Source organism: Balearica regulorum, chromosome 15, assembly GCF_011004875.1.
Source record: "Balearica regulorum gibbericeps isolate bBalReg1 chromosome 15, bBalReg1.pri, whole genome shotgun sequence".
Taxonomy (NCBI): domain Eukaryota; kingdom Metazoa; phylum Chordata; class Aves; order Gruiformes; family Gruidae; genus Balearica; species Balearica regulorum.
The window spans coordinates 8,170,538-8,242,314 of NC_046198.1; the positions used below are offsets into that span (position 1 = coordinate 8,170,538).

The following is a 71,777-nucleotide window of genomic DNA, read 5'->3' on the forward strand; positions in this document are numbered from 1 at the left end:
TGCAGCGGCATTTTGTTAAGCTCGAATTAACGATGAAAAAAAATTTTAAAAGAAACACACTATGTCAATGGGTAGAGTTGCAGGTGCCATGAACTGCCTGAGCCCATGATAGCAAAGCTTAGAAACCCTAATGATAAAGCAGCAGCCCTGCCCCCGGCCGAGTAAAGCTGCTCCCAGTGCCAGCACTGGGAAGTGATACACAGCGTGCAATGGGAATATCCAGCAGAGAAGAGGAATACCCAGTCCACAAGAGGAATGCCCAGTAAATGGAAAGAATACCCAGTATGCTACAGGAATACCCAGTCCACAAGAGGAATATCCTGGGAGAGCTCCATCCCCAGGCCGCAGGCTGGGCTCCGTCTGCTCCTGCTGCCTGGGATAGCAGGACCCATCCCTGCCCTGGCCGCGGCGGGTGGGCTCCTGCCAAGCCACCCCCCAGCCTGGCCGCTCACCACCGCTCCCCTGTGCTGGGCACCACCGCAGGCTCCATCGCTCCTCACCAAGCTGTGCTCTGTGGCGGGATGCTCCGCAAGCAGGTCCCTGCTCAATGGAGAACAAACAAAGAGCTCACCCAGCAAAAGTCGCTCTCGGTTATAATTTCTATTTTTTTTTAATTGAAATAGCCATGGAGCTGAACTGATGGTGTTTGCACTGACTGCTGAATTAGCAGGGTACTAGACTGTAACAATATAAAATATATATTGTTAAAAGCCACTTAAGACTTTCTCTGGAAGGGCTTGCTGAGCCTTTGATCAAGAGCCCAGGGGACAGCCCTTTATTACCACTGTGACCAGGTCAATTACTCTAGAACTGAGCAAATTATTTATGAGGTGGTCAGCCTATTAAAACATTAACACATCCATCACTTAGCTGCTGATCTGGCTCCTGTCTTTATTACACTGCGCTGGGCTTGGGATTTTACTGGCATTTTATTTGGTTCAAAGCTACATTTACAAGAAAAAATACCCAAGCTACCCAACAACCCACAGCTCTTACTTTCACGGAGCCCAAGTTATAGAGGGACCCTCTGGCTCCTCCAAACTCATGTGAACTATTTTTCATTTGGGTTTTTGTCTTTGTTCCCGTTGCCTTGTTGCATGGTCTAAACAAAGGCACAAACTGCAGGTCTTTAATTTGCAGAGATACTTCAGAGCATCAAAAATCAAATTTAGCTATTACCATCAGAATTTCTATCTGCCCTTTAAGTGTAAGTGCTTGCAGTGGGAATGCATGATGAACTAGCTGAGCCGCTCCTTTGAAAGTGATAAAGCATCAAATCTTGGGAATAAATGGGCTGTTACAGCTGTGGGCACCCTGTGGTTACAATACAGCAAGGAGAGGCAGATAGTGCTTCACAGAGAGAGGGGGCATTTATTTCTGTCTGTCAAGACACAGGAAAGATGGAGGACATACAAGGGATGAGAATTAGTGTCTTAATCTACTACGTTTACACTCTTCCCTTTTTTAAATGCCTTTTGGCTAGTCATTTTCCCACATCTGATATTTTATTATCACGTCTTTTATGACATTTCCAGATACTTATTAAATCAAGATGGAGAGCTCTGCTTCATGTGCCGGCTGTTTGATAGGGAATCCAGAGACCAGGTGGAGCAGACAGGGATGTCTGGAGATGAGGGTCCGGATCCGACCACCCCCCTGGGTGGAGCAGGCGTCCCAGCCCGGTGCGTGGGGCAGAGGACGTGGGGCTGGTCTGTGGCTCCGGAGAGGTGTCGAGGGGCCTGGCAGGGCTATGGGGCAGGGGCTAAGGGGCAGGTTGTTGCTTCAAACAAGATAGAAAGTGGTTGGAGGGGCTGGGGCAGGGCAGCGGGACATGCTGCCTGTTGTGCAGCTGGGCAGCAGCGGAGCTGCTCTAGCAGGGGGGTGGACTGGATGATCTCTATAGAGGTCCCTTCAGCCCCTACCAATCTGTGAATCCGTGAGCTCAGCACCGAGGGGACGGGGACCGTCCTCTAACGGCACGATGGATGGGCTTCGCCCACGTGCGTTTAAATCAATTCCTACACCACATGGCACTGCATCCTGGGAAGGAAGGGATTCCCGCGGTTTAATTTGGCACAAGAGAAGGCTGGATATAAATCCGTATGAGCAGAAGCAAACAGAAAGCCCACAGAAAGAATCTTATGCAGCGTGCCCAGGCTGAGCTTTAAAAAAATGGGGCCTTTCATGGCTGGTGGCCAGAGTGGACACACCAGCCAAGCCCTGCCTGTGCCGGGCACTGGTGCTCCCCGGGGAGCTGGGCACGAGGTGCCTGCAGAGCTCTCCCTGCCCTGGCTCCCCCCACACCCCACAGACCCCCGGACCCCCCGGCGGTGCTGCCATAAGCCCAGCCCCAGGCTCCCGGGAGCCGCATCCCCCCAGCAACGCGGCGGCTCAGCACAAAGTCTGCGAGGGGGCGGCTGTCCCCCCTGCCCCGGGGATCACTCCCAGGGTGGGCTCTGCTGCTTGTGACACGCATTTCCCTAACGCTTGAGGTTTTTCCACGCTGGCCTCTTCTGAGCCTCGGCTATCCCCACGAGGACGTGGGGATGGCAGTGCTGGAGCTTGGTACAGCTCCAGGCAGCTGCCGGCATTATGAATCGTGCCTCACCCCGGTGTGCAGAGCACACAGACACACACGGGTGCCCCACGGCATCGCCACGACCCCACCAGGGCTGCAGTGGGGCTGAGCTGCTCAGCAAGAGCCTCGACAAGTGACAAAGCGCCGTCCTCACCCTCCACCCCACCGCCGCACTCGATGGGAGGTAGCTCTGGCCTGGGGGCCCCCTTCAAAGAGCAGCCAAGCTGGCTGCTGGACTCAGAAATGGAGCAGGAGCCCGTCAGAGGGCTCCCACAGTCACAAACGGCTGGGGCTCGAGTGTGAAAAGGGCAGGCACAGCGGGACGCGCTGCCGCAAAGCTCGGCCTTCCTGCTTGGCTCAGCGCCGCACCGTGACCAGCTTTGGAGGATGCACGTCACAGACGTGGGCAGCACACAGGGGCCGGAGGGGAGCTGAGGGTGGTTGGAGGATGGGGAACAGGGTGTGAGGAATAGCTGTGGGAAGTGGGCTCGTTCAGCTGAGAGGAGCAAAAGAAGAAATAAAACCATAGTCCAAGAAGCACCGGCCAGACCCTTAGCTGTGAAACTGCCTTCGGTGCACCCTGCTCCTGCCTGCTGCTCATCTCCCCAGCAGCGTGGCCTGCTCCTCTCACCGCAGCTCCTCCTGTGGCTGGGGGTCCTCCGTGCTCCGGCTTGGGGTCCCGTCCATCCCTGTCCTGTGGGGGGAGGCGAAGGCCATACGAACCGTCCTCAGAACCGGTTGCTGTCCCAAGGGCTGCTCAGTCCTCTGCAATGGAGGAGGAGCTGGTGCAGAGGACAGGAGAAAGCTGCTGTTTGTGTCCCCTGTCAATAGGACGGGAAGCAGTAGGTGTGGATCTCCGTGAGAACATTTAACTTTAGCTGAGTGCACTGTGCCGAGCCCAGGACCCCTGTGATGGCTCGTCTTCCTAAGGCATGAGGCTGTCTGCCCCGTGGACTCCTTTCCCCCATCGGCACCCCAAAAGCACGCCTGCCGCAGCAGGACGCACATCGCAGTCACACCTCCCGCTCCCCCTGACCCCGATCCCCTGCCAGCCTCCCGGGGGGCCATACGCAGCAAACTCTCTGTTTGCTGGCGGCCTTCTTAATTACCCACCATTTGTTAATAGCCTTTGACGAATTCATTCTTAATTCTCGGTGCTAGCGGTGGAGGGCTGCTCTCCAGTGGTTCCTGCCGCTCTCAGCTCCGGGCTGTGCCCGGCTCCCCGGCTGGAGTCACCCGGGCTGCGCAGCATCACCCAGGTTTTGCAAGGACTGGCAAACTCTGGAGCCTGGGCAAGTCCTGGGTCTCTTGGTGCAGTTCTGACTTCCTGCAGGGTTTCAGCTCTCGTGTTTGAACATTTAATGCTGGCGGCACCCGCAGTTACGAAGCAATCTCAGCAGCAGAGCCAGCTGCGGGACCCGCACTGCACAGCGTCCATGTGGAAGGAGCGCCTGGACGAGCCGGGGTGTAGCAGTCGGGAAGGTCCTGGGGGAAGGTCCCTGGTGGCTCCTGGAGGGTCCCCACTTTGCATCAGGTATCTCTGCTGATCTGGGCTCTCTGAGCCCCTTAGGAGAGTGATCTGCATGTGAACTGCTCTGGAATGCAGCAATAAACCCTGAAAGAAAAGCGCCCGGGGGGGGGGCAGCCCTGGGACCCCATCCTCCCTGGGGGCTGAGCACCAGTCCTGGTAAGAAGGGCTGACAGCCCCAGAGCTGGGAGGGCGAGGAAGAGGAGAAAGGAGGAAGCCTCGCTGCACAGCAGGGCTGGGGAGCACCCTCCTCCCCGCCGCTCTGGGTGCTGGGCCAGCCTGTGTCTGGCTGCGGTTTGGGGTGATGCCGCAGTGGGATCCGGCCGCCCCACTCGCTGGCCAGCACAACCGGTGCACAGCTGGAGGTTTGCACCCAGGAGCAGCCCTGCCCTCCGAGGCACCCGGCCAAGAGGCAAGGCCGACGTCCTGGCACCCGCCAGGAGCTGTGCCCGCCGTGACAGGCACGGTGAGACCGCACAGGACACGGGCTGCACGTGCACACCGGCGCCTGGGCGTGCAACGTGGGGGGCGCTTCGCACGGCACGGGGAGGGACGCCGAGCTGGCACTGGGACTGGCGAGCTGGCACTGCACTCAAAAAGCTCCTATAAATTAAAAACCAGCTAAACACGACTTCACACGTCCTCTCTCTTTGAGGGGCTGGTGGCAGCAGCCTTGCGGTTCTCGCAGCAAGCGCAACCCGGGTTATTTCCCTGAAAACGGTCTCGGCAGCCGGTCGCACCCCCCCGTGCCAGCACACAGTGCGGGGCACAGCCAGCCCTGCCGCCCCGGCCGTGCCGTGCGTGCCTGCGCCAGGGCCCGTGCAGCTGACGGGGATCAATTTTCCTCATTACTTATATCTGCTTCGTACCACAGGGGAACGTTCACATGAGCAGGTTTTGATGGGAGCAGAATTGCTTGCCGTGAAACTATTATGGAGCCAATTAAACCAAATAAAAATACAGGGTCTGAGCAAACCGCTGCAGGGAGAGCTGGAGAAATGAGCCGGGGGATGGCACGGCACGGCAGGGCCCGGGTCACTTGTTTGTTTGTTTAAGTGCTTGTTCACGGGGACAGCTGGCTGCGAGTCAAAAAAAATCTGTACGAGCAACAGAGAAAAATTATTCTCAAGCAGCGACGCTGCGGAAGCCGCTTCCTCGCGATCAAATTAAAAAAGAGTTAGACTTGGGAGAGCCAGCAAATGTGAGAAAGGGGCAGGGCGGACATTCATGCCAATTGAAAGCTTGCATAGCTCATTCCCCCAGACGGCAAATCCCAACTACAAACACAAGCCCGTATTTACCGAAGCTGCCACCGCCGCCTCGCATTCCAAGCGAGCACAAGGGAGCCGGCGCGGGACGCCGGGTGATTGGCAGCCGCATTCAGCAACACACAGAAATCCCTTTTTTTGTTGTTTCTGCAAGCATCTTTTAAGATGTCTCTGAAACATATGGCTTCCTTCAGCGGCACAAAGGGGCTAATGATTGCCCGGGAATGCCCTGAGTATTAAATATGGGATCACTACAGTTACAATGCCACACCAGAACGGCAATTCATATTCGGTGTCAGCTCAAAAGAGCTTTTGTGGATAATTAGTTCAAGGAAAAAAAAAAAAATTGTTACCGATGCTTAGAACCGCGGCGGCTGCAGTGGCGCGGTCCGATCTGCGAGCCGGGCTCAGCCCATTGTCTGCCCCGCACCGCGAGCTGCGCCCGAGCCATTTTACTTTTCCCTCCTGTTTCTCTGCTGACAATGCGCGGGGAACAAAGGCTTGTGCCTGAACAGGGGCAGTAATTCATCCGCGCCCTTCAGCGCCTGCACGCAGCTGCCCTCTTCCCAGCATGGCTGCCAGCCGTACCAGACACCGATTCACCCAGCCCTCCTTTCCCATCGTCTCCAGGGAGATGGCGACGGACCTGCATCCTAATGACGGGTGGCCGGCATCGCCCGCGCCCGCCGACCGGCTCCCTCCGGTCCCTTCCAGGCTGGGGCTGCACGGTGTCGGCACCGGCGCTCCCGGCATTACAGATTCAGCCCCCGTTCCCGCACGACGGCTCGTAGGGAAGAACGAGCGGCCCCACCCCCGGGGGGGACATCGCCGGGGAGCGCCAAAATAAAACCCGCATTGTCCGAGAGCCGCCACATCGAGACCCGCGGCCACCGCCGATGCTGGGCTGCCGACCATCAACGCTGCGAGCACCCGGCACCAACCGCTTCTCAGATGTGGAAGGAAAGGGGAACAGCCCCCCCCGCAAACCCACCCCACTCAGGACACGTCATTTTTTAAATCCTAGCACGGAGGCAGTAAAAGCCGACGGCCGTGGGGCACCCTGACCCCCGCTCCCGGCGAGGAGCCCTTTGTGGAGCATCACAATGTTCGCACGGAGGCAGGCGGCGGGATGCGCCGGGTGGGAGGACGCAGATGCCGACACGCGCCGGCAAGCCCACGCAAACCTCAATGCATGACCCCCCGCCCCGAGCCCCCCACGGAGGGCAGCGCCGTGGTCCGTCGGGGCCAGCGAGCTGCTCCCACGGAGCGGCGGCGACGCGAGGCTGCACGCGGTGGAGCGCCCGCTCGCGCCCTGCATGCTAATGAGCAGCGCCGGCAGAGCTGCGCCAATTAATTGCTGGAAGTATCTGTTAACTTACCAAATGGGGAGCCGTGGTGCCAAATTGGAGGGCAGGGTTTCGTAGCGCGGCAGCGGCACGGAGCTCCCCGCGCCCGCCAGTCTCCGGGCGGCAGGTACGGCTCAACTACGACAGGGCAGGTGAAGGCAGGAGACAGACCTGCTTATATTTTTGTATTTAAATTTTTTTTTTTTTTTTTTTTTTTTTTGAGCTCACGTAGCATTTAGGGTCACATGCTGCCGTGAGCATCGGTCGGCACCATCACGTGCCCGGGGTCAGGGCTCACGTGATGAGCAAACCTGATGAAGTGCCACTACGACCCATTTCGCATCGACCCTAAAAAACTTAGTTGTAAAAATCTAATTTATAACACGTTAATGAAATAATTAATTTTTGAAGTAGGCTTCTAACCTTTAGAACCAAATAATTTCAGGGGGAGGGGGCGGGAGAGCGAGAGATGGGAACGAAATGCCAAGATTTCGATGAATATTTAATACACCCTCCGCGCTCCTCATAAGCTCCTGCGCCTTGGAGCCGTGCCAGCGCCATTTGAATACCATCCTTTGTTAATAACTAAATTGACGCCTCTGTTGCTATTCGGTGTTTGCGGCTCTATCAAGCTGTAATCTGTCACAGCGAATACGGGGGGAAGCATAACTCAATGAGCACCCACCCGTCCCCGCCGCGCCGCCCGGACAAAGCCCAGGGCTGGTCCCGCAGCCCGGCGGCACTGCGGCATGCACGGCGCTCCCCTGCCCTTCCGCCCATATACAGACCCTAATATACATGCATGTATATATATAAATATATTTTTTTTTTTTCCCAGCCTGAATTAGTGGCAGGAAGCTTCAGAAGGCTTGTTCCTGCCATGTTAAGTGTAGAATTTTGCATTACTTGAAATTTTCTTAATTTCAAGCAGAAAGGGACAGGGCACGTACATTACTGCAATTCTGCAAATGAACATCTCTTCCCCCCGTCGCCCGACACGACCTCCCCGTTGCCACCTGCGGGACCAGGAGGGGCTGCTCACGCTGTCGGCAAGGACAGCAACAGTCGCGACATCCCCAGCACAGAAGGGCAGGACACAGGGACCACCACCGCCCAGGGGGCCAGACCTGGCAAGGGGGCATGTGATATTTGGTAAAAGGACCGGGTTACAGCCAGCTGCACCCCCACAGGGCATCGACAGGCTGAAATTAAAAATCCACTTCTGCGTGCACACAGACATACAAATCAGATAAATAAACAAGAAATTTTTCCCTATGAAAATCGAGCAGTACAGCAAAAATGGAAACCTTGGCTCTGCAGAGAGGATTCGGATACGGCCCCATTCCTGCGGCGGGGCTGGGTCTGCGCGCCGATAAGGACACCGGGGACGCCGGGTCCCCGGTAGCTCTCCTTTCTTCACAATTAGTTTAACTAATTGGGCAACAGCTCCAGCATAATTCACTTGATTCCCCTAAACCATTAATTATTCTGCATTCAGGACAAACATGCTCTGCAGTTTGCTGCGCGCGGCGTGCCGGCAGCTTCATTGGCATTCCCGGCACACAGCAGCCACTGGAAACGGGTGTCTGCGGCTGTGCCGGGCTCTAACGAACTGCGGCGAGGGAACACTCGATTGGCCACATGCCGGAGGAAAGGGGAGGAAGGAAAAAAAAAAAAAAAAAAGAGAAAAACAAACCCAATTTTCATTTCGTATTAAATCAGCTGCATACATGGCAGGGAAACGGCAGCTCCTGCGCAGGGGTGCTGGGTGGCTGCGAGTCCCGCTCCCGGCACCAGCGTGCTGCCGGCACGGGGTGTGGGCAGAGCGCCGGCCCCCATGCCAGCACCTGGCTGCACGCGGGGGCACGAGGGGACCGGTGCCTCATTTCCATCGGTGGGGTGTGCTCGGTTCTGTTGGGCGGTTTGGTGCGTGCCACTGCCGTAACAGGGAGCTGCAGCTCCCGGAGCATCGCGAGGGCTTTAGGCTGGTGCTCAGCTGATGGGGGGGGCAGCCAAAAAGGGTGGAGCTGTCACTGCCAGCCTGGGCCAGCCCATCGTCTGATGGTGGGTCCCTCCCTGAGACACCTTTGTCACTGAACGGGTGACCCGTGGCCATAGCTCCCACCCGAGAGGAGCTCATTCCTGTCTGCTCATGCTCGGGCTGCTCCCGTCCCCACGTCCTCTTCTCCCCCCTGGCTCCTGGTGGCCAATGCACAGAGAAAACTCAGCTGAGGAAGGACACAGCTGGTGTCACGGCCATGCTGCCGGCACAGGGTGGGAAACACGTGCATCCCCCCTTCCCTCCCTCTGGTGCACCATGAAGCCCCCACACCTGGCTGTGGCTGCGGCACAAGTGCAGCAAAGCGCTTCTCCAGTTGTCCCCAACACACCAAGCTGTCCCTCACGCTGCCACCCGCTGAGATCACATGTAGGTATCTCCTTGATGCTCAAAGGCCCAGGAGAGCAGGATTTAACAGCTCTGGTGCTGTCAGTGCGGAGGTGGGTTGGTACAGGGGCAGCCAGAGCCCACGGAGCGGGGTCCCCGGGGTGCTGCTCACAGCCTCCCTCCATGCACAGGCTGTGGATGGAACGGGAGCTCCCACGCTGGTGTAGGTTTGCAGCCCCTCTCCCAGTGCTGCTGCTGGGATGCTCGGGACGCGGTGGCTGCAGCCACAAAAAACCTGCGGGCTCCTGCGCAACCCACACCTTTGTCCTGGCCCAAACCCCGGGCCGCCGCACCACTTCCCCTGCTGCAGCCTCTGCCCCGCACGCGGCTGCTTTGCCGATGTCCTGCACCGCACCCCGGCCTCTTGCTGGAGAGCCACGGCATCGCCGGGCCACCTGCGCCTGCTGGGCCCCCGCTCTGCCCGCAGGGTGGGCAGCGGAGAGGGCAGGGGCCACCGTCCCTGGGGAGAGGTGACGCCTTCCCACGCCTGCCTGCACACCACGGGCAGGTCACCGGCAGCGTGGCTCCAGGAGGGCAAACGTGGGCCAGGGCAGGGATGGTGCTAGGGTGCAGTGGACCGCAGAGGGACGTGGTGGCACGGACACGGCAGGGACAGCGGGGACGTCTCACCTACCTGCTCTGCCGGTGGAAGGGGAAGGAGCGGAGCGTGCCCTCTGCTCCGTGGGGAGAGGGGACCCCGCGCGCTCGGCCGGCGCTGCCTCCGCACGAAGCAACCCGGGCGGCCGCCGGGTACCGGCTCATTCGTGGAGGCGAAAGGGAGCGGCCGGCTGGAGACCCGGCATTTTCAGGAGCTTTTCTTCCCTCTCGGCAGAGACGAAGGAGCGCCCCGGCTTCATCTGTCACTCCAGCACTGCTGCACTCAGCCGTAGGCGCCGTGTTATGTCCTTGAGACACAGACCGATGCCATCTGGGCAAAATGCCACGAGATCCCTGGAGACCGGGGAGTATCGCGCTGCATCCGAGAGCCGCACAGAGCGCTGAGCACGCCGCCGCGATCAACAAATATTAACTGCTTTGTGGCTGGGGTGAAGCGCGGGAGTAGGGAGCGTGTAGGGGGACGGCTTGGCGAGGAGATGCAGTGCTGGCACGCTGTTAACCCCGCACCACACGTCCCTCTGGGGAGGGTAGCTCCCACGCACGGGTCCGGGGGGCAGCGGGCAGGTCTCAGTGGGGCCGGCAGGACCTGGAGTGCCAATACACCTCGAGGCTACAGGACAAGGATGCTCAGAGGCCTCCGTTGCCACCTCCATGCCAGCAGCACTTGTGGATGCTGTGCCCTGCGGGGTTTCACAGCTCTCCTATGACGCTGTCCGGGCACGCAGGGCTGCCTGAGCATCCACAGGCGGTGAACATGGGACCACCACGGAGGGGAAATCATCCAAGGGATACATGTATCGGTCGTGTTGTCATGGAGGAATCAAACACCCCGACCCGGATGACAGCAGGAAGAGAGGCACCCAGAGGGTTTGTTGCCACCCACGGGGGTGTCCCCGAGCCTCAGGCAGCAGCTGCAGGGCTGGTACCCCTGCTCCTCCTCGCCTTCGCGAGGCAGATGTCCGCAGATGCTGTCAGCAGACACAGCTGAAGCAGCTCTGGCACACAGGTACCCATCCAGCCATGGAGAGTTTAAAAGAAAAGCAAACCAAGCATGGAAACCGAAGGAGAAGCAAAGCCATTCAGCACAGGGGGGTCACCGGTGCCTTTTCCCAGGGGGAAGGGGCAGTGCCAACAGCTCCGCAGCGTCCCTAGCCATGGCTGTGCCCTGCACCGGCACAGGGCAGGCGGCAGCCGGGGTCGGGGAGCTGCCATTGCAGGAGGCAGGGTGGGTTTGCATGGACCTCCTGCTCCCTTACTCCCAGGAGACATCCAGGAAGACCAATCTTCCCTAATCTAGGGAGTGTAAACCCCCCTGGGTTCCGGCCCCAGAGCAGCCACCGGTGAGGCCAGCAGCTGCGCAGCCGTGTGTTGAGAACTCTTCCTTAGAGAGATCTCTACTTTTTGGTGCTTGGCACTGAAACTTCAGTAGGAGATTTTGACAGTTGTTGCATCGTCCCCGCTCTTTGGGAAGCAAAAGCTCCGGAGAAAAGCTTGCTCCCACTGCCTGCAACGCGGGTGCCGAGCACCCACTGATGAACAGACTCAAATCCACATCAGCCAGCTGGAGGGTGTCTGGCAAAGCAGAGCGTACACAGCTCCGATGAGGGCCATGGGCTCATCCCGCACACCCGTCCTGCGCAAGGGGACCAACCGCCCCAGCTCAGCCCCAGGTCACCACGCTTCACAGCAATTCACACCTTCAGCCTCTCCCGGGCCAACCCTCCGTCACTACTTGCATCTACCAGGGAACTGCAGCCCTCTAACGGGGAGCCTTCTGGAGACCACGGGAAAAGTCCCGTCTTCCTGGCCCTGCATAACCTCCGTGCAACAGGGACTTGGGCCTGTCTGGGGCGTGAGAAATCCCCGGGGGGAGCCAAGGGCCACCCACACCCAGCTGAGACTTTACAAAAAGGGTCCCTCTTGTTTTTTGCAGTGGGAGTGAGCTGGAAGGGGAAAATGTCAGATAAAGCCAAGGTTGAACGAGTGAAGGGGACCCTAGTCTTTCCGTTTCTCCAATCCTCCCCGTTGCACGTGCCATGGCCGGCGGGCTCAGGTCTCAGCACTGCGCTCCCCTGCTGCCTCCGTCCCGGGACCCGTCCTCCCCTCCTCGGTCCCAAGGGGTCTCGGTGGAGGCAGAGCCACAGGTCGGCACCTCTTACCTGCTCCTGTCCGCGCCCGAGATCCCCGGTTACATTTTCCTGGGCATGATTTGACAATTCTTCCATTACCTACATCGAAACACAACACAAGCTTACTCAGCCGGAGCGCGGCAGGTCTCTCCTCGCCGCCAGCTGCCCTGGTGGCTCTGCACCAGCGGGTCTCATGGGGGTGCGGAGCTGCCCCCACCCTCGGGCACACGGACCCCCTCACCCCTAAGCAAGGGGGAAAAGCAGCAGCAACACCCCAAAGCCTCATCATGGTAACTCACTGGCCAGTGACAGCATAGCTTTAACCTGCCCAAAACTTGGCAAGGTGAGAAAAGCATTTCCTGGCCAGCCCTGAGCATTTACAGGCGCTCTGTGCTGCGGGGAGCCGCCTCTGCTCAAGCGGCTCGGGCTGAGGACGGGCTGAGATTGCACCCGGCTGTGGCCAGCACAGGGCGTCCAGCCGAGCCTCCGCATCCCCTGCCTGCCCGGGCCCTACAAGAAACAGCGATGCTGAGGAAGGGATCTCACCAAACCTCCCTAAATTAGAAGGGTTTAGAAGCCAAATAGTTCCACACTTACTCTCAGGAACAGCACTTGAGGTGAGAGGTTTCCTTTCCCTTGCTTGGCACTTTAAATCCCAACGTTATATGCTAAGACAGAAAAAGTGAAACGTTAAGAGCGCGCTCGAGGGACGGGGACATGTGCCCTGCACGGATCCGAGAGCTCCGGGGGACCGGGCAGCACCACTGCGGGGGACCCCTCTTCTGCCCCCACCAGCAAGGCTGCATGCGGATGTCCGTCTGTCCGAAGACCCCCCTTTCCCGCTCCACCATCTTCCCAACGCGGGACCCGCTTCTCCCTGCCCGCATCTCCCACTTCGTTGGTCGCTGCAGCTCTGAATTGGGTACATGGAGGATTTCCGGCAGCCTAGGAAAGAACCACTGCATACAATTAAAATGTACATCCAGTTAATTACTGATAATAATGTATTTCCCTCTCCAATACAGGCTTCTAGCAAAACTTTTGCTGAGGACAGCGAAGCAAAATGCTTTGTTTCTATTAGTTTTTTAAAATGAAAAAGCCTAATTTGTCTTAGCATGACACCAAAAGCCAGCAAAACATTCTTTAGCTCCAGCCTGCGCTCACTAACAATATCTTTGCAGTCACATACCAAGGAGATTCAATTATCTGTCAGAACATGTCCCAAAGGCATTTCGATAATTGCAAACATAAGTACAAAATCTGCCCCTAATTATTAAAGAAATACCAAATAAGGAGACCAAACGATAGAAAAGCAGCGTTCCTGGGTGCAAAAATAATTCACACATGCTGGAAGGGATGGTGTTTTCACAGGGGTGCGTCTCTGCGATGCTGGGAAAGCCCGAGCCCCGCAGAGCTGGGGGCAGGCACCGCCGCCGCAGCCCCTCGCCCAGCCCCGAGTGCAGCAGCGCGGGGCAGGGGGGCTGCGAGGGGCAGCGACGCTCACGGCCAGAGAGCGGGTCAGGCTGCCCGCTGCCCACACGAAACCAGCTCAGCTGAGCAAACAGGGACAGACCGGTCCAAAGGGCAAAGCGAGGGGTGGGGGACGAGGCTCCCCGGCACCACAGCCTGAAACGCGCCTTTGGGTGAACCCCAAACCCCCCGTCCCCGGGGCAGCTCCCGGCCCAGGCAGCCCCCGAGGCTCTGGTGCTCCCAGGCACTGGGGTCCTCCACGCGCTGAGCACCACGGCGGGATTTACCTCCTCTTAGATTGGCTTTGTATGTTCTTTAGAACCATCCGCTCTTTACATCAAGATTTTGGGAAGCGAGAGTTCCCTGAGGGGAGACTGAGGAGCAGGGGGACACAGGCGAAGCAGCTGGAGGCTGCTGCACCCTTCCTGCCTCCCTCCCCTTCCCAATTACCTTGTGCACAACGTGATGCAGAGACAAGAACCGCGTTCTGCGGTGCTTGCACTGACATTTCTGCTACCTACCCTGCAATAACAGCAATTACGCTGAATATAGGTCACAAATGATTTTTGTTGAATATTCAGTGCCTTGAATCAGAAAACAGTCACATACAAATGGATGGTTTTTCCTATCTCCTCCGTGTAATAGCTACAGATTTCCTTCCAATACGCCAGACAGCAGTAGCAGAAGCATACAAGATGCTCATTAGACAACATCAAAACATACATCAGAGCTTCAGCGTATCCCACACTGAAGAGCGATCCTGACCAGGGAGGAAAGCGCTGCTCCACAAACACGCATTTATCCCAGGCTCGAGATATCTGTGGAGCTTTTAAAAGAAAGGCTGTTTGAATAACCTAATGCAGGGCTGAATCCTCGGAGACTCCCAGTACCTTCCTACCTGCTCTTTCCCTTCAGCCTTCCCAACCTGCCTGGACCGTCATGGTCCTCAGGGACACAAAAAGGGCCCCGTTGTCAGAGAACTATCCCAAACGTAACCCTGGTGCCTCTTAAGTGAGATGCTGAATTGAGCAGAGGCAGGATTTCATGTCATCTGTCCGGAACCGTCCTGCTGCCCTGCCCGTGGCACAGTGGAGAAATTGGGAAGCCCAGGAGAACCTCTGGTCGGGTCGGTGGACCCAGGTCCCTGTGGAGCGCTGCCTGCCTGGCTCTGTCCCGAACTGCAAGATGGCAAAGCATCAGTGGTAGGTGGAAAGTAGCAGCAGTTAAGAGAAACAATAAAAAAAAAAAAAAAAAAGGAACAAAACCAACCCCACGCTATGATTTGAAATGAGAATGTCTGCTTATAATTCAGTACAACTGCTGGTTATTGTTGCCATCTAAAACTACGGACTGCTCTTCATCCCTTGAGGTTCAGCTTTCTTCCCACCAGTCTTCCGGGTTCAGTCATGTATCCCTCCTGTGTTTGCAGATGTTCTTTGGGTCTGTTCTCCCTTCGCCTCACAAACTCCTCATGGCACACCGGGGGCCGACCGGCTGCAGGACGTTCACGGCTGAGACCTTCAGCCCTGCCAGGCTCCAGACACGAAACGCTAAAGGTGTGTTTGGAAACAGCACAAAGCTCCCATTTCACCCTCTCCGCTGCCTGCTGCGTGGCTGGGAGAGCTGTCCCTTAGCACGGAGCTGCGCTCCCAGCCGGGGAAGGAGCAGGAGCACAAGCGATGATGCTCCACGCACCGCCAAGCCGAGGGGCTTGGAAGGAAGCCCATGTTTGAGGGCTCCTAAAGGGAAAGCAGCTTCTCCGTGACAGTGTTTTGGCAAAAACAGTGTTATTTAAATACAACAGTTTCTTCAGTCAAAGTAAATAATAATTAAGTAAACCCAATTAAAATCAGGAACACTCCAAAATATTCTCAGAAGCATCTGAGCGTTTGACTTGGCTCCTCGCAGGAGGAGCACGGGCCCGTTTCAGAGCTGGAGGACTCGGTGGCCGGGGGACGTGGCCAGCGACCACCGAGCAGCGGGACCGGGCACGGGGTGCACTTGTGCAAGCGGCCAGAGGCCGGGGCTGTGGGGGGGTGATGGGACAGGGGTGCCTCCACCTCCTCCCCGCCTCGGGGCTGCTACGGATCAGCCCGTCTCAGCTTCCAAGCGTGGTTTGCTCCTGGCCCCAGGGTTGGGGACACGGACCCTCAGCATGGACACAGCCTGCACGTGACCAGCAGACAAGCAGCTCTGGGGGCGCAGCCCATCCCTGGCACCCAGCTTTCAGGCTACCCCATGGCCACGGGGCAGAGCAGGAGCTGCCCCTGCCATCCCCGGAGGGTTCCCCCATCCCTGCCCCGTGCCCTGGACCAGAAACTGCTGGGAGAGATTTACAGGAATCAGCCAAAACACCCAGGGAGGAGTCCTGAGTGCATCCACCTCTGCCGGGCTCGGGGCTGCAGAGCAGGGCAGGGGATGCTGCGAGAGCCACGAGGCACATAGCATAGATGTATGTCAAACAGAACATAATTATATCTCTGCAGCGACTATTTTTTCACCATGTCCTCATTTCCATGCCGTCCTTAAAACAATGCAGAGCGTTTTCATCTGCGACACAGAGTATTTCATTTGCTCAGGCATCCTTTTGTGGAAAAGGCTCTCTCCTTTCATCAGCATAATAACAATAATAAAAAAAAAAATATAATGAAATCAAGCTCTTTTTGAGCATGTCCTTAAAAAGCCCAGGCATTTTGGAGAGATGCCAAGGTGTTCCTGAGCTGCGCTCAGAGCAGGACTGCGGGTAGGAAGCCTCCTGCCTCATTTAGTCTCTGCTTTGGTTCTCAGCTTGCAGAAAATTGATGAAGGCTGCTGGCTTGAAACTACAGACGTCAGATACGTTTGCAGACATCTTTATTTATTTTCCTCTGATAGCATCACGATGTGTCTATGCTGATGGCAACGCCGAAAACAAAACAAAACAAAGAAATGCCACCTCCAGCAGACCCCAACCCAAGGAGCCGTGGGGGCGATGCCAGAGCCCCGCAGCCCTCGGGCAGGGCTGACCCACGCAGTCGGGAACCACCGAGGGCACGGGCCGAGCCCCGAGCAGCAGCCGGATGCCGGGACGGCAGACGCTGCTCACACCCACGGCCGGCAGCGCCGCCGTGCAAAGGCAAATCGCGTTCAATCCTCTCCTGGCCTCGCCTTTACCAATCAACAGTCAGCAAGCATGACAAATAATTGTTTGCAGCTGTCATTAGCTGAAAACAAGGCAAATCTGCATATGCTTAATCTTAATTAGGCAGGCTTGGCAAGGAGCCCTTGCTCATTGCTACCAAACAACTATTTCGCTCACAAAAGGGCGACAAAAGCCCAGGCGTGCGCACAGACACACGCAAAACGTGGATGGAAAAAACGCCTGCAAAAGCCTCATCCTGTGCCAGCCCGCAGAGGGGTGATGGGGCGGGAGGGTGCTCAGCCAGAGCCGCCCCGTCCTGCCTCCCCCCGGATGGGATGCACCATAGCAGAGCTGATAGAAATTAAAGCTGAGGAATTTCACCACCGAATGCACCATTGCTAATAATTCAACTCTCGTTTACCTCTTGAAGGAGCAGGTGTTGAGGGACCTCGCGGAGGCATTTCCACTCGAGGAGGAGGAGAGGATGTTTGCAGGGACCCGCCAGCAGCCCGGCACGGGAGCGGCACCGGATTAGGGCTTTGAATTTGTGAGCGAAGCCCTCGCTGTGTGGGGAGGGAAACGGGGTCACGGGCTCGGCGGTGAGCACGTTCGGCCCCTCGTGCCCGGCGGTGACATCAGCCCCACCGAGCCAGGGCTGCACCGGCACCAGGTGTGCCCCACGGTTCAGCAAAGGTAGCCGAAGCGCCGGAGTCCCACTGGGAACCCCATCCTTCATGCAGCATCTTCCTCCTCATCACCATCAACCCTCCCACTGTCTCCCCTGCCCAGACGAGCCTGGCACGACCCAACGGGGCATAATTTCGTTGTACGAATACAGCCGTGATGGGTCTGGAAAGGTGCCATCGTCCCTCGCGTGCTGTGGAGCCGGGACCATCTACAAGGGCGCCGTGGTTCACCTGGCACCCGTACTCCCGGCACACCGGTACCACGTGCCCCGCACACCCACCCCGGGCCATGCGCTGCCACGCGTTGCACACGCACCGAGCCAGGGAGGACGGAAGCCGTGTGAGCCCACGTGCGAAACGCTGGCCCCGAGTCGGTGCCCTGAGCCCACGAGCTCTCCCCCGGGTGTCGGTGTGCAGCAGAGCGAGTGGAGGCACTGGCACCCCCGCCCGTGGGGGGTGTGAGCCATCGAGGCGGACTGAACGTGTCGGCACACGGCATCTGGGTAAAAAGGTGTAAAGTCAGAACAGGAACAGGAAAATACGTTTCCTGCAAAGAAACGCCGCGCTGATGGGAAACAAAGAAGATGCCCCGGAGCAGCGCTGCGGGAGAATCTCCCCAGGATGAACAGGCTGACCCCGAGACCCACGGGAGGGGGCTCAGCCCCTCCACACCCCCCCCCCCCCTGCATTCCAGTTTGCTTCTCCAGCCCCGGCCGGTGGGAAGGGGCTGTCGGTGTCCAGTCGAGGCAGCTGGCCGGGATGGAGCCATCGCCTTGTCCGCTGGTTTGTCGGGGTTTGGGTTTGCACTAGAGAAGAGCCAACAGCAACAGGATTGAACATTGCTGGAGAAGCGGTGCAAGCCAGGAATGGGCTGCAGGTAAATGCTTGGACAGCCACCAAATATTTAGCAAAAAAAAGCCCAACAAGGTAGATTTTGGACAAAAGCAAGGCTGTTATTTTATAAGCTGGTGCCCCCCTGGACAAGGCAGCAAGAAGTGCCAGCGCTGGCTTTGCGGTGCCTAATTTTATGCTTTATCAATTTACACCACATTCTACACAGAGGGGAATTAAAATAAGGCTGGGAATCATCAAAACATTTCACTTTTAATTGAAATTGACTCCAAGATTATACATTAGGGAGGCTAAATGAAAGACATTACACCCAAGCAAACTACTCTACCTGCTGTCTTTAAGAAAACACCAGCGTGTCAGCTCGCCGTGCGGCCCCGACTCTGCGCGGGGATGGGCGCAGCTGCGGGCAGAGCGCTCGGCAGACGCCGACAAAACCTATCGAACAGCTTCAGTTCAGCAAAAAGCACAGAGGTTTGAATGTTTAAAGCAGAAACCTCCCAGTGCTTTAAATAACTGTAATTAAAAAAACTAGGAAGTGACAGATAACGAGGAGCTCACGGCTTCCCCTGTTTAGCATCCAGCGAGAGAAATCCATCTACAGATATTTAAAACATTAAATGTATTTCGGAAGAGACAGTGACTGCTGTATGATTTTATTCTGCCCTCACGTGTAACGTATTTTTCAGCTAGAGAGGAACAGACAAAGACTAACGCACGTTTCAGGTGTGAGAGCACATTGTACGGACTGCAGCACGTCTGCAAGGACCAGAGCCGCAGTAGAAAATAAACAGAGATAAGGAAGATGTGTTATCTTCATAAAGTATTTCCTATCAGAGTATATTTACAAATAATTTGAGCGCACCGATGGGGGCTGTGGGGGAGGATGGTCTGGACAATAGAAACAGATACGTGAAATAGAAAATGAGATGTGAAATTCATAATTGGAAGTAAAGATGGCACGCTTTCTGAAGTTACAGGCTAACACGCATACAATACCTGCCCCTCTCAGGGCAGCGTGGGAATGGGAAAGTCTGAGCGTTTCTCCTGTTTTTGTGTATTTGGTTCTCTGACATTCTCACAAAAGATTTAATCAATATTGCTGCTGAAAATTGTATTATAAATAAAATATTAAAACCTAGCTCAGCAATATTTTGTCCAGGTCCATAAAAACAATTTAAAGTACTGGCTTAGATTCCAATTGAAATGTAAATTGCCATAAAAATCCTAACTTAATCATTTGCAAAGCAAGACTTACAAGAAAATAAGGATCTTGCACACTCACTCTATAGGTGTAAACATTTTAGGGGCTGGCTCTGCCCAGGCAGATTAGAGCAGCGTTCACAAAGCTGCAGAGATTTCTGTTGTTACCACCACAGAGGAATCCTACAAACCCCTGAATTGCTCACACAATGCAATTACACAGCTGCAAATGGGGTTAAATAACTTAGAAATTAAACAGCAAATGGAAAAAGCCCTAAAATTTCCTCAACACAGAACTGTTTGCAATTTTTAACTTTGGTTCAAAATCACTAACTTGTTCCAGTGAATTTTCCCACCTCCAGAGACCAATCACAGGTAATTTCAGCAGAATATTTCACGTGTGAGTGTGGGCAGAGCTGCTGCCTGGCAGTGGGGGAGAAGGCTGCGTCTGTCCTCTGGCTGGGCAGGTGAGATCAGCATTCAAGTTAGTAAACCCAGCACCTTCTGTGTGCAAACCCCATCACATTGCATGACCTTAGGTCTATTTTTTTTTTTTTTCTCCCATTCAGGTAGGATCTGCCCCCGCCAGGAGCAGAGGAGGCCAGGGCGTGCAGCCGCACGTGTGGAGGGAGCAGAGGGACCCCCCCGGCTCCCTACCAGCCGTGAGCGGGGGCTGCTTCCCTGCCAGAAACGGGGACCATGCCGGCATGGGTCACCTCTTAGGCCATGGGCCATAATTAGGAGCTGATGAACAGCCTGACCAGGCAGCCCCATGGCTTTTGTGCCCCAGCCTCATCCCCGGAGGCAGTGGGGCCTCAGAAACAAGCCACAGCGGGGGGGTCAGGGTTGCCACAGCCCCACCAGCCCTCCCTACAGGGCTGGGACAAGAGCTTTGCCCCAGAACCACCCTTCTCCATGCCTCCATGTGCCAGCTCCATCCCTTGCTGACAGCCCAGCCGGACCTCCCAGGAGCTGGTACCCCAGCACCCCACAGCCACCACCCTGCCAGCTGGAGCCCAGCTTCCCTGTGCAAGCCCTGGATTAATCATCCTGGAGCTGGAGAGCGGGTGAGGCTGTCCTCCAACTGGTTATGGAGCTTTACTGTGTGTTTCCTGAGTGAGTTAATTACTCATCAACCCCGGGCAGGAGTCCAGCTCCACTCCCCAGCCCCAGTGGGACCCTCGCTGCCATCACACAGCGGAGCGGCTCTGCGAGAGCGATGCCCCCAAAGCCGGCAGAGCCCTAATAGCTTCCACCAGCCCCCACCGCCGAGCGCTGCTGCTCTCCCTTTTTAATTAGGGACCCTCCTTCCCCCAAAAGGTGCACTCCCCCACCAGCTCAACCAGCATCCCCCAGCCCAGCGGGACTCCTGAAAGCTCCAGGCCTTGATTAGCTCTTCCTTTTAATTAGTCTCATTCAGAGGTGTTGCCTCCTTCAACCTTGGGCTGCCTTTGCTTTCTCTTCCTGACCTGTTAACTGAACCTGGGGGCAGCAGCTGCCTCCCCCTGCGATGGGCTGGTGCCCACGAGGAGGTGACCTCCCCTGCCGGGTCCCCGTCCCACCAGCCAGCGACACGAGAGCAGCCCCAGGGTGCGATGGGTGCCCAGACCCGGCCCTGCTCCCCCCGCTGCGCTCGGCCAACCTGCTCACGAGCCGTCGTACCCCCCGGGCTGCCCCATCACCAGCCCCACGTCCTGCTCCAGCCGGGTTTGCAGATAGAATGGCTTGATGGCTGCTATAGTCACACAGGGTCCGTGCTAAGCTCACAGTATGATTATTTATATTAAAATTCTTCCTACGGAACCCAGTTCCAGGTCAATGATGCAAAAAGCACATCTCAGTTGATCCCATTTCAATATAAAACCCAGCCACTAAAACCAAGCCCCTCAGCTTGCTAGGCAAGAATACAAGAAACCATTTGGCAACCATTTCTTTAAAAGCTGTGATTTCTGCCTGGCGCTTAGGTTCAGTCAGGAACTTAAAAGTTCAGTAACAAACACTACAGTCTTGGAAGACACCAGACTGCATACAGAAAGGAGTAACTCCCTCCCTCCTTCCACAAATACCAGTATTTGATCTGAGATGATGAGCGGGGTTAGTTCCAATCTAACCCCCTTAGGGTGGAGATCATCGCACCGACAGGACGGGTACGTGCTGCTTTTCCTACTTAAGAAAGCCTAAAAGATACCGAAGAATACACAATAGCACCTTTAACCACGGTGACCTACCTGTGCGGTGATGTGCCACAGGCGCTGCGAGGTGCATCAAACCCCCGGCAGCCAGACACCTCCCACCCAGAGTAAACGTCACGATTCTGTGGACTTGGCCCCTCCGTGACCTGTTCTCGGTGCCAGGGTTTGCCTTCACAGCTTACACAGCCCTGAGGACCAACAGCGCAGAACAAGCATTTTTCTGGCCTTTCCATTATTCGAACTGCAGCGCAAGTACCATGGAGCCTGGCTGTGAGTTCTCATCACGAACTGCGGCCATTTGGGATTTTGCACGTTACGTTTCTTTTTCAGTGACACTGTCAGTCATAGACACAAATTGCCCATTTCATTCTTTGCTCTGGGGCAGATCAGACGCCCAAACGCATTTGTCTCCATCCCCTGTGAGGAAGAAACCTTTGTGCATCCCACGGCATCTCCCCTAACCCACCGTTTACTGCTTCAGCTATTTCCCATCTGACAACACAACCTACGCGAACAACTGACAAGACCACCATCCCCCTCTTCACGGTCACACCTACAAAACCATTTTGAATGAGAGCAGCTGGCAGAATTCGGCTCACACAACCCCCCTCTCCCAGCGCCAGGCTGAGCTCCCAGACCTCCTGGTGCACGCCTGCCTTCTGCTCAGCGCAGGAGGGTCTGCAACCGCTGGCAGAATCCAGCCCGGCCCTTTCCCATCCTTACCCAACGTCGGTATTCCTGTCTACGCTGAGCTGCCCTTCCTGCACCTCAGGCTCAACACTGACACATCAAAGCCCAAGGTTCACCCCTGCCCCACGGAGCACCCTGGCCGCTCGGGCACAGCAAGATGCTCCCACGCGAGCTCTCAGCTCTGGAAGTCTCTCTGGTTCCGAGGCAGAGGGAGCGACATGGCTGTGAAGCCTCAGGCTGGGGCACCAACTCCAGATCTCCAACCGCCCGGGCAAGCCCAACGTGACGAGGCATTACGTACACCACGGGCACCATCACCACCGTCCCAGATGGGTTTGGACACAAAGCAGCTTCACCTCCATTTTGCAAGGAGCCCGCGTGTGCGTAAGCGTGCCGGAGTGTTCACACGCACGGCAGCACCCACACAGCCCCCGCAACCAGGTCTCACCTGCGGCACAGCTCAGACTTCTGCCCCTGCTCTCACCACCAGTTTGCAGAGCCAGGGCCGGGTCCCACCCCTGTTCTTCAGTTTGATGACTGTTCTTCATCCTAGTATCTCCTGTGTGTTTACACACTATAAAATATTCAGCCAAATTTGGATTGATAGTACAACAAATATTTAAGTACATTCCAATTCTCCTTTTCCCCGTTGAAGGTAGGTACAAGATTTGCTCTTCAGTCACCAGGGACACAACGCCATCCCGCAGTTTCAAACAAGTGCTTTGGCTACTCCCCTTAAAGTCCAAGCAGAAGTTTTATCTCAGCACTGTTTAACAGACTCCTCCCTTTAGCCCAAGCCTTGTATTTTACTGAACTAATTTCCCTAGAGCTGGTTGCAATCAGCATGTCCTGGTGAAGACTAAGCAAAAATGTATTTGCCAACTACCACTTCAACCACTATTTCTCTCGTTAAACAACGGATGCAAGCGTTCCCTCCTTGGCCTTTAGTTCAAAATGCAAAACCATCATTACGGGCTTTCACTAAAATTCATTTTGTGTACTAAGTTTCTTAAATTCTATCTCTACTCAGGCATGACATTATCCAGCGCCTTACACCCTAGTCATCTTTTTCACACTGTTCCTTTATTTCACAGGGACGGATGGCAACCTGAGCCTGTCGCTCACTTTGGGGTAGTTTCTGTTTGGTCATTTAGACTCAGATTTTCAAACCACCTTCTTTCCTGTCTGAGCTTTTCCAGCTTGAGAGTTGCTGCCTCTCAGTACGGTCGAGCCGTTCAGACACATTCAGCATCAACTGAAGACAGGAGTTGAGGCACATTGGCCCAAAGGTTCTCTGCAGAGACACAGGGATCCATCATTTCCATGGAAAATGTTCCAGGAGGAACACAGAACATTCAGTCACCCAGTCAACATCTGTTTCTTACATCTGAACACAAGTCAAAACTGCTAACACATGCAAAACATGCTTTCCTCTGCTGCGGTTAAAACCATTGTCACTGTATTTCACCACGTGAAGTGAAACACGTTCCAGGAACATCTACCCCCACCCAGAGCACCCTGTCGGGACACATCCCTTCACACTACTGTAGGTACGACACAAGAACTTCAGAAATTCAGTGAGAAGGCTTCTATTCCAAGGATGAGTGTAAGTAAAAATCACCTATTCGGGCCTGTGCGTAACTGTTCCTGGCGTCTCCAACTCAGAAAACTTGGGAAAATGTCATTATGAGGTACTCCGTGTGCAGAGTGAACTACATTCACAGGAGACTGAAAAAATCACCAGTAATGCTGCTGCAGCCCTCTGGAGAGAGTTTAACAGCATTAAGACAGGCTTTGACTCCAGCTTTTTCAGCACAAGGTTATATAAAAATACACAATTTTGCCTGTTTTTATAGAGCTATTCCATAAAGAAACTTCCAAAATTTTATCTCCATGCAAGCTTACTAACTATTCTGAACTGTGACAATAAAGCGTACTTAATGCATTCCAACCTAAGAATCCCATTTCACCACATTCTAAATTTTCTGTATTAGGCCAAAGGACGTTCACAGAGCGCAGTGCAACATAAATCTTGTGTTTTCTATGGCCTCATCCGTGCGTGCACAGACTAGGCAAAGGGAGAGTCTGAGGCTGCTTTACGTACCCACACATCTGGCATGTCCTTTGGTGATGGTTCCCTGGACCACGCACAGGAAATGCTGGATGAGCACATTTAACGACCATTTCACACCTGTGCTTTTTGATTTGGGGAAGTAAAAATTTTGAGTGGCTTAATTGGAAAGGTAGCTTTACTTTGTGTGCAGAAAGCATCTGCATAAATCCACCAAAAATGCCTTGACATGAAAGTCACTTCCAGAGTACTGGAAGTGAAATCCAGCACTAATGCTGATTTCTTCTTCTTTGAACCATCAGAAAGAGGGGATGCTCGTTCTCTAACCCAGTACTAAAATTGAGTCACCCCTGCCAAAAAGAAGCAAGATGAATTATTATTTCACTATTTCTGTACTGCTAAATACCCCAGTAACAGTGCCTATAAACAATGACACCTTTTGAATAAAATAGTCTGCAAGCAGAAAGCCCTGAAATGCTGCTTTAATTTATAGTACTTTCAAACAGACCTCTTTTGGAGAAATCCCACAGCCAGTTGAGGGCTTTCACTACAACTAAAATTCAATTATTACTGGGATGTTATGCCCTTAATGCACAACGAGAAGTATCTCCTACCTTGCTGGCTTTCTGACAGTTGAGCAATACCCACCACTGCCACTATATTTTTTTTAAAGTTAGATCTGTCTTAAAATTATCAAGCTAATTAAAATTTACATTTTCTAGATTTCCTATCATTGTTCAGAGCAGAAGTCTGCCTTTCTAGTGGGCTTTCTTCTGCCAAACTCCTCTGCTGAACCCCACATTTAACGGAAGGGTTAGTTCTGTATCATGCGGCACCACCGTAGGAAAATACTAAAAATAAAGCTTCTATTTAAAAACCACAAACATCTTGGTGATCAGCATCGTTAAGAGAGAAGACAAATTACAGGGCATCTTAAAGTACATGTGCAAGCGTTTGCTGGCAAACAAGAACAGCTTTCTAAACAAGCTGGAATAATGCTGAAATGTGACAGCTTACTCTGTAATGTTATTTTAAAATAGCCACCACCAGCTCTTAACAGTGGCTGTATTTTTGGGGCCACGTACTACCTTTTACAATATAAACCCAAGTCTACTTGGCACATGAAAAAAGCACACCTCTCAGCAGCGCCTCCCCACATTGCATCAGTCCAAAAGATTTAAAGTCCTACCAGTCTTTTCAAAATTAAACCCGGTGATGTGTTATTTTTCACACATGTTGGCTACCAGCAAGCTTTTACAGATAGCTTTTTTCTGTCGCTACTCTTTGCTCATGTTCAGCTATCACTGGAAATCTCATCACATCGGATAGTTTACTGAAAACTTTTTATTGTAATCAAAAAGTGACATAACAGGGCTGTAATGTATTCTGCAAATCATTCTGCTGATATTTTATAACTGATACCAGCTTCTTCTGCCAGGCAATTAAAAAAAAATTCAAATGTGAAAATTTTCACAGTACAGTAAACTCCACCCCAAACTAATTAACGGTGGTTAAAAATAAGATGCCCCAGCAAAACCTTTCATGTTACATGGTCACAACTCACAATTCTGTACAAAATGTTCACTTTTATAAAGCTCTGATGTAAAAATCAAATAATCAAGCAGCAATATTTTAAGTGCAGCACAGGGTCTTTCATGTCATTATTTACAACGCTTGAATTCGTTTACATTTTAACAAAATTTAATACAGATGACTTAGGAATTAAGTCATTTTTTTATTCTCTGTCACCCTATGTAGGGACAGATTTCACTTTTTGGTCATCTTTCTCTTTATCTTTGCTCTTCTTCGATTTTTTCTTCTTGTGTTTGTGTTTTTGGCTCTTTTCCAATTCCGTTTCGTTTCCAACGTGTTTCTTATGCTTCTTGTGTTTCTTATGCTTCTTGTGCTTCTTCTTCTCTTTCTTCTTTTTCTTTTTCTTGCTGTCTTGACTCTCTCCTGAGCTGGCACTGCTGCTGTGGCTTCGAGTCTGACTCTCAGAAGGGCTTTGACTACGGCTGCGGCTAACACTGGGACTGCTTTGACTTTGACTTCTGCTCGCTTCAGGCTGGTCAACAGCAGCAGGTGCTGCCACATCCTCTTTCACCTTATCAACAGCCTTTTCTTTCGGTTCTTTAGGATTTTTTCCTGCAGCTTCTTCATCTTTTGCAGATACGTTACTCTCGCTGTCACTTTCATTATAGTCTGGTACAAACGCAGCCTCATCAGTCTCTCGAGTTAGATCAGAAGAGAGCCGTGAGGAGTTGCTTACCTGAGGCTTGGGCTTGACAACACTTTTATCGTTTTGTCCAGTCACGTTCTCTTTCTCATTTTTTACATCTGGGGATTCTTGTCTCAAAGGTGGTTTATTACCACCTGGCTCTTTCTCTTTATTGCTCTTTACTTCTGGTACATGCTTCTCTTTCTCTTTTCCTGAATTTTTATCTAGAGTTTTGTTTTCCTCCAATGTACGCTTGGAATCGTGAGCAGCTTTGTGATCAGACTGCTTCCGCTCACGCGAAGGACTGTAGCTGCTCCTTTTGGCATCTCCAGCACCCTTTTTGGACGGCTCTGCTCGTTCGTCTCTCGGCTTAGTCTTCTGTACTGCTGTAGACTCTCTATTTCGAGAAGGGGAGTCTTTTCTCCTTACTAATTCACTCTTTTCATCTCTACGCTTGGAACTAGAATGATCTCTGTTGCCATCATGGTCAGACTTTTTGTCTCGGTTAGGAGTAAAGTCTTTAGCGGTGGATCCACGACCAGTATCATGTTTCTCTGAAGATCTGCTGTCTTTGGAAGATTGAGAAATATTTTTTCCATTTCCTTGCTCAGTTGCACGTTCCGAGTGGTCTTTTTCTGGCTGAATGTTGCTCTTCCTCTTCTCAGAAGTGTCCTTGTCTGACGAAGAATGATCCCGGTCTTTGGTTTTTCCTTTTTCATTCAACACGGAACTTTTTGAACTTTTTGCATCATGCTGGGAGCTTTCATAACTTGCCTCTTTTGTAGTTTTCTGTGTTTTCTCCAAAGGCTCCGTCTCTTTCTCATTGTGTTTTATGGGGTTTGGTGGCTTAACACTCACATTTTTTACAACACTAGCAGGTTTTCCTACGTTTGTAGGCACCTGGGTAGATTTAATGTCTTCCTCTTCAGACTCAAAGTCATCTTTATCCCACTTTGACTGAGGGACCTGGATCATAATAATGACGTCTTCAGCAGGAGCTGTTATATCATTATTATACTCCTCCATGGTCTTAATGACAGTTCGTTTTGTATCTGGCTTTTCTTCAGTCTTTCTAACAGGGCTTCCTCCAGTAGAACTAGTGCTAAGAGGAAAAAAGCATACATTAATAACAGGTGAGACAGATGCACCACCACCTTTTGCAATATTTTATAAAATGGCTTTTGTTTCAGTTTAAATCTTCAGTATTTTTTTCAAAAGATCGTCAGTTAAGGGAACAGACAAGAAAGAATGAGTCCACTAGCTAAGATTAGGAACAATCGATTAATTTAGTATCTTCCTGCTATACAGAACCAAAGTTTTATCCTCATGTCCCAGTGTTTTTTTTCTTTAGAAAAATGCGTTTTAAAAAGTTTTTAGAATATCAAGACACAATCTTAAGTATCCAGCGAGGTCTTAAATGTTTTCAGTTTGCTTAGTCCTGCTTCTTTAGACACTGAAATGCAAGTAATAACACTACATCACTTTTTTCCCCCCACATGTCACACAATGGAATATGATCAAGATCTCTCCAAGGTAAGCACCAAACAAGTTGGCACTGAGCTGGAAGCAGCGTAGCTGCGTCACTATGGCACTGTGCTCAAAGCAAAAATCACCACAATATATTGGCAACCAAGCTGCTATTTCTGCAAGGTATAATTTCATGTCGTACTGACAGAAGTAGATCATTATAGTACCCTGCAACTTTAAAAATGCAAAATATTGCATGGTATTGACATGTCTGTTATCCTTGCCTTTAGCAGTAAGCTGGAGTTGAGAGGAAGAAAGTCCCAGAAGTAAGGGTCAAACATCACCAATGAATTAACGGTATCAGCTTTCTCTGCAGTACACACTACTTCTTTTCTTTAACAAAATTTGGTTTTGACCCAAGTACAGTTTAACAGGAAAGATCACAGATCTTTCACTCATTTACAACAGATTTAGCTGTTCCTTTCATTAGTCATAAATAATTTTTACTTTTTTTTTTTTTTTTTTTAGGACGGGGTAAGAGGAAAGAAAGAATGGGAAAAATAATGACGAGGTACCTGGTGTAATCTACAAGAGTTGAACTAGATCCATCAGCTGCTGTTACTTTTCTTCTCACTTTTCCCTTTGTTTTTTCTTGTTTAACTTTGCTGCTGCTTGGCTCAGGTTTCTCAACAGGTTCTTTTGCAGGTGGCACATTTTCTCCACTCACAATCTTTTTGCCAGTTTCTCGGTTAAGTTTAATCTTTTTTGCAGGGTTGTTAAGAAAAGCAGATTTATCCTTCTCCGGAGTTCGCTCTCCTTTTTCACTATCAGGCTCAGTCTTCCCCTTTGGCGATGTTTTCGATTCAGCAGGTTCTGGCTTAGAGGCCTTTACGGAAGTGGCTTCATGTTCTTTATCAACCTTTTCATCTGCTTTTCTTTTTCTTTTTTCAGGTTTTGCATCAGAAGGTTTGCTTTTTTCAGCAGTTTTTTTTGACTTGTCCTCTTTGTTGGAGGGCTTCTCCGACTTGGTTTCTTTCGGGTGGTCTTTCTTTGCCTTTTCCTCCTTGGCTGGTCTGGTTTCTGGGTGATCTTTTGTCACTTTGGGGTGAACTTTCCGTGGGGTACCAAGAGCCTTCTCATCCTTTTGAGAGGAAGATGTTTTCACACTGTCAGTCTTTGGCAACTCCTCCTTCACTTTTTTCACAGGAGGTTCCGTTCGAGGAGATTTTTCACGATCGGTGTCTGCCTTCTCTTGGGACACTTTAGCTGGTTTTATTGCATTGTCTTTCTTGGGAGGAACAGCCACTTCAACTTTCCGCTTTGTCTTGTCAATTTTTGCTTTTGGCTTATCCTTCTCTTTTTTCTCCTTTTCAGACACTGGTTTGAAAGCAATAGAATCTGCTTCCATAGGCTCGTCTCTCACAGGGGTGGCATCATCTCTGCTTGGGAGCATGAACAGAGAGTCCGTTTTAACGTCTTCTGCTGTACCTGGCTCTCTTGGTTTTCTTGCACCTTCTAACAACTCAGCATTGGGAAATCCTTCATTCTCATCCCCTTTTCTTCTCTTCCGGTGTTTTTTATGTTTATTTCCTTTGCCATCTCCCAGGGGATTTTCCACCTCCTTCTCTTTTGATTTTGTAGGATCTTTGATGCCATGGCTCTCTCTTCCAGAAGGTTTTTCAGGGTAATTTCCAGCTATATTACGATTTCTGTGGCTCTGCCCACCAGGATAATCCTCCCTACGTCCCCGAGCATACGGTGAATTCTCTCGTCTGGTCCCAGGTGGCCCAAACCTATCTGGAGAAAAGTTCTCTCTATTTACTGGAGGTCGAGGCTGAGCACCAACAGCATAGCCCTTGTAAAACTTTTCATACCATTCTCTATAGTTCCTTTCCCATTCTCTGTATCTTTCCTTTTCAAATGGATCTCTAAAGTCAACAGATCTGCCATAGTAAGCTTTCATATCATATGGTGGAACTTCTCTGTATCTGTTAAAATATTCCCTTTCTCCTTCCCCTTGAGGTATAGTCCGTTTCGTGGGAGACTGGCCTCTGAATACTGGAGACCTTGATCGTGAATGGTATCGTCTGTAGGGGGGCGACCTTGACCTTGACCGGTGATAACCATGTGACCTTGACCTAGAACGGTAATTACGACTTTTCCCTTTGCCTCTTCTTGGATATGGTGGTGATCGTGAGTAGGAACGAGAATGGGAACGACTAAATGATCGAGAGTAGGAGCGAGAGCGGGAAGAACCTGATCTTGACTTCGAGTAGGTATAAGAACTTCTAGAGTAAGATGAAGCACTATAGGGAGACTTTGACCTTAAAAAAAACACAACACAAAAAAAATAAATGAAGTTAATTCAAAACAGTCACTCTCCCCAATTTTTTTCCTCCCAAACTTGGTTTTGTTTTTTTTATTTTCTCTCTCCATATGCTTATGTCAAAGCTTCTTTCAGCTGCTGACATAATGCTACTGCAAATTGAAGAACTTGATAACATGTAAAAGTTTCTGCTTACAAGACAGAACAGCTGCTGCTTTGTTAGTGTAAAAACGTACAGGAAGGGTAAGTCTATTTCCACTCACTTCTGTCACGTGAACTATAATAGCTATTGAGTGATTTAAGGTGGTGTATACTGGCCTCTACTGGTACATGAACGCGCACATTTTTCACTACTCAGTAACTACATGCAGTGCAAATAATTTTTGTTGCAGTAAGATGCAAAAAGAGCAAGTCTTAATGGCTACAGTACAGTATCAAACATCAAGAAAACACGATTTAGCCTGAAGACAGTGAAGCTCAATTTCAAAATGTCACCTTAGTCTATTTAACTTCACTACTTATTCGGATTATTTGTACAGGATGCAAAATAGTTGTATCTTACATGCGATACTATTCAATCAACACTTCTAGCCAGACATCCTAGCAAAAATTTGCACACATCACTAGCTCTAAGCAAGAATAGTGACCGCATTTCAAGAAAAATCGTATCTAAAAGCTTCTAAATTCAGCCTCTAGTAATATGACTCAATGCCATTACTCTAGGAAAGATACTGACAGCATTACTAATAGAGAGCTATTCAGACTCCTGCCCAAGGGATTTTTAGGGATAGAAAACATCACCTATTCTGAGTTTTTTTCTTCACAAGTTTTTTTCTTCTATTATTTTTTAAAGAACGATTTCACATTATTCCACCTATGTTCATTAGCATCATTCCTCCTCTCAAAGTCCTTCATCAATTTAAGATTTCCTTAAAAACGAGTCTGGTCTTTTAATTCCTAAGAAAAATTTAACAATGCCAACAAAATACTAGCGAAAGCTACCAGTCTGCAGTCCAGGTTAAAATCTCTTCCTGTATCCACATGAGATAAACTAAAGGGGAAATGAAGACAATGTCTCTCACATATCTCCTCCAGAGTGCTTTGAGGTAATGGTTACAATCAGAATAGGGAGACACAGAAAATCCAGCAAGTACACCTATTCAGTTTCTAGCCTCCTCATGGCTGTTGGGAGGGGAAGAATGTCATTACAGAGAAGCTTTAGTAAAAGAGACACCTGTTCCTTAACAACTGCTGCCAAATTATAACTATCAGTCAACTGTCATCTCTGCCATATTTGAGCTAGTAACCTACATATGAAACTCCTATCACTGCTAATCCCTTGAATCATCCTATCCATCTAACGATAGAGAGGTGGAGTGAACTCCTCCTGATTCTTCTAGACAATCTGCTTCTCCATTACGGACATGTAAAGCAGTTACCTGGAAAACGAACGCCTACGCTCCTTTTGAATCTTTTTATATTCCATCAATTCCTTAGCAAAATCATTTGTAAACTCATCAAGTTTGGACTTTTTCTTTTCCCTGTTAAAATAAGTTTGACCTTTATTACAATTATAGTTTGACCTTTATTACAAAAAGACATCAAGAAACAAAACATGGCCAATATGAGAAAATGTATACTGCATGCAAATGCAAAAGGTGAACATCCTATTTAAGCAAAAACAGTTTAGAATTCCTACAAGTTTTAGGGAAAGTTTTAGAATTACATTTGTCTTGTTTCAGTTTTGCACGTTTACCATCTGCAATGTAAAAGTATATTGGAAAAAACACTAAGTCATTTTTGCTTATGTCAGATGCACTTTAGCGTAACTGCAGTCCAATACGCTACCAAAATACAAAAATGAAAAACAACGCAGCATCATTGAGCCAAATACTTACTCCTCTTTAAGCCTCCGCTGTTCTCTGTAAAACTCCTCCCTAGATAAAGGAGGTGCTTGTGTCGTTGGGATGGTATTTGAATGAGCCGTTGGTACTGCTGTTGGTACCCAAGCTGATGACATGTTTGCAGGAGCTGGGGGGTATCCTGGAGGGGGGACAGTGTACCCAGCAGATGGAGGCTGACCAGGTGGAAACTGAGGAGGAAACTGTGGTGGTGGTACCCCCGGTGGAAGAGGAAGTGCATGGGGTGGTGGAGGATACAGGGGAGGTGGAGGCACAGGCACAAAGACTGGTGTAGATGCTGGTAGTGTTGGGGCCTGAGTCCTTTGTGCACGTTCACTATGCGGGCGTCCTCGATTTGAACTTCTAAAGAAATCCAAAAACACGTGTCACTGTTTGTTACACTCTGCCCCGATTTTAAAGAGGAAAGCGAATGAGGCAGGAGCATGGTGGCGAGCACTTCTTGTTCTCAACTTAAGCATTTTTCTCCCTGCTTGTTCACTTGAGACTACACTCCTTTCTTGATCCTCATACTTGCCTTCCACATCCTCACCCCCAACAGCTCCCTCACTCTTCTCTCCTTATACTCAGCTTTGCGACCGTCAATGGAGGCTGCCCATGCTCAAAAGAGACTCCCACCTCCCTTGTGGCAAGTGCCCACAGCTCCTCTGCCACTCCTTGATACACTTAATACTTCTCATTTCTGATCTTCAAAGTACTGCACAGACACTGACTAATGTTCCCTCGAACTTCTTTTAACTTCTCCCACATATGCTTCCTATGTTGTTGCCTCATGATGATGCATTTGGCCTGTTCTTGTCCCTGAATTGTTATTTTCTTGCTTACTGAATTGGAGATTTTAGATAATCTGTAGGATGGATCCTGGTTTTTGTTTTAAGATTTTATCAACACAATGCACCCTATCTGTAACGAATATATACCAAAATAAAGGACTAACTTGACACCACAATAATAGATAAAACAGACTCCTCTCCAACTGAGAGAAAGCAGCTTGGCTGTTTGAGATGGCTAAATTGAAGAAATTAAAAATTGTCATAAAATAATAGCATTGGCTTTTCCAATAATTTGCTCAATCGGTATCAACTAAGTTGTTAAAGAAAGAATGTTGGAAGCTGATTTCTACTGGGAAATCAATTTCTTCAGCCCTATTCAGCCAGTAATCAAAAGGGTGGCTTTCCATCTGATCTTTTAATTATATTTAATTTTTATATGTAATTATGGTTTCCTCAAAAAGTGTTCATTTTTCAGAGTCCTCTTTTCAATTATGTACTAGAGTTTTATTTTAAATAATCTCACTGAAAGCACAGATCCCCTTTGTTAAAGCTAATTCAAATTAAGCCATTTAAAAATTAATTAGCACTTATATTCTCTACAACTATCTGTGTATACTTACTTCATTACAAATCAGCTGTTGTGTAAGTTGTGGGTTACTGCCTAATTTAACTGGTTACAAGTAGTAATATATTGAATTTCTATAGAATACTTACAGTTCCCAGCCTGGCCTGCCGCCTGCTGAGCGAATTGTACTGGCTCTCATTGGATGACCTTTTGGAGTGGGGAGAGGAAAGAGGAAAAAAAACAAACCCTTTCAGTTTATCTGAAGATAGTTTTTAAAAAAAGAAATTCTAAAGTTATAGTTACTTACCAGTTGTGGGTATGGATTGTCCTTGGGGGCCCAGAAGACTTGGTAACGCTGGTTGTCTTAGTACGGGAACCTGATAGCCCTTGTGAATAAAGGCAAACTGTTAGAAAATAATCTCTACTAAAACACAAGAATCATTGCGTATGTTGAAATAAAATTTACCTTCTCTTCCAACAAACTGCTGATTGACAGAGGGGAAGATTTAGAAAGTTCAGCGGCAGTCACCAGAGCAGCAGGAGGTATGACAGTATCGGCATCACTACAACAAAAACCCCAATTTGTTGTTATTCAAACATTGTTTTGAAGTGCTACTTGAAATGTAAAGTCCAAGGTGAAAACAGCTGACTACCGTAAATGGAAAAAAATTTAAAAAAAAATCTTTAACAGATTTACAAATATGAAGTTGGCTGATCCCAAATGAAGCACTGAAGAGAAGTCTATTTGGACTACTGGCATTTAAAGAGGAAGCTTTAATATTTTATTAAGCTAGCTGCACACAAAATGATTAAAGTATGTACAACCTACACACTGAATCTCAGTTTTGGAAGATGCAAGAACTGAAATTCTATTCAGAAACGTTTATGTGCTAGTTCAGAGGCTGCCTTAGAGGTTCTTTTGAATTGTGATCCTTTGTATTCAACGGTACGGCTGACCTTGACAGTCTTCTGGACATAGCGGCTATTTGCATTCAAGGCATAAAGTTGAAAGGATGTAAGCCCTGAACAATAGTACCTATTTTTAATGTATTTTCATATGACTTCACTGGGTTGCAAACAGACTGACTAGTTTGTAAATACTTCAGATTTACAGTGTTTCAATGTTTATTACGCATCACTGACTACATTGTGTATTACTGAGGATGACTCTGATACTGATTATAGAAATGTTGTAGAAAAAAGTAATGTGAAAACACCTAGTCAATTTTACCTATAATTGTGTTTTAAACTTTTCATGAAAATATTATTTCCTCAGTACTAAAGAAAAATGAATGCACTCAAGAAGGTCTGACATAACTACATGGTTACTTTAGGAAGTGCTAGTCACTTAGAATGAAAGGACTCCTGGGGAAAAAAAAAGGTTCCGCTTTCAGGGTACACCAGTACTGAATGACTGATAAGGGAACCAAACAAGAAACACTTCCGAGAAAATTCTGACATGAGGCACACTTCCAACTTATCAAAGTGTCCTCATTCAAAGCAAAAACAAAAAACAGAACTTCCACAATTATCTGGAACTGTCACTAATGATATATATAAATCACTAGCTGAGAAGCTCAAGAAGAATCTAACTTAAGCATTTTGGTGTCTTTTACATTCATGTTGATCTACAGATTTACTTACCGAAAAGGTCCATCTGGCTTTTCACCACGGAGAGACAGGGACACTGCTGGAGGGAGATCAGAGACAACGACAGAAGATGGATTTACGGGCAGCCCAGATGACTGACCAGGGGCCAACGATGACAAAGCAGCAGCAGAACGAGAAGCCAGAGAAGCTAATGGTATCATTAGTGGGTCCTGCTGTCTGGAAATGGCTGGCCGGAGCAGAGGTTGCAGGTTGCGTGTTATTGTTTGTCTCATTAAGGGTGGTGGTGGAGGTGGTGGCGGCGGTGGTGGCGGCTGCTGCTGCTGTTGCTGCTGAATCTGCTTACGGAGCCTTTTTGTGTAGCCAGTTTCGTTTTTGAAGTTGTTCACAGCCTAGAGGCAGAAAAACATTTACAAGAAGGTAATATGAAACTTCAGTAGATGCACGAACAAAAGCCTCCACAGAGTAAAACTCCTGTAAATGCTATTAATCCTAAAGTAAATCAACATACAGATATACGAACATATCACATTAAACACCGATATTAATGACTGGTAACTCAGAGTATCTGTATTTAAAGTACTTCAGTGTTGACATTGAATTTGAAAGAGAGGCAATCATGTTAAACAAAAGCATGACCCGGATTTGCCAGATTGTCTCTAAAGAGTTGTAAGCTTCTGCAATGATACTGTATTTGAAAATTAAATTTAGGTTTATTCAATTTAGCCTTGCTTAAGGAGATGTAAATATTTTCTTCCTTTTCAGCTTTTTACAAACAGACTTTTCTTACAGTCAGTTTATGTAAAAGTCATCATGTTACCTGGCGTAGGAACTTGTTGGCAATTAACGCATCAGGAGAAACATCTGTTTGATGACATGTTGGGCATGTATGCTCCTCAGATTCTAGTAATGCTGTTCTAATACCTGTGAATAATTACAATCATCAAAATAGTTTTTAGTCAAACTAAGGACATCGTTTGGGTTCTAATCAATTATAAAAACACATATATGATTAATGGGTGAATATGGTCTTGAATTGAGAGCACGAAGCTACAAATGTTCAATAGTGTAACAAATTTCTAGTATGCAGCAACAGCTTTGTTATTTCACTATTGTAACATTTGAAGATGTACAGTAGGCTGTGTATTGATGTTTTCACTAGTCTTTTTTCCCCACTATCTAGTACAGTGAGAAGTCAACAACCTCAAGGTTAAAGAATAAAACACATTCTAAAAAATCATTAGCAGGTATGAGGTTCTGAAGGTTTTAACCAACTCTCCCCTGGAGAAGAACGTGGATTAAATATCCAGTTATCTGTTTGCTGCAGCCCACAGTAAGTCACCAGATTTGGATATGTAATTTTGGGTGAGAGAAAGGACTGTGGACAAACTAAAAGCATTCAATATCCAGTATTGTAATCACCTGCACAATTATGCACTTTTCTCATACTCATCTTTCCGCATGTAAAGAGGATTTAACTAGGTATGTAAGAAGAGAAAAAAGCTTTCTGCTTTTTTTCTCCTTTATAGGAGCAGAGTCCTTTCCTATTCAGGGTATACTGAAGTATTAAATAGAACTGGTAACAAAGGACTTTCGTTATCTCCTATTTCTGCTTTCAAAAGATCAGATTTGATGTTTTGAATTAACAAACCTGGGAGTAACACTTACATTCGTCACAATAACTGTTTCCACAGCAGGGAATAACAACTGCATCAGTCATTATATCTTTACAAATGAGACACAGCAACTCATCTGGAATAGGATCATCTTCTTCTGAGGAGGACGACGGCTCCTCTGGTAAAAAGGGAGGCTTTTCCTTCTTTCCTATAGCATAGGCTTCCCTGGAGAGAGGGTGGGGAAAGAAAAAGAAAAAAGTTAAAGAAGGCTAAAGGGAAACTTTTCCAAGCTTTGGATTTTAGCAAAGGAAAGTAACAGATGGAATTCTTCTCACTCCACATTAGCCTTCTAAACCACAGGCATTTAGTTTAAACCACTTTTCTATAGCCACAATGCTAGAAGAGGGAGGGGGGAACAATTTTACTTCTGTGGGAGTCTCCCATTCTTTGGATCAACTAAGAAATTAGCTCAGACTACAAAAGTATTTTTTGACAGCTAGAAATCAGATTAAATGAATCCCATCTCTCCTTTGCCAGAGGGTAAATGTAAATTGCAGGCTCAGAATAAAGCTAGTCTCCAAGTAATTACATTTTATAAATGCAAGAATTGTATGTTACAGCTTCTACAAAAGGAGATCCATGATAGAAAACCAGAAGTGCTACCAAGTGCATTTTAGAACAGCCACTGTTTTCAGCACACAATAGTATTTTCTTAGTCTATAGCAACAGGAAAACTTCAGCCTGTGTCACACATGAGACTTCATAAAAGTCAGAGGTGGAGGAAATCTCAGTCCAACAGCATTTGTTAAATTTCGCAAGAAGCCTTTGAAACATAAACCAGAAACAAAATGAGCTTTCAAAGAGAATGATTCCAACTACAAACACTACTGAAATGTTTTGCAGAAATACAGATTCCTAGCATACCACAAGTTTAACCAACTTCCAGGGGTATGAACAATAGAATCATCCTATTTTAATATTGGAAAGCATCACAGATTTTAAGGCTGAAATACAGTGATTCCTCTCCTGTAATTACAGATGCTAGCCACCTTGGCTGCATTGCCACTCAGGCTTTTCAATATGTTTTCTCTCATTCACTTTTTGTTCAGTCTGATTAATTCCATACTTACGCATCAATAGTTGGTATCGCATATTTTCCAGTGTTCGTCAGCATGGCACCCTTTGTATTGGGATCCTTCACCTCCATCATGAAACTCCTTGGAATTCCTGTGCTCTTTTTAATTCTGGGAACAGACTCAAAATTTTTGTCCTGTTAAGAAAAGAAATGCAGATATATCCCAAGATCCACATTTAAAATGACATTTCAATGATTATTTTAAGCAGCAAAAGCCTTTAATCCTCTCCTTTTACCTAGTGTTAAGTGTTGCTTGACTAAAATACTTATTTCCCTAAATGAATATAGCCAGGATGTTCCAAAGGCTTGAGCAGTGTTTTGAACTCAGTCGACTCAATCTTTGGCTTGAGGTTCCTTAAGAGTGAAATAGCCCTCAGCTCACCATCCACTCAGTTGAGACACAGACCCGCTCCTCCCTCCAAAGCACAATTCAGAGTGAAAGCTCAATTCAGTGCTCTGAATCAATCACTGGAGAAACTTATATCCGCCATCTATATACATGATGGTTGAATTCATACCTCATGCATATACATTCAGTGACTACTGTTAAGTGAGAGTCATTAAGAAGAATTAAAACCAGAAAATTTTCAAATAATATTGAAATATATCAAAATATACATGAAAGTTCACACAGAAAGATCTATAGACATATTTAATGCCTATGACCTAGAAAAAAAGAAAATTTTACATTTATAGTTCTAGGTTTCCCTTGATTGGAAGGGCTTTGCAACACTGCTATATAACCTCTGTATTTCACCCCAAGAGAAACAATTCTTAATATGAATACTCATGTATTTAGGCAACTGCCAAGGTAAAAACTAAAAACTAAGCAACGCCAGAGGTTCTCCACAATCTTACCCCATTTGTTGGACAGTTCTTTATATAGTGGCCAGGTTTCCCGCAACGAAAGCAAGTATAGGATGGTGGAGGTGGACCCAAGGGTTTCTTCATGTAACTAAAAGTTTTTTGGGAAAAAAAGAAAAAGGTATGCATGTGTCTCTTGATAAAACAAACATCTCTACAATTTTTTCATAACCTTCAAAGAACAGACTTGACATTGTCACTTACTTGATCGGATCATATTCATGGCCAGACTGTGTCATCATAGCTTTTATTTTATCTTCTTCGGAAGCATTGGCTTCAGCCAGATTGGCAGTCTGTTTAACAGGTAATTATTTGACACACACATTAGAAACACATTTAAGCCCACACAGCCAAAGACAACACCACTCATCCAATCCTGTAAAGAGCAGCACAACGCTAGCTGAGGTTGCATGAAAACAGCTGCTTATATAAAATACATTTGTCCTGAAGATGTTCTGGGGAGTCCTTACGCCATTACATGATGTTTATGTGCCTGTTAACCTACTTGAAAAGAGCATTCTTGGGCACTCAAAACCTTAGGCTCTGTTTGTACCTTACATAAAGACTTGTGTAACCAATCCAATTTTCTTCAAAGTGGACTGAAGCTATGTGTAGAAAAAAAAATATACTATCCAGTATTTTGGAACTGATTTTTAAGCTCCAGACTATTTGAAGGACATCCACTGTACATTTAATTGAGAAATATGTATGCAAGTAACATTATTTACATTTTGCAGCATTAAAAGGACACACAACTTAAGAGTCAGGGAAGTTGTTTTTGCTTGCTGAAACTCAGCCTCTGACACAGCAGCATTTAAAGGAATCAAGCTTTTTATAATCCCTTAGCAAGACAAAAGATTCTTTTCAGTAGAAATTTGACCATCACGTGCTGTAGGCAGTCCAAACTGCACGTTCCCTGCTGTACTAACTTCATATTAAATGATTTAACTACAGTAAGCAAACCCTGCAGTTTTTTCTAGTTAACTGTGTCCTTTTAACATACAAATTGTAATATAAACCTTATGCAGAACTAATCTTCAAATTATTGAAGCCAGCTGATTTTAAGTATTTGTTAAAATGTTTTTATTACACACTAGTCCAGATACAAGCAGGGTCTAAGGGAGTGACTGTAAATTATTTGGACCTTCAAGCACCTATCATTCAGATCAACCACTCATGTTTTTGTTTTTATATGCATTCATTCACAAAAGCAACCAACTAGTTTCAACATTTTATTAAATGGTTGTTTCATATACACAGTTTTTTTCTCAACAGTAACATAATCCAGATCGACAGCTATGAAATCATTTCCATTAACATTTACAGAAAACTTTACAGATACTTGACTAATTTGTTTGAACCCAAACAGTTTACAAAACACATCCAAAAACCACAAAACATTAGTAGGAATAGACCAAAATTCAAATATGGCATTTAATACATAGTAATAATAAAACAGAAAACTGTTAACACATTGCCTCCATGCTAAGCCAGTCTGCACTGAAGAGGTTAGAGTAAGTAACAGTTTTGAGCTGCTTTATGTTCCTGTATTTTTCTGAAATACTTAAATTTTCTCGAAAGCTTAAATGTGTACACCACTTGGACAGTTTTTCACATTTTAGAGTAAAACTTCACATGAGTTTACAGAACCAAGGACACGTTTAGGGACAGCACTAATGGAGACCAATTTCTTTTGGTGGCTACCTTCCAAACTATTTTTTGTTTTTGCCAAATGTAAGCAATTAAATTTCTGCAGTGAAAGAGGGAAGAAATTGCCAGTGGGAAAAGATTTCTCTTTCTTGGAAATGAACTCCAGCCTTTATTTTCAGAAGAAAGAACTAGCTACTCTGCATTAGGCCCTGCCTTCTCTAATCTTTGTAACTTTAAAGACTAGTAATTTAATCAGCTAGCACTACGCCTTTTCACAAAGTGCAATCACTAGTGCTTTCCCAGACAAAGTTACACATTGTTGAGCAAAAAATGCAAGCAGTTCCATAGCAAAACATGGCATTACAACAATTTCAGAAGGTCACATCTGCTAATATGCCACACATACACATTGGTATATTCCTATAAACAATTAGGTACATTTACACAATTTACACAGTCTGTGTTCAAACAAATTAGATTGTGTTGTCCACTGTATATATACTACAATTTATGAAACTGTGCAGCATTCAAAGAATGGATCTGTAACTATAATGACTAGAAAATCAAAAATAGCCATGCAATTGTCCATGTTACAGAAATGCTTCTATTTTGGCTGTTGCAAACCCCCCTGGAATGTCCATAACTTACAGCCAATTAAATTCTTCTGTAAAAATTGTGTTAGTTTCCAACGCAAAATTAACGAAACGTATGAAAAACGGTAAACAGCTTCTGAAGTGCTTCTTCTTTGTGTCTTGAAGATGAGTAATACTGCAACATTATGTTGAGGCTGATAAGGTACTCCCCTTCTATCTTCCCAAACTGGGAACTACTCTTTACAGGATAGTATCAAAATATACACACATTTTAAAGTTAAAATAAATACTTGAAATTATTAAAAATTAAATTAAAGTTTTGTTCAAATTACAACAGTTATCCAGCTATAGATCACAGTATATATTTAAAAATAGGAAGCAAACACTTTTTTTTTTTTTAAAAGTATTTGACAAGAATATATATATACCTTAGTAAGCTGGGCCAGAGAAATAGATGCAGAAGAGTCATCAATCTGTTCACAAAAAATTAAACACATATTCAAGTTCTACAATCAAAACATAGCAATAGTTAACCTCTACTGTAGTCTGAAAGTCTGCACTATATCCTCTGAGTGCCACTCAGAGAGGCATTTCCAACATAGTGTATTTATTCAAAACAAAGTCCAAACCTACGACTGCTTAAGAGAGTGCCTATGTGGTTAATGAGAAGAAACTAAAATAACTAAACCCACTTGAGATCAACTTACTGCTCCAGAATATCTCAAAGACAGACCTTTGTCAAATGCTCACAACTGCTTAAAAGTCAAAGGGGTAAGGAAGCCATCAATTTTCAGCTAAAAACAATTTTTAAAAAAATTATATATGTTTATTTGAGAAAGAAACATCACTACAGGAAACTTACTTTCAGTGTAGTTTGTAAATTAATCAGTTAATGTCTCATTATTTATAAATGCACACAGTTACGCTTTTATTAATACAGTAGCTGCCTGTCAGAACAAAGCACAGGCATATCAACCCTCAAACATGAACTCTGCCCCTCCTGTCAATAAGTTTAAAAATGCTAAACTCACCATACCCCACAAACCCCAAATAAAACCACCAATCTAAAATAAAAGCCATAAAAGTAACCCACCACTTTGTCTAGGAAAAAAACCCTAAACACATACATAAATTATTTAAAGGTGTTTATCACTACAGAGTAGCTTATAAAAATTGAGAAACATGATTTATTTTATTAGACCACAGGCTATAGTATCCAAATTAGTTTGGGAAGTATGAGAATTTAATATTTTCCTTGCTACCAGGCCAAACCCAATTTTTAACAGCAGCCCAGTACTAAATGAACAAAAGCAAGAAAGTGTAAAGCATACTCTTGACAATGAAAACATGGATTCAGAGCACAATCCTGTAATTTTTTTCTCCCATTGCAAACACACTCCTCCCTCCCAGCTGCCTACTGGAACAGCTTGCAGGAATGAAGTCCTCAGGCCACTAGTCAGTAATGGACTGTGGTGTTTATTGAGAACCAATACTGAAGTGCAGTTTTTCCACAAGTAAAAGGGGTAACTTATCTAGTTCCTTTTCCAGTATATTTAATTCTATTATGCCACAAGCAGCAGTTGAGCTTACACTAGTAAGACATTATCAGAAAGTCTCTTGAATCACTGCTTATTATGTCTTAAGTTGTTCAAAACCACAGAATAAAATTTCACAGTGTAAACCAAACAGCTCTCCTCAAGAGGTCACTAAATTGATCAGAAGAAATATTAAAACCCTTCCTTGGAAAAAGCTCTTGTCCTTTATTACCTAAGGTAGTGGGAAGAATTCAAAGGAGTAGTTTTAGGAGACTCTGGGGAAGAAAACATCTACACATAGAAGACGATGCCTCACTCCAGTTAATCATTCCTTCTCTATATGTTTAGGAAAGCACGTACAACATTATTGTATTACTAACTAAAAAGTTCTTGAAAACGTGCCTTTACAGAGGAACACCCAGATCTGGAAAGAGACCTTCTTTCCACTGCAAATCTTACCAGAAGATTCAACTTTCCTTCGTTTCAGAACATTTTGTACCCAGTTATGTTAAAAAAGAAGTCTGATGAAGTATTTTAAAGCTTCCTGCTCCGTATGCCACTCTTTTACATGTGGAAAAACAGGCCTATGTTCTCTCATGGCAGGCACAACCACTGTCATACTGTGATTTTTCAGAAGCAAACAAGAAATGAGGAAAGCTCTCTGTGGAGTCTAGCGTTAAACAGTCTAGCATTGACCAGTAACTGAAACATAACAGTTAATAAACTATTTTTTTTAGGTAGTAGTTATAATGTGGCCTGCAGATAACAGCCTAATTTCTTAAAGGAGGTGATAGTAGTACTTTCTACTCAACAGCTATCAAAAACAGCAAATAGGTAATTAATGTACTATTTAGTATGTTTACCCAACAGCCATCTTCCAAAGATCCTGCATTCTTGTGTCTCTTTTTCCTTTACATTTCTACTGAAGTATTTCCTGCCAGTCCCTCCAATCGGTCACATAGAAATGGCACCTCCATAAAACTTGTATACAATCCTAATACTGCAGTTGAAAAAAATACAAACAACAAAACCCCCAAAAAATCCCAAAACCCCCAAACCAGAACTGACAGTCAATGTATTAACTCCCACTTCATGCAGGGACTCAACAGAAACTAACAAAGCAAATGGGAAGGAGGACAAAAAATAGGAGGAAAAGGCTAATCTCACTGCTGGAGTGCTACATTTAAATTACAATGGTTTCCTAAAACCCTATAGCCTGGCTAAACTAAGAATTCAGCCAGGAAAGATCACCATGTGTGCTAAAACAATGGGCATGACACTCTGCATTTCTGCAGCCTCTAAGGACAAATACTAACTAGAGATCCTTGCAGTTACTGAAATACTAACACTAAAGCAAAGATGATCCATTTCCTTGATTTGACCACAGTAACAGTAAAACAGCAGCACCAATTTGCAAGTGTACAATGACAGCTAACGTAAGAGCAAGACAATGAAGAAATATTCAAAGTATAAGCTTTTGTGCATCCTTTAAAGAAAATCTTAACTCATTTTAATTTTGCTGCTTTACTGTTCAATAATAATCGGCAAGCTTTCCAGTGATTTATTACTATTCTAAGATCTAGGTTCTGCTTTGAAATACATAAACACATTTAAAAAACCACAACAACAACAAACAAAACCCCCACACTTTAGACCAAGAGCTGAGTTAGCTTTAAGAATAAAGCTAATTATGTCTCCAACATTAGAAGCACCTGAGGCTGCAGTACTTTTACAGTGAGAGAGAGAACTTGTGAAGAGAGATGTAAGGCTTCCACCCTCCCTATGGCTACCCACAACCCAAATCGGGTAGACAGAGCAAACAAGAGGGGAAGGTTTTTGCTTTGCCTTTTGTTTAATTAGTTCTAACTAAGTCTTCCCTCCCATGCCAGGATTTTTTTTTTTTTTGAGACATCTATGTTAGCTTGTGGTAAGATGCTACTTAGAAATGTAATACAGACATGCCAGGGAACACACGAGGCTAAAAGAATGTTAACTTTATTTATGAACATGTGATTTGTGTTTATACACATGCTAGTAAACAAAAATAAAAATAACTGTTTTCAAGAAATAAAAACCCATCTGAATTAGATCAAATACTATAAATGTGGTTTACATAAATGCATTACATTAACTACTAGGGTCACTGGGCCAGTTTAACTAACTCAAACTCATAATGAGACGCATTCATGCCGAAAAAAGAAATTCAAATCAATCAGCAATAGAATTATGGATGCAGATTTAGACTTAGTGGTTTTAGACCTACACACAAAAAGTTTTCAATTTTAAGTTGATTGTATACCATTCCACAAGAATCAGAGGCTGTATTCTTCACAGAACACAGACCCAGAGTTCATTAATTTCTAGATAAACTTATCCTAACAGCTTATCAAGTGATCAGATCCAATGATCCAGGGTTAGTGTAATGCCTCACACCATTCTAGTGAAGAAAAAGCAGTTATACTTAAAATAAAGATGAAAAATAAGAACCACCAATAGTATATTTTATACTATAAGGACTATTTTGAAGTGTGTAATTACACGTATTATTCAACCCAAGTGGCAAATGAAGTCAAGATCTAGACCATTACCAGTCAAGTTATTTCCGTGTGTTACTTATTCATATTGTAGCAGCAGAAAGCATTTTCAAACGTGAAGAAAAACGCTGCTCTTTTTCCAAATGTAAATTCAAAGTGGTGGTATACTAAAGAAAGGCTTAACCTTTGAGAAATTAAAGCAGTATCCAACCCTGAAGTCACCCAGATCCAAAAAATGTACTGCAAGCAGAAGTTAAGAAAAATGACAGGGATTTTACCCACAAATGCACCAGGCTCTAACCTTGTGCCAAAATTTGTATTAGATGTTTTCATTTGCAGACAAACTATTAAACTAAACTGCTTCATCAAATAAAGTGGAAAGATTGAATGCAGACCTTTAGAATACCACTTGTGTAGCAACAATATTTAAATGCATGGCAATCTATTAAAGACATTTATGTTCTCAGAGGGGCCCAAACAATATCACTTCAATTATACAGTTTTAAGAACAAATACCCAAGTATTTAAGGACATGAAAAGGAATTATTCAGCTCACAGCTCTGTCCTCAAAACATACGGGATATGTTGGTTTTGGTATTTGTTTGAACCCCCAAGTCAAAAGTAGGAAACAGTACCAAGTTTAACAATAATGGTTTCTCAGTGGTTTTTGATAACATTTTCAAAAACCAGTAGGCAAAAAAATTATTCAAAACCAAAACCTAAGTGATACAATGTGAAAATGGCAAAAAATACACTCCAAACAATTTTTATTGCAAGAAACAAAAAGCACACAACAACCTATACAAACATACATGTTACTAGCTATAGACAGACAGATGCAGAACATGGCATCATGTTCAATTGTGCAAACCTTGAACCTACATGATCTAAAAATGATCATACATTATCTGTACAACACAAAGTCATACAGGAAATATTCTAGCATATTCAATATGAAATACAATGCATTACTAGGCACAAATACCAATAGTCACATTAGAACTGTGCAGAGGATGGCATTACTCAATTTTTACTATGCTGAATCAAATACATTGTATTTACAACATATACTATGTTTTACTGAAAAATATATTAAGTTAATGTTTGGAAAATTAATAAAAGGCTACATTGTTTAGAATTAAGTGCAGTGTGTAGAAAAAAAGTGTGAGATTGTGTTTTTTACATACTGCTTTTGATGTTCCACTCACTGGCTCAGTTCGACTTCTAGAAGAAGAAATAAAGGCGATTAGAATTTAAAATAAAACCTTTGTACCCAATATAAAGCAGTGAAAACAAATTATAAAGCCTGAACATCAAAACATTATGTTCTGATAGTCTAGCAAATGTGAAAATTTAGTAGTATACATAAACTGTTCTCTTTTGGTACATCAATGCAACTAAAACATACCCCCAAAACCACATTTCTACTTTGTCACAAATTACTCTAAAACTTACAAATATAGAACACAACAGTGCAAGAGGAAGTCCTCAAATACTTTTTCTCTGCTATGTAAGTATCAAAAAATATGAAGTCTGTACTACAGTTTTTTGTTCTTAACAAAATATGAAGGTAGCTTTAGCCAATCTGTATATCCCTAGTATTACACATAGGTACCAGATCCAGTACTTAAATCTTAGAGAGAACACTGATAGTCTAGACACTTTGAAGTGCAAGTTTACTTTAAAAAAAAAAACAAAACCAGTCATCTGACAAAGGAATAACATAAAAATGTCAGCAGCATAGTGTTTAGAACAGTGTTTCTTTGTGGAAGCCCAAGCACTGTGTTCAGATATCTACTATATTTAGCCATGAAAGTGCCAAAATACTAAACGTGTTACATATGCTATATTCACTAAAAATAGTATTAGAAATGTCACCTGAAAGCAGTTTCTAGGATTTTGTGCGATTTAGGAGTCCTGTGACAAAAAAAAAGGTCTTAATTGCCAGAATTTGCTTTAAGATAATCTTGAAAATGCTACAGTATTTTAGGAAATATTTATTACATTTGAAAACTTGCTGAGATTCCACATACTCATTGATCTGTATCTGCATGCTACTCATCATGAATCAGACATGCAACCATTGATACAGTTAACAAACAATTCATACATCATCGCAAGTGTCCCATGAGCAGAGGCAATTCGAAGGTTGCTGTGGAATTTATGTACACATAGAAAGGCTCATGCTTCCTGCCACTGCTAGAACACCACCAGGCTTGCAATTACAGCCACGTACCTCCTGAAGATGAGGAAGTACAAGGAAATACTTTAGATTACCACACCATGGTTTCTTCATACATTTACCTCGAAGAACATACTACAAGGCGAGTAACGTATTTTTGAAGGCCTCTCCCCCATTACAGCATACATTCATAATTCCCAAACATTAACCACTCTACCAGTTGTTTCTGCAATGTTTCCAGATGAAGGAATAGAAAGCTAATCTACCTAGTTAATTTTCAACGTTAGAACAGCAGTGTCATTCTTTCCTTATTCCCACATACAGGTATTTAATTTATCTTTGACACTAGCAGCATCTATCCTCTCATTTTAGGGCAGCATTACAATACCAGGAAAGGGTGCCATCCAACCAGAAACAGAGGATGTATTGACAAGACAGCATTAAGCATATATATTTAAATTAACACCCAAAACAAAGCCATATTTGTAAGTACAATGCTGTGGTATCCAGAATTACTAGGTAGTGCCTGAAAACACTGCAACAACTACAGTAATATGCCCAAAATTTACATGCAGAGCCACATAAATTCAGGGGTTTTTTTGCTTGCACATGCTTCATGGGTACCAGGATGCTGCTGTAATGTTTGAGACACACTGTAACTCATCAGTATATTTATTGAGAACCAACATTAGAAAGACATGACAAAATGACAAACTAATAATATCTACTTCATTGTGGTGGAGAGGCGTACCTTTAAGAAGGCTGGAAAACATGACCATTCAAACAATGCTAATGTAACTGATATAAAACTGGACTGTATGAATACATAAGTGACAGCAATAATGCTGCAGTCAGGGTAGCATTTGAATATCTGTAATTTTAATCAATACATCCAATTCTCTGTCCTCCATAAACCTTAGGAAGACAGAATTAAAGCCCGGAGGGCAGATACCAGCTTAGGATAAAACTAGACTTAGAAAGATAACTAGTAACATTTGGTAATGTGCTAAACTGCTTGCTGAGTTTCAAGTTTGGAAAGGATTAACTATTCCTTCATTGTACTCACACACAAGGCAATACACTTAAGGATATGGTTCTTTTTCTCTTGCCTGAAACAGACATTGTCTTTAGGAAACTAACAGCAATCACTTACGAAACTTCTTGTTTGCATGCTTTGCCAACTGGCAACCCTTGGTGTTTCCTCTATAGCTAGTATGCAAAATCCCCAGATTTGGGGCATAAGAATACCTGCCATATCCTGCCCCCCCTCCTCCAAATGCAAGAAATAAGTCACTGAGAATCAGACTCTTCTGAGATGGGAAGAAATCACAAGTTTACACTACAATGCATATCTGTCTTTACTATAAAAGCAATACAAGCAAGCACATATAATAAGGAATCTCTCCATGCAGAGGAAACAGGATCTACAACTTGGGTCTCAAAAATCAACCCCAAGAACAAACCCAATAGAATCATCTTAAAATTTACCACTGTTGGAGTTTGAACTCCATGTCCCAGCAGGCCTAAAAATGTAAGTTTACTTTGGGACAGACACATTAAAATCTACCCCATTACAACAAAACCTAACAGCGCCTTTAACAAGAAAGACACAATCTGAATGCCTCTGTAAACTAATATAAATAAAAAAGTTAACACACTGAAACCCCTCAAAGAATAAAAGGCTTTATGGATACTTACATAACATATGTTTTGCTGGTAGCTTTAACTCCTCCAATGGGGATTCTTCTGACAATTACCGATGAGTTCTTCGGAATAAGGGCATTATCGTCTGTGTATTCTGAAAACAACATAAATACAGAAAAAAACATTAGTCAGTTCATAAGAATGTATATTAATATATGTAATTATATAGCACTTCTGAGAATCCCTTTATAAATACAAAAGCAAAATTTCATATGTAACATCGTGCTTTTATTGTCTCACACTAACAGCACATTTCAAGAAATCTTCAGGTTCGATAATCAAACACAAGCAGCAAAATATTTTTCATTTTTTAAAAATAGTTTGAATACCAACAGCAAAATGGTCTCAAAGGTCACTAAAAGAAAGTCTGCTAATGCACAAGGTTCTTTCCTGATCTAGCTTAAGTTGCTTTTGCTTCTGTTAGGCTACAAAACCAATAGATCTTTGGAAAGAAACAAACCACAGCAAAGCCTCACATGCATAAACCAGATTCTGAAGTCCGACTAGCTTGCCCAGCAACAAAACAGCCACTTAGCTAAAGCATGAAAACTCTCTGCCACTGCTTTCCTAGCTGTTAACTAAACCCAATTCACCTATGCTGCTAGTCCTGATGTCTGGCAGAACACAGAAGACAGCCTGTCATCTCTGTCTATTTCTTGGCACTTAAACCGTCATCAACCACACTTCTCAGCTGCTCAGTGCTTCCACATTTAAATGGAAACGAAACTGGCAGTGCTAGAATTTGGATCACAGTAGTTTTGGGGGTTTTTTTGAGCTTGCTTTCACAAGTAGGGCAGAATTGGCTTCAACAAAAGTGGTATCTCCCCTCTTCAGCTAATCATCAGTTCAAATTAACCAAAGGGGTATGAATTCTTTCATTTTTTTTGCAGAGCAGAGAGACTCAAATGAAATTACTTACGAAGACAGCCTTTAAAAGCCTTTAGAAAACAGCGTGCGCCTGAAGCTATCAATGCTTTGCCTTGGATTACACTATGTTAGTGTTTTGAAGAAAGCCTTCTGACCTTTTTTATTTAAGGCCCAAACAAAAAAATCACCTGAGACACTTTGAGTAAGCTTAAAAGCAAAGATCTCTCCACAAGAGTCATTTTTATGTTGTACTTACACAAGCTTGATATGACTAAATATTTTAAAGCATTATCAACAGCCATTCTCTGTAATCTGCCTACAGTTTTAAATATTAAAAGCATTTACCTTTGCAGACTGAATCAGAACAATGGTCTGAAAACCAAAGATGCTGTGTATCTAGTCAAGCTCTGTCAGGGTGGTTTTGCCTAGTGATCACACACAAAATATGAATATTTCAAAATTTATGCTCCATTTTTAAGTATATTATTCCTATGGGCAGGAACCTCTCTTAGACCAAACCATATCTACCAGAAGACATCATTTCAACAATGAAATAAAAATTTTACTTCTATTTCCAAATGACAGAATGCTTCTTCAGAAAACTGAGAAATCATTTAGCTGAAACTAATTCCTGATCTTCCCCTCCTGAGGGCACCAAACAACAATAAGCTTCCTCTGAACTTCACAGTAGTATAAAACTGTAAGAGAAAGGACTACTAATGAAGAAAACAGAAGCTTTTACAGAAGCCAGATATCCTGAAACCAAGCCCTAAAGCTCTTCTCAAAAGGAAAATCTAACCATTACACAGCCACCTGTCCCCTGCACTGGGACTTTCTGATGAGGAAGCAGTACTGAGACCCAGACAAACAACTGGGAGACCATGCCAGCTGCAGTTCTAGAAGCCCAATACAGCTGTTTCTACCTGCTGAATAGAGTCAGAGTATTCTTTCTGGGCCAGAGCACAAACCACTGGATTGAGATTTCAGAGATATAGGATCAGCAACAGTGGCTCCACCAAAAGGCAGGAGTTTGCTACGCCTGTGCCAAATTGAAGATTGTGGTAGTTATGCAGAAGATTACAAGGGGCAGGACCTCTCCTAGAAAGAGATTGTATATACAAGGACAGCAACCAATGCATTTATTCACAAATTATACAAGCCTGTGGAGGACAATTTCAACATGAACAGCAGGCATATGATGCAAAAAGTTAAGTCCTCTTTTAGTATTTTGTGACAATTCATTGATAATTAGAAGAGAAGCATTAACATCTGCTTTCTGAATAGCCTGTCCTTGCACACACACACATATATAGATACACTCGTTTCCAGTCTGCTTGTTAAGTGCGCAGTGAAGAGAGCTCCAGCCATCTATAACAGACTGATATAAAAATGAATTCACCTTAAAAGTCAATCGGTACACATTTAAATGGATCAACTGAAGAGTGATGATAGGTTGGTGAAGTTAAGGCTTTATTTGTACAGGACGCTTAGCACATATTCGTATTTGGTACTTGAAGTATCCCACTAGCTTAGTCACTGCTTCGGAGAATTTGTGGAAGAATGTTTACATACAGCAGAGTATACTGCTGAATTAGTTCTGTGAAAGGACTTGATACTAGGTGGCTTTAATACATTTATTTTTCCTTCCCCTCAACTAACTGAATTCATTTTGGTGATGAACTTTTATTAAACATGAAGTCACACAATGTAGACTAAAAAGTTAACTTCTCTTTTTAAATAGAAGAGGACTAAAGCTGGAGCACCATGCCTGAAGTGTCTGGAAATTTTTGTTTGCTCAATTTAAATGTAACAGATGCCAGTTTAGTCTGAGAGCTGTTAGACTAAGCTGACATCTCCCAGCAGGAACCTGTTCCCTGCAGGCAGCACCATCCCCTGGCAGAGACTTGGCAACTACCAGGACCTGTAAAGCAGTGTCACTCTGCCTCACCACGTGACTCAACATCTGCAAAGTGAGCAGTGACATCATGCTCAACAAGGCTACTTTTCACACTTGTTCAAGCAGAGCTCCAACAGAAATGTTCAACAAAGCTAGAGATAACAACATTGTTGATTCCTACTCCCTTATAGCACAAAACTTGTTCTACTGCCAGTAGTAGCAAGTGGCTACTGGGCTTTTGTCAATCTGACCTGTGATTAAAAATAAGGATTCAACTAACTCAGAAAGCTTGCAAAAGCAAGGGAGATTGGGATGCTATATCAAAGTCAACAGCAGAAGAGACATAAGCATGTAAAACTTGCTATTTATTCTAGAAGAAAACAGTATGCTTGAAAGAGTTAAGGGAAAGAAGTATTTCAAGGAATGAATGAAGGCAGACAAGTTAAACAATAGCTACTTTGCTGCCTCATACTGACTTACAAATCTAAAATCAACAATTGCATTAGTGTCCACAACCTTCTTCCTGCAGAAAAGTACAAACGGCTCAAGTTATGCCCTGAAGTTTACACTGCTTTACATTTAATGCACAATTTAAAACCCCCATGTTTAAATTAATCTATAATTCTGACAATTTGCTAGTTTTAATAATTTGTGTCATATGTATGCTATAAACAAGTGACTGAAAAGAGTTACTACCTTATTTTATGGCTTGCTTTAATCCACCATTTTGAGTCTGACAGCATTGCAAAAGCATCCCTCTGAGCACTATCTAGAAGTATTTTCACCCAGATAAAGTACAGAAGCTCATCAAAACAAAAGTCATCAGAAGGCAAGCCTACATGCAAAACTACAAAGAAAAAACTTTACTAGGCTTAGATGCCTTGCTAACCAGCTATTACGCTACCGGGGGAAGGATTTGCAGAGTAAGAGATGAAAATTACTACTAACATGCTAGACTGTCTCTACCAGAAAACAGGGTAACTCCCAAGAACACATTTTCTCCCTTGCACTTAAAAACATGCTTTCTCATTACATGATTTTTTTAAACTCTGTTCTAATCAACACCAATTGCACACTTTGCAACAAACAAATCATCTGTGTAGCAGGCACTACCTCAAAACATCCTGATTAACAGACTGGACTACTATTTCCAGATTTTCAGTTTCCACCGAAGTATTAGTGATCTCATCGTCCTGTTTTGGCTGAGATAGAGTTAATTTTCTTTCTAGTAGCTGGTACAGTGCTGTGTTTTGGATTTAGTATGAGAACAATGTTGATAACACACTGATGTTTTCAGTTGTTGCTAAGCAGTCAAGGACTTTTCAGCTTATCATACCGGCCTGCCAATGAGAACGCAGGGGCACCCAAGAAGCTGGGAGGGGACACAGCCAGGACAGCTGACCCAAACTGGCGAAAGGGATATTCCATACCATAGGACATCGTGCCCAGTATATAACTGGGGGGTGGGCTGGGAGGCAGGTTGGCTCAAGAGCTAGATGAGTATCAACTTCAGTTGATGAGCAACTGTGCTGTGCATCAATTGTTTTGTACATTCTTTTATCATTATTGTTATTCTCTTCCTTTTCTGTCCTATGAAACTTTTATCTCAATCCACAAGTTTTACTTTTTTTTTTTCTCTCTTTTAGATTGTCTCCCTCATTCCACTGTGGGGGGACTGAGCGGACAGCTGTGTGGTTGTTTTAGCTGCCTGCCTGCTTAAACCGTAACACTCATCTAGGACTGGTGTATCATCATTTCTTCAATTAGCTAGTTCAGTAGGCCAAACAGTTCATGGAAATTTCATGTGCATTATACAGTACTGTGCTTCCAAAGAGCACCTATACTGCTTTGAAAGCATGAGTCAATAAAATCTAACATACTTTCTATCATAAATCTGATTATACAGACCACCTCATGCCTAAATGTCTTCTTGGCACTGCTTATCATTTCAGCGTGCTACTGGGACAGCAAAAGCAATCCTGGAGACAACACAGTAGTGAAACCAACTGAGTGCCTGGCCAAGGGACACTAACCTAGCTGACAGCACATCCCCAAGAGGTCCCAAACCTGCTGGTGACCAAGTCAAAGCAGCCAACTCTGAGACAGGTGCTGCATGAGCTCTACTGTAATCATGCTTTTTTGAATGAGTACATTGCTTACCCTCAACTCAACCAGGGAAACAGGGAATGCCATATCCTTTCTGAATGCTCCACGTAATAATGCTGCACAGCAGCCCAAGAATTAACGCCCATACCAGCACTGCAACACAAAGTGGCATAGTGAAGGGCAAGGTTTAAAAGTTGCTTAAATGTCTCCTCTAAAATGCTAAATTTGCAGTGTTGAAGACATTCCAGTAGACAAACATCAGCTGTGAGGCCAAGTGATTTCATTCAGAGTTAGCAGTTTGTTTTGAGGACATCACATCATGGCATTACTAAAACTGTCAAGTGCATGCTGCAGCACTAACTCAAGCAAGTTCTGAGTTCAAGAGACAGTCTTGTAAGAGCAATATTCTTCCTTAAAACTATTAATCTAAGACTAGTTCAGAGTCACATTTTTGGTTTTATATTTCTTTGTACTTTGCCTGATAAGCCGAACAGCACATTCTCCAAGTGTTTTGAGTCAAAACACTACAGGGCAGGAAAGGGCACTTAGAAACCTCAGTTCTGGAGTTTGCAGTTCTTCCACAATATTGTGAGAACATTATAAAAGACAGGTCAAGAAATTCAGATTAAATTAAGAGGAGGCAAGTTCAAATGCATCATTCCAAAATTGCTAAACCAATACTTTAAGTCCACATATAAGAATTCCAAATATCCCATTTAGGCAGAATATCACAGTCTAGTTTTTTTCCTTTATCTTCTGAAGGTGAGTTTAAACATCTACATCTGATTCATGAAAACTGAAATTCAGTTATGCATGTAAGTAAAAAATTTGGCATACATACATACTGCACTGAAACGTATTCCCTAGCTTTGCTCTGAAAACCACTGGGAGATTTTTGCATTTTCATGTGGAAAAATTTCAATAAGCATCTGTGGCACTAATATAACAAGTTTAACATTTTATACTCATTTTACAAAGGTCAGAGTGCAACACAACCTACCTAGAGGAGGATTTTGTCCCTGTTAAACAAGAGCAATGCTCTTTAAAGTATGAAAGATGTTCCTCCTAACTTCACCTTTAGACAACACCACATTTAACAACCTAATGAAGCAGATACTTTTTCTTCACTGCATCCTGATTACGTGTGAAAACAAAGCAACACACTTTGTAGAAGTAGTATTACGTATATTAGAGTAATGCTTTATGGGGCAACATATTTATGAGCATAATTTTTTCTTCTAAAAACTGCTTTCTGTTCCTCACCTGCTACAACAAAATCCATGTGTTTGGTCTACTTCATAACATTCTTTTTCTGATGATGATAATAAGTGGGCTACATCACCATCCAACGTTCTGGTTTTAAGGGTCTGTTTTACACAGACCCAACTATTACAGTAGTGACGCCAGCCAGTTGGCCATTCAGCCTGCTAGCATTTGTGAAGCTAAAAGTACATTAGCAACTGAAGACAAAATTCAGAGATCCTTCTGCAGCAAAGCCCTTGAAGCAAATTAAACATTTTTCAAAAGCTTCTGACAATTTTATTCAATACTACTAGAAAAATTCAAAACTTCTGAAGTGTATCTCTACAAACCAATGACATCCATCCCTAAGACCCCTAACATTGTGCCATTAAGCCTCTTCACAGACATCCTCCTGAAATAAATACCTGTAGATAAACAGCGAGCTTTAGGTCCAATCACTTGAAAGGCTAGGGCTGAAGTTACAGTTACCACAATGTACATATCATTCTGTTGAAATTTTAATACATGAAACAGAAAGAGAAAAAAACCACACTAGTACACATTTTAAAGAAAATACTATTGTAAGAGTGTCACAGAACCACAGGAAAAAAAAAATTAAAAGATTTGATGTTTAAAGAATGAAAACACTTCAAAATTATTTTTATTTCTGAAAAGTCACATGCCAAAGTCTTTAATCACATTCAAACTTATCAAGAAGGCAGATTACCAAACTGAAATACCACACTAAGTAATACGAAACTGTTGTTATCTCTGCGAATCAAGCACCATTTATTAACTTCAAAGAATTTATGACTTGTCCAAGAACATTTCTTACAGATATTCACCATAAACGTTCTGCCATAAAACTTCAGTATTGCCCTGATACAGTTAACACGTAGTACCAGGAAAAAAAAAAAAGTTAGAAATGAATGATGAAATAATGCTCAACAGCATCTGAAAGATAACATCTTTTGTGTAGAAAATAGGTTACATTGAGAAGAAATTCCCACGTATAATTTCGATAAAGAGCACTCCTGTGTAAGATGGCTTTAAAGGGTCTGCATAAGTCACAGTCTTGATCCAAAATATTGCTAGCGAGCAATTTCCCTAATGAGCACAAAACCAGTTTTCCAATGAAGTGAGATAAAAGAAGTTGAAGACAAAATTCAGTCACCAAACCCACTTTTTTTCCCCTTCGAATTAGCCATCTGTTTTATTTCCATCACTTTCAGCTTTCTCCATCAGATTTCACAGAAATCTGGCAAGTTTGTTATTATAAGATAGCCTCCCACGTTTCCTTATAATTTTACGTAGAATTCCAGTAAACCCAAAACTTTTGTAAGCACTGTATGTCGCACATCAACCACGTATTCTTCTACGCCTAGCTCCGCGTCTAAAACACAGACCTGAAAGCAGCTGTGAGAGCAGCAACTCCAAAAGAACCAGCTCTGCGAGGCCCCCAACGTAAGTCACAGATACCGATCGCGGCCGAATCGCCTTATCGCTTCCCACCCCGCTTAATCCCCGGCGTCGCTTGCCCTCCCGGTCCCCCCGCACGCCGGCGGGATGGGCCCCGGGCTGACTCACGCTACGTGGGAACGAGCCACAAAGAGCAGGCCGCGGCGGAGCGGTCTGCGACGCCGCCAGCCGGGCGGTCCCCGAGGCCCCGCGCCCGCCGCCCCCCACGCACCTTCTTTGGTCTGGGCATTGGTGATCTGCAGGTCGCAGTCGGCCGCCTTCAGCTTCTCGCGGCCCATGATCTGGCGCTTGAGGTCGCACAGAGAGATGTGGAGGCCGTCGAAGGTGACCGTATCATAGTTCAGCTTGGAGGAGAACTTGTAGTGGACGCACGACATGGTCGGGGCCAGGCGGTGCCTGCTCCGCGATGGCGTCTACCGCGGCAGACGGCGTCGCGGCCTCCGCGCCGGTTAGGGCCCGCGGCGGCGCGGGGAAGGGCCCACCGACCGAGGGGGCCGGGGCAAGCAGCGCGGGCTGAGCTCGAGCGGGCCGGCGGCGCTCAGAGGCCGCGGCGCTCCGCCATGGCCAGGCCCCGCGGCCTCAGGCAGACTCGGCTGGCGGAGGCCTCAGCGCTCCATCGCGGCAGCGCTGCGAGGCCCCGGCCCCCGCCCCCGCAACGACTCCGGCCCGCGGCCCTCAGCGATCTAGATGGGCGGCGGCGCCCGCCCAGGCTCCTCCTCGCAACCCGGGCGAGCGGGCGAAGGACGGGGAGAGGCCCCCCGCGGCCCCGGCTCGGCCTCCGCTCCCTCTCTCGCACGCAGCGCTCCCAGGCCCGACCGCTCGCTATGGCGACTCGGGCGCCCCTGCCTCAGCGTTCCGCCGAGGGGTTTCCCGGCCGCCAACCGCACGGGCCGCCGCGAGCGCCTCACCGCGCAGGCGCAACGGCACACCGCACACCACCCCCCCGCGACTCACGTGACCCAGCGCAGTACGACACAAGGCCCGCGTCACGTGAGCGCGGCGCGCCGCCCTCTTCGTCCTAACGCCGAACGCCCCCTGCGGGGCAGCCGTTACCGCCCGCGTCCGTGCCGTGCGCACGGTGTCCTGGCAACCCCCCCCCCCGGCCTCTCACCGCCCGGTGTCCTGTCACGGCCCGGGTCTGTGCTGTCCCTCCCGCCACCGCCCGGGCCGGTCACTGCCCCGTGTCCTGCCACCCCCATGGGCTCGTGCTGTCCCTCCTGTCACCGCCCGGGGCCTCCATTTCCCAGCGTCGCGTCCCGTCAGCCCCTGGGCCGCGGTGGCTCTCCCAACAGCGCTGGGCCCGCCACCGCCCCATGTCCTGTCAGGGCCCGGGTCCGCTCCTGTCAGCCGCCAGCCTGGGGGAGACGCAGCGGGCTTTGCGGAGTGGCGCTCAGCTGCCCGCACCTCGGGGCCAGCGAAGGGAGCGGACATCCCTCCTGGCACCGCGTGGGCTTCGAGGGGCTTCGGCCTCCTGCCTCGTCCGTGGGAAACAACAGCAGCGTTTCCCTTATTTCCTACCTCGGTGGACAAATGACGCAGCAGGTCATTAGGTTTCCATTTCTGCCACACCAAAGCAGCGGTTTGGCAAAGCCCCCCACTGCCAGTCACCCCATCGGAGGGGTGATCCCCCGCGCCGCACACGCCACCGTCCCTCAGAGCGAACAGCACCCGGGCCGGGAGAAGGACCCAGCGGCGCAGGACAGATCTTGGGAGCACTCGTGAACGGGGTGCAGAGGACAAAAATGCCAGAAGAAAATACTGCTGTTAAATCTTTGTGTCCGCTTCTCAAAATGTCCCACAAAACCACAGAAGCCTGAATTTACAACGCAGTTATGCTACTGACATGCAGTCGAGCATCACCCCTATATCACAGACATGTCTGACAATGGTGACTGATAAAAAAAATAAGAGCAGATTTCAAACGGACTGGATATGTTCTCTTTTTCAAAGGGAAGGATGGTTGGACTAGAAATGAGAAAGAAATTAATTAGAACAGGGAACAACTCAAGGAGCAGGAATAAGGAAATTAAATGCTGTGCGTAAACAGCAAAATAAACCGCATGAGGACAGAAAAATCATTATCATCTTATAGTTTTCATTATGCAGGCAATGACTGCAACTTAAAATATCTATTAATGTTTCATTATGCAGATTATTGCTTTTTAGTAAAGGAGCTATTTGTTTTTTTCCACAAATGTATGATGCACGCTTCACTTTCTTTCCAGGGGCCCAAGTTTTTTACAAGATCAAGTAATTTATACTGTGCACATTTCTCTATGAATCCTCATTTTTCTTTTACCAGTTACGTGCCCACTAATCTACCACAGAAAATTAAATTATGCAATTAATATTACTCACTTTCTTGTATATTTAATATTTTTATTAATATCATGATTAACCCCCAAACTGTTTCATGTACTGGTTGTATGTCCAACCCATTTATCAGTAAACAGTTTCAAACTTACAGAGCAGAATCTTTCACTTTAAAAATGTTTATTTTCTAATCCTCTGGCCATAAGTCTTTACAGAGAAAACCTTTTGAGTATCAGCTGGCGCAGCGCTATCTCAAACAAATCAATCCAAAGGCAAGTACATTTTTAAAGTAAAGATAGTGAAGACTAACAGGCTTGGAAAAAACACTTCTCATCAAAAATTTTAGGCTCGGAAACTTCTGGTGTCTGAACCCTACAGGAACCATTTAGGGATTTCATGCACTCCAGGGGAAAAAGGATCTGCATGAACAAGGGGACTCTCAGGTATATAAGGTCTCCAAACTACACAGGTTCTGTGTAAAACAATTTGTCCCCATTAGAGAGGGGGAGTAGTTTGTCTTTAGCTTAGTTTTCAATAATTCGAGAACATCAGCATACCCAGATTACCGTTTTTTAAACCAGCTTCCCCATCAGTACCAGGTCTGTGTACCGTGGATCACCTGCCGTATCGATTCCTCCTGCGTCAGACGTGGGCACAGCCGTACCAGGTTGGCTCAGACGTCACACACCACGCTGCGTTTGTGCTGCCCTTTGCCTTTTGCTGGCGGCTGGAAGGCAGATGGTACCTGGTCTGGGTGAGGTCTGCTGGGACCAACTTACCTCTTCAACAAACTTCAGAACAAATTTGTATCAATCAGCAGCGTTTGTGCCAGGTCAGTACAGTGCACTGTGTCGTCCCAGCCCTTTTGATCTGGGATTAGGTGTCCTAAAATGAAAGCAAAGGCTGATGAAGCCCAGCCTGAGGGTCTGCTCGCATAGCCCGGAGATAATATATCTGTGGTGGCCGATGGCTTTACACCTCCCGGCTCTCCACAGCGCTGCCCAGCCCTGCCCTGCCCTGCCCACGGTTAATGCCCCCCAAGAGCCCAGCAGAACCTGCTTGGTTGCTCCCTCAAGCGTTTCAGCCAAAATGGCCTGACCTGGTGATGATATGCAGCTCATATCGTTGGTTGGAGCTAACGCTGCTCATTTGGACCAAAGCAGGATAAAGGATGCTCCCACAAGCATCTGAGCTGTGAAATTGGAGGAGTGACCTCTGGCAGGAGGGTGGTGAGAGCAGTCAAAGACGGCAATCTGGGCAGCAGGAGGATGCGTGGCCAGATCCTGACTTTCAGGGAATGCCGCCGTATCTGTATTTAGACAAATTCATCTTAAAATGTTTGACATGCTTATTAAACGATGTTTACCACACTCAACAGAAATACTCATGTCATAACAAACAATTAGCTTGCTGTTGCAGCACATAAGTATTCTCAGTTACCCACATTTATAACTTTAAAAAACAAACCTGGAACCTCCTAGGGAGGCAAGGAAATACCCCGTGGCTTTCAGAGGGAGCTGGGTAAGGTTCTGAAACTCATTCAAAAAGGAGAGCAGCGTTAAGGCTTGGTGTTCTCTGCACACCTGTTGGCGTCAGGGCTATTTTCGTAGCTTTAAGTCACTTCCGTAACTCTTTTGCTTTCAAATGCATTCAACAGTAAATTGTTCTCTAAATTCTGCAAAACAACCTAAAATGTAAGTTACCCAAGTTCTGTTGTCACTATTTTAGGTCATACTCACACATTAGTTAAAAAAGAGCAATAAAAAGAAACTCTTTGCTTTAAAATGTAGTTTCGGTGTTTTGCTGTTACAGATTATTAGGAGCTGTGTAGGGAACTTCATCTCATTTTCCACTTTATTGATTCAGAACCCTCTTATCTATGTACAGTTCTGCTGCACTATACTGAGCACCTTTTGTCGAGCACAGTTGTCCTTGCTGCTTTAATTCTGAAATTCTGAGGGCTGCCTGCGACGGAATTGTTCCTGAGTGTCTGCAAAGTACCTGTTGTACAGCTGAACGATACAAACAGAAACAAAAAAACCCCACCTCAAAACCAGAACGGACAAATTATCTCTAATAGCTTCCACTGCAGGAGCAGGTCTGTTGGAAAAGAACACACAAATAAGCAGGTTGGCATGGTGGGAAGGTATGTGTTTGCATTTCCTTCTTCAGTTTGTTTTGTCAGGAGCAAAGACTGCTTCTTTTTTATTTTTTTTTTTTTTTATTTTTTAACTTTAGCCGTGAGTTCTGTGCAAGAGAAGAGGACCTTGCATAACCACAAGCACTCAGGGCTCGAGCAATCCAAGAGCCCAAATCATCGCCTGCAGAGCCGAGGGCCCACAGGGCCAGTTTTGCTGGAATATCCACATTGCTTTGTCAGTCACAGTTCCAAACCTCGGTGTCATCAGTCCAGCTTCTGAGGTAGCACTGCTGCTGTGAGCAGGCACTGGTTAAAGCTAAGCTTTAATTAAGAATGACGGTGTCGTTAGTACACTTAAAAACCAAAAACAAACCCAAAACTCTGATTCTTATCTGCTCCTGTCTCTTCAGTGTAGCTCCTCTGTGCTCCATATCCATACACCACAGACACACCAAACCGTGTCTCACTACCACATCACACCAACTTACTACCATTGATAACTTACTACACTTGGAGCACAATGATCAGAACTTGGAGCCTAGAGGGTGGTAAATGAAGGCATCTAAATAGACAAGAGGAGATCATGCAAATGCCTGCACTTTTGAATTGCTGAATAAAGGGAGAAAACAGATCTTGGAACCAGCCTGCCAACATCTGTACACAGTCAGTAAGCACATTAGGGATGGCAACATATCACATTCACCAAACTTATATCTTAGTCTTTATATCCACAGTTCATTTATGTTTATTGCCATAAACCAATGTACTTCCCAAGAGTGGCACACCCACAGTTGCTTGAACTCTGTCTTTACTCAAATGCTCACAGACTTCAAGAACAAGCAAATTGTCCTAATTTAGTATAATCCTTCACATACTGCATTAAAACTCAGAGCAGTGGACGAATCGTGCATGATCTTGACCATATTCCTCCACCTCTAAGCCTGATCCCCTGGGCACGATGAGCATATTTCAAAGACTCCAAAAAATTTTGGTGCAACTCCTTTCTGAAACCAAAGCTACCACTCAGATATGGCATTGTGGTCTTCTGTGAGGAGGTCCTCGCTTGAGCTGTGTCCACCCTTTGCTGGTTCCAGTTCCGTACTGTAGCTGTGGGATTTGATTTCTGTACAATTCTCTTGAATTTCCCTCTCACCCGCGAGCTTAAAACTCTGATCCTCCTGGATCTAAGCCAGCCGCGTGCAGCCAGGATCTCTGGTACGCAGTGGGAGTCCCCAGCTGCCCGTGCAGCGCACCCTTCCAGCTACAAAGCATAAAAGCAGCCAGAGTTGGGTCCTTCTGGTTTTGCAAAGGACTTTTAAATTTTTTTTTTTGACAGGAGAAAGGAAAGGGGATTTTGTCACATAAAAGACAAAGGATCGTTAATATTGGGTCACACTCAGCTGATGAGAACAGGAGGAATGATAATCTATTTGCAGAGGGAGTTGAGTCCCCACTTGCTCTGCGCAGTGCAGAGCCCCCATCACCTGCTTGCACTTCATTCGGGCACATTTCTGGGATAGAAAGGAGGCTGGGATTCCCAATGGGCTTTTTTTACCCCCGAGATATTTTCCAGGAGGAGTCGCTGAAGCTTTCTAGCTTCTGGCTTCATGATTCCCAAAGCTTCCCAAGGGAGCAATGCCTTTGCAAGGGCAGGGGGAGAATCCCAAATGCCAGTGCAGCATGAAGGAGGGGAGGTGTGCACCTTGTGAGAGCACCCCGAGGCTACCCTCCCCTCCAGGTTTTTTTCCTAAGACAATAGTATCAGCTGAGAAAGAAATCCAGACTTTTACTTATCTTTGCCACTGTAACCACAAGGAACTTTGTCAGAAACAAACCAAAACTAATAAGGACATTTTTTAACAGAATGTTAATAAATATCCTGTGCCGCTGTTCTGATTCAAGATTCAGAAATGGAGTTTTGGGTGCTGCCTGGTGAATACATGTGAAATGTGCTGGCCTGATAGCCCAGATGAGGAGCTGTGAATCCTCCAGTTATTCTCAGAACAACACAGAATAATTGTGGGATGAAGAAGCTGAATTCTCTTATTTTGTGCCCTGCCAACATCCCCGACTGAATCATTGGCCCTTCTGCTGGGAGAATGAAGAAGGAGCTTGGCTGTGACATTTGTACCCATGCCTGGAAACTGGAGAAAGACTGCAAATTCCTTTTACCCCAGCATTATAGTACCCCATGGCCGCCCAGTGGACTGCCCAGCTTGGCCATTATCTATTTGTCTGAGATCAAACTAGTTACTCAGATGTGGAAGTTGCTTTTGTTAAAGCTCCTCAGAGCCTTCTCACCCACCAGTATCTGCCGGCCCTCCCATAAACTGTCCAGTTACTCTTTCATGAGAAAATCCGTTACAGATCCAGGACAATCTGTTAAAGATTAGGATCCATCTGACTCGTTTGTAACGGTCAGTGCTGCACCACCAACCAGCCATCTATAAGCGGAGCGATAGCCCTGCACGGAGCACCGCATCAGTGCGCCAGTGCTTGGATGATGTATCAGCGTCGTACATCATCACTCTACCATTGCTCTGCTGATGTATGGCTTCTGGGGTGGCACTGGCCGGGACGAATGTGCCCAGGGGCCCAAGTAAGGGGTTATTTATTATTTTAAATGCTAGTAATTATTGTGGATATCGGTGAGGAACTGTTCTGCAGTTTATGAAGTGAAAGGGAGAAGAAATAATAAACTAGCAAAGGAGAGGAACCTAGAGATCCTAAAACACTGAATAGCAATTTGATTTCACAGGTCCGTCTTTGGTCTTTTTGACAACGCCACATGTATTTCCCAATGAGGGATTCACCTCTCCCCACAGATTTGGTACTGCTCTTGCAGATCACCAAAAACGCTCAGATGTTTTGGGATCACTTGTCCCTACAGCTCCTTTGCAATGTAGCATGTGAACAAAACTGCAATGCCCCTGCTGAAATGCGGCATCCCAAGCAGCGGAGCAGAGCAGACACTCAGTTTGCACGGGCAGACCATGTCCCTGCTGCAGGTAGGCAGCCTCTGTCCCTGCTCGAGACCCCAGTGCAACAGAAACCTGTACTCTAATGCATGAGTGCCACCAGAACACATCTAGCAAAGCATCATTATGGGTCAGGCCTCTTCCTGACCAACCTGTTTATTGGGATTGCTTCATGTTTGTGCTTTTCATCTGTAAATTGCTTCTCAAGCATTAATTAAGCCTTGAAGTGCAGTAGAAGACAGCAAAGTCTAACAACTCCAGAACTGCTGAGAGGCACAGGTGTGACGTGGCAGTGCCAGACAGCTTCAGAGGGTTCCCAGGCTCTGGATTGCGCCTCCCTCAGCCCGTAAATTGGGGCTCCGAATTCCCTGCTACCCTGCATGGCACCGATACCTTATACCTGTGCAAAACAGCCTCTGGACACAGAGAAAACCTTTCATCCCTCCACTGCTCCTGCTTGGCTTCCCCAAGAAATGCCTCTGCAGACTCTCTCTTCCCAGCCCCTGCCCCTTTCACCCAGGCAGCTTTACTGGCTGAAATGAAATACGTGGTTTTGTCTTGGCCTTCTCAGCTGGAGGATTCAGTGAGCAAGTGGCCCAGTCTTCATCCTGAGCTGGGCACAGGTTGCCATCCAGGGGCTGGGAAACCTCCAAGCCCTGGGAAGCAGTGATGCCCTGGCTGGAGGGGCAGCGTGGCCGCCCACTGCGGAGCATCGTGGTGATGGTGTGCCCAGACCTCAGAGCCGATTGCTCCCACAACCTTTCAGGGACAGGTTGTCCTGCCCAGATGACATACTTTGGATTTTTCTTAAGGCAGCATATTTTACCTTGGTTAGTGTCCTGCCCTGGCTGAAGATGCTCGTGGGCTCTCCCTGCCTTGCTTGCAAGAGGTCCAGGGAGTGAGGACCAGATTTGGACACCTTGGTAGCACCGTGTCACCCTGTGACAGTGTCTATGGAGTCAGGATCTTCTGACAGGTGTGGAGAGCCCAGGGTTTTCTGTCACCATGTGGCACCTTCCCATCTGTGGTCTGGGAGCCCCGTGGCCAGCTGAGACCTGGGCTTGCACAGACTCCCTTGAACAGCCCACAGGAGACACCAGAGCTCACTGCCCACAGGGTGCTCTCAGGGTACCACTGTGCAAAGGGTTTGATTTTTTTTTTTTTAATTAAAAAAAAAAGACATTTTGTCATGTTTTAAGTTAATAATTTAACATTAGACCATGTCATTGTGGCAGAGACAGGCACGTATTACATCTCTTTGCAAAATAAGTCACCTAAATACCGCAGGGTTAGGAGGCAGAAGAGGCAAGGAGCCTCTCAGCATTTCAAATGTGATCTCAAGACAAAGTGAGGTTCTGCTGCAGTGCTGAGCCAGCAGCACGCACCGACAGCCCCTAAACAGGGAGGGCATCACGCAGCTCAGCCACCCCGCGATACCCAGCCCAAGGCTTACGCAGCCGGGCTGCCTTTTGTTCCTAGTTCAGTTCGTAAAACTTTGGTATCTTAATAAAGCCCACGTTTTATGTAGCATTTCTGCCTATCAGCACTGCAGGTGTTTGAACACCAAATAACAGAAGTTTGGGGAGAAAACCAAGGCTGCTGCATGCTGCCAGCCCCAATACCCTCCCGCCACCAGGCAGGACTATTGTCATGAGGAAAAATCCTAGAAATATATTGAAATACAGAACCAAAAGCTGGCTAGCAGTGGAAACCTGGCCACAACAGCCATCCCTTTGGGGAGAGCACGTCTGGGTGTAAGTGTCCTGGAAAACTGGGGAATTCTTTCAGCACAAGTCTGCAAGCGCTGGCACAGCCCATCTGCTTTGTTTCTTAAGTTGTTTTCCAAAGTCCTCTCACAATTTGCAATCCACTTCGTTTCTGATGTTTGTCAGCTCCCTTAGGCTTGAGGGACACAAAGTTGAGGGAAGCTGCAAAAGCTGTGCTGAAACACAGAAAACAAATCCAGAAACCTGCTTTTATGTCATGGGAAACAAACAAACAAGTAAACAAGCAAAAGCCCAGCCTATAATTACCAAGAGACCCAGTAGGTCCTGGGAGCTGCTCCCTCCCCAGCTCCACTTACACCCTACAACACGCCACAAACCCTACAGACCTGCGTAGAAGACCGGTGGAGGTGTGTTGACCTTGTTTTCAGTGGATCTGCTCAGCTGGGAGGGGTGGTGGTGCTGGTGCCCGGGCAGACGATGCCATTGCTCAGTCCGGGGTACCAGCACAGCCCTGCTCCCCTGCACCCGGCCAGGTCTGGGCCAAGCCTGCCTGAGCCCACGTGAACCCTGGGGGGACCATGCTGGTGTCTTCACAGGACTATAAAAGCATAAAAGCCCTAGATGTGAGCCATGACAGACAGAAGTAAAACGGTGCATCCCTCTGGCACAAGGGCCAGCAATCAATCTGGGCATCCTTTGTCATGAATTTACACGGATATCTGAATTTATTACCCTTTGTACTAAGGAGAAGAAAATTGACTGTATCAACTAGTCAGAAAAGATGAGAGCTCATTCCTCCGTAGGGGTTTGCCATCGTCACAGAGTGAATCAGGAGAGGTATAGCAGGACAAACAATTCCTCCCTGTGTGAACAGTATTCTGGAGCAAAAGTAATTTTTTCTGTAATAATCAGAGCTAATTTATCCAAGAAATTGTAAAAGCCATATAAAGAACTTCACCAGGAAGTTTACCTGGGATCACTGCTGCTCACATCTGAAAGCATGCCAGACTCACAGTCCCAGCACTGTGCACCCCACAACACAGCCTGTCCTCTTGGGAACGGCGCTCTCCCTCGGTCGTGATCCCAACTTAAAGCGAGATCTTCTCTGCAGAGATTTTTCCTTTGATCCTATCCCAAAATGATGCCGTGAGATGAGCCCACCTCTGGGTCTGGCACTGCAGCGCAAACCTCTGCGACCCAACCACCAGACAAGCAGCAGAGCAGAGGACTCAGTCTGAAAGCAAGAACACCAGCACTTCTTCTGAGGCCAGCAGAGTTCAGCCCTCCTGCCAGCTCGTTGTGCCCGGAATCGTGGGTGCAGAGAGGGATCACGCTGCCAGTGGGGACATCTCCCCTTCCTCTAGGGAATCCACTGGCTCTGGGAGGACGCGGGCTCGTTATCTCGCCGTCACTGATACTGCTTGGCGCCACCTCTGAATCTCATCCCTGCTCTCAGGGGTGACCTTGCTGCTTAATGAATTTCAAGTCACTAATTATTTTGCTCAGTGAAAGAAAAGACAAAACTAACTCGCCATTGCCACCTCGTGAAAGAAGGAGCTTGATGCCTTTCAGCAATGGCAGCAGCACGAGATGGCTCCAGGGACTTGCAGCCCTGCTGCGCCATGGCCGGGAGGCGAGGACGTTCACTTTGGGTCTGCCCCTGCTCCAAATGCTGTCAGCAGTGGGGGGAAAATGTCTCTGGACCCTCCACGGGCTGGGTTTTGGGTTTACCTCTCACTTTAGGGTTTTGCCTACGTACCTCCTCTGTGCCCCAAGGCAGGACCTCTCCCTGCCTGTTCCCCTGACCACAGAGCTTTGCCGTAGCCCTGATGGGGGGGGATGTCCCACCGGGTGGGAGGTGGTGTGCTAATGAAGGCCTCTCCTAGGCATGGGGGAGCCTAAAGGTCCAGAGTACAGGTTCCCAGGCTTCTCCCATAACAGACCAATACAGTGCAACGTTCGGAAGATGGAGATGGCCACCCAGAGTGCCCTCACCGTGAGCCGGCCAGACCTGCCGTGTTTAGCCCTGTAGCCATGGGGGTGACCCAGAGCTCTCCGTTTCGGTCTGAGACTCAAGGCTGCTGTGATGCTGGGGAGAGGGACAGGCAAAGATGTTGGCACTTCAACAGCAATCATGAAGTAATGCAAAATATCTGTTACCCCTCAGCTCAGAGCCTGCACTGGCGAGCAGGGCCCTTGCCTGCCTGCCTCCTGCATGGACAGGGTCACTTCTGCACCCAGCTGAGGGCAGAGGTGGAGGCACAGGAGGAAGGACGGAGCCATGCCTCCCACCACGCTGCTGGTCAATACTAGCTCTTGTGGCACTCGTGTCTGTGCTGGGACATGCGGCAGCTCTTCCCATCACCTCATTTTTGCTGGCATTGCAGCAGTCCTGAGGGAGGACTTTTGCAACTGCCCAAAGCCAAGTTTGGGGAGTACCAAGCAGGCCCTGGGGGACATGGTGCCTGTCCACCTCCTCCTCCTGCCACCATGTCTGCCAGGGGCCTGGCCTGCAGGAGAGGAGCCGGGTGATCTTACTCAGAACAGGCTGATGCTACTCGAGCAGATAAATGCATGCCAAAATGCTCCTCAGCAAAACAACCCACAGCCAGCCCCATGGCTGACAGCACCATCAGTAGGCTCCCGAGTCACCACGGCACTGGGGCAAACGAAGAGGAGCCATGGTTCATATGGAGCTGGTGTTTCTGTAGGCTCCCAAACCTGGGAAGCAGGAGAATTTCTACAGCAACTGGAAAACAACGGAGAGGGGGTTCGCAATTCCCCCCCCCCCCCCTTTTTTTTTTTTTTTAAATACCCCGAACCTTCCCCCCTCGCCTGCCCCTCTCCCGGGGCCAGCTCGCCGCGGGCCGGCCCCGGTCCCCGCCTGCCACTAGAGGTCATTTCAGCACCGGCACAGGGAGCGGCGGCGGGCGGCAGCTCCGGTGCCCGCGGGGACTCGGGGGTTCGGGGGCTCAGCATCCAGCCAACCGCCCTTTCCAGCTGCAGAAGTCCCCAGACTCCGGGTGGGAGTTTGCTCCTGGGTTTCTGTTTGCTGGAGACCCGTGTCTTGCAGCAAGCTCTGATGGCGTGGGGCCCCAGGGCGGTGGGTCTGCAGCCCCCGGTGGTCCCTGCGAGCGGCCGCCCTAGCAATTATTGCTGAGAAAAGTCCTGGTGCCTCTTACGGGTAGTTGTTTCCGTTAGGAAGGGCAGGAAACATCCCCTTGTTAACACACGCAGTGACACCTAGGAGCAAAATCGGTAATGGTGTATGCAGGACGCAGCCCCACGCGCGTGGCCTTTCCCTTGTTTGAGCGAGCGACGAGAACGTGAGTCCTGTTGGCACGGAGCAGCCATGGCTTTGCTGCCGTGTCAGAGACCTCTGACTAGAGAGCAAATGCTGCTGGGCCACAACCGACCGGGAACTTGGCAGCTTCTGCACCATTCCCCAGTGCCACCACGCTCCTCCCGGTCTCTCCAGTGAGAGCATCAACATGTCTGTCCCCATGGGTGCTGATGAGCCCCTTCTGCTCCCAGGTCCTTGCCTCGGACCTTTCCTGCCTCTCCTAATCTCTGCCCTCAGTGCAGTCTCTTGGCCACATCCACCCACGCACATCAAAGCAACCCCAGCTTTCCTCCTAATTCTTAGCTTCATAATACATTTTAAATCAGAGTTAATTAGAGGGATCAAAGGCCCCTTCTCTGTATTCTCTTGAGCACTCCTTTCCCAGCCCTGGCCAGGCCTGGCTGGCTGTGCATGACAGCTATCACAAGATACAGATGCCAGGTTTCAGGAGATGGTGAGCCAAAATGGAGCACTTTTCCTCTGCAAACTCCCTGCGCGGTTGTGCTAATCACTCAGGAGACGATGCTGAGTTTGTGGAATTGGCTGATGATGGGACCGTGGCGGTTGACTTTATCCCTTGGATGCTGCCTTTCTTTGAGTCATCTTAGTTCTGAGTCACCAGCAGCCGTTAATCCCTTAGAGATAATGGCCTCATCCAGCTCTTTCTACGCAGGTACTTTTCCCTCTGCACTTACACTTCAAAAAAGGGAATAAATATGCGTGAGCTGAGGTCCTGGTGGGAGCACTCCGGGACAAGCTGTGGGGTCACACATCATGCCAGCACTTGTGTCACCTTGTGGAGCCAGCACCGCTGGAGCCAGGGCTCTCGGCCACCTCTGCTCAGCAGCCTCAGGGGCTTGTGTCCCCCCTCGGGGGAACTCCTGCTTCTGTGAGGCTTGGAATGGGAACAGCCCTGCGGGTAAACCCTGCCTGTCCCTGCTCCCCCCTGGAGGCATGGGTCTCCTCTCTCCCCCAGCACGGCTCTGCCCCACCAGAAGCAGGGTTGCACCGCACGGACCCATGAGCCTCCCCTGCAATTGCTACACCACCCTTAGTAAGGGCAAGCTGAAATCCGGCATTATTTGTATCCTTCATTTTAAAACCTTCTATGCATCCTTTGGTAAATTGTTCCCTGATTAATTTCAGCCTTTGTTAAAATGTGTGCTTTATTTCCAGCTTAAATCTGTCTCAGTTAAATAACTTATTATACCATCTATTATTAAAAACTTCCACACACAGGTACTCAGAGACCACAATCAAGTGATGTTTTAACCCCCTCTTTGACAAGACACATAGGCTCACCTCTTTAATCTCTGTGGCAGATTTGCAGACCTCGAGCAGCTCTTTGCAGCTCCTGCCAGGACTCTGCAGTTTCTTAACACCTTGCTGGGAGTGCAGACATCAGCACTGGCCACAGGACGTCACTGGTCACACTGGTGCTGTACAGATAACATCCTCTCCATGGATATTGCTTTGATATTTCCCTGTTGGTACCCAGGAATCACATTAGCTGCAGCGTCACACTGGGATCGCGTGCAGCTGATACCTGCCCTGTGCCCTAGAGCCTTTCACAGAGTCACCCCTTTCTCGAACACGTTCCCCTTTGCCCAGCCCCAGCCCCTCTCTCCTGGACGCGCACCCTCACCCCTCCCCTGCACTGACTGCAGAGCACAGCCCGCGATGCAGCCCCTGCCTTGCACCCAGCGCAGGTGCAGGCGGCACTGACCCCCGGAAAACACTTGTTTCCCTCTTTTTTTTTTTTTTATTTCTTTTTGGTACCCGCAGCTATAGATGAAGCATCTGCTGTTTCCAGGAGAAGCATCTCTCTTTCCAATCTCACTCGAGACCCAGATGCAGGAGAAAAGTCTGCATCCTCTGTTGCAATAAGGCACATCCGAGCATCGAGCACTGCCTGATCGGATCCCAGCCCATCTATGCTCCCCTCAGCACCCCAGTGATGCTGCTCTGCCAGTCCCCAGCCCTGCTGATCCGCTTGGAGGGTGGGAAATCCTCCACCGCTGGGCTGCCCTGCAACAGGCTCCCTGGAGCTCAGCTGGGCTGCGTTGGCCTCACCCATTTCTCAGGCATGGCCTTCTCCTTTTATGTCATTCTCTGTAATCCAGGGAGTGGAAGCCACATTTGTATGCAGAGTTTAAGAGCTACTGGGCAATTAAATTGAATTCTAATTATTGTATATCACATATTAGCAATTTCTACCATGCTAATATTAATTGCTAACAAGATGATAAGACATATCAGGCAGTCATGATGGAGTATGCGTTTGCTTGCTTGGGGGAGATGTGTGGAAGCAGAGTGTCTGGGGGGAGATGCAGAAATCGCTGCAGACATGGATATCCAGCAGCTGGAAGCTGTTGCCTGGTCTGGGAGCGCCGGGGTTTGGCATGAGCCTTCAGCCTTCCCAGGGCTGGAGTTCAAAGAAGGCTGAAATCCACAGTTCTCAGGCTTGACTTAAGAAACAGGAACGTTTGCAAGGTCACATTGTATGTAACTGCAGACCGGTTATGTTGAAGATACACATGGGCCCTCCTCCCCGTCTCAGGGTGTTTGAGTGTATCTTGTTGCATTTATGCAAAGTTCAGCCGAAAAAGCCAATGACCGGTTGTTTCTTGAGATGCCGCTCCCTAATCCAGACCTGCTCTCCCAAGCCCTCACGGAGATGTTCCTCCAGACAGTGACAGGCAGGTGGCAGGATGGGCATGGGGCAGGAGACAGAGCTCTTTGTCCCAGTGCCATCACGCCTGTCACATTCAAGGCAGTCGCTGTAGTGACCTTCACCTCTG

General features: G+C 46.8%; 1 protein-coding gene across 7 annotated transcripts; it reads right to left on the minus strand.

Annotated features, from left to right (window-relative positions):
• Window positions 1-25,521: 25,521 nt before the first annotated feature.
• On the minus strand, window positions 25,522-57,445 carry RBBP6 (RB binding protein 6, ubiquitin ligase). 7 transcript variants are annotated; one of them, XM_075767861.1, is made up of 18 exons: window positions 56,687-57,445; window positions 48,879-48,978; window positions 46,877-46,915; window positions 46,186-46,222; window positions 41,358-41,402; window positions 38,891-38,979; window positions 38,681-38,777; window positions 37,818-37,957; window positions 36,740-36,912; window positions 35,892-35,995; window positions 35,108-35,463; window positions 33,930-34,026; window positions 33,771-33,849; window positions 33,613-33,670; window positions 32,105-32,470; window positions 31,646-31,747; window positions 28,456-30,204; window positions 25,522-27,515 (listed from the first exon to the last, which is right to left on the minus strand). In XM_075767861.1, exons 1-18 carry the CDS (start codon window positions 56,850-56,852, stop codon window positions 25,946-25,948), a joined length of 5,367 nt encoding a protein of 1,788 aa, XP_075623976.1. In that variant the 5' UTR covers window positions 56,853-57,445; the 3' UTR covers window positions 25,522-25,945. The 7 variants fall into 7 exon arrangements, with proteins under 7 accessions (XP_075623976.1, XP_075623980.1, XP_075623977.1 ...); XM_075767865.1 differs by lacking the exon at window positions 31,646-31,747 and having other exon boundaries at window positions 56,687-57,409; XM_075767862.1 differs by lacking the exon at window positions 46,877-46,915 and having other exon boundaries at window positions 56,687-57,376.
• Window positions 57,446-71,777: the final 14,332 nt, after the last annotated feature.

Coding starts and splice junctions, on each gene's coding strand:
- RBBP6 (XM_075767861.1), bottom strand. CDS start 56,852: ATGTCGTGCGTCCACTACAAGTTCTCCTCCAAGCTGAACTATGATACG. Junction 41,403..46,185: donor TGAGTGGAACATCAAAAGCA/GTATGTAAAAAA, acceptor TTTTGTGAACAG/ATTGATGACTCTTCTGCATC. Junction 33,850..33,929: donor GCAGTTTGTTGGAAGAGAAG/GTAAATTTTATT, acceptor TTTATTCACAAG/GGCTATCAGGTTCCCGTACT.